The 72,089-nt window shown below is 34.7% G+C and overlaps 3 protein-coding genes across 5 annotated transcripts; 2 read left to right on the top strand and 1 right to left on the bottom strand.

Annotated features, from left to right (window-relative positions):
- Positions 1-20,991: 20,991 nt before the first annotated feature.
- Positions 20,992-52,367, bottom strand: LOC124354354 (nudix hydrolase 2-like). 3 transcript variants are annotated; one of them, XR_006921674.1, is made up of 8 exons: positions 52,003-52,367; positions 44,018-44,175; positions 42,988-43,079; positions 41,733-41,802; positions 41,406-41,549; positions 31,160-31,362; positions 23,191-23,295; positions 21,309-21,443 (listed from the first exon to the last, which is right to left on the bottom strand). XR_006921674.1 is itself a non-coding variant. In XM_046804738.1 (7 exons), exons 1-7 carry the CDS (start codon positions 52,131-52,133, stop codon positions 21,279-21,281), a joined length of 963 nt encoding a protein of 320 aa, XP_046660694.1. In that variant the 5' UTR covers positions 52,134-52,359; the 3' UTR covers positions 20,992-21,278. The 3 variants fall into 3 exon arrangements, 2 of the variants coding, with proteins under 2 accessions (XP_046660694.1, XP_046660693.1); XM_046804738.1 differs by lacking the exon at positions 23,191-23,295 and having other exon boundaries at positions 20,992-21,443; positions 52,003-52,359; XM_046804737.1 differs by lacking the exons at positions 23,191-23,295; positions 41,733-41,802 and having other exon boundaries at positions 20,992-21,443; positions 41,406-41,619; positions 52,003-52,357.
- A 6,964-nt stretch (positions 52,368-59,331) lies between these two features.
- On the top strand, positions 59,332-60,057 carry LOC124355720. Its single transcript, XM_046806879.1, has one exon. The coding sequence runs from the start codon at positions 59,332-59,334 to the stop codon at positions 60,055-60,057; it is 726 nt and encodes a 241-aa protein (XP_046662835.1).
- A 154-nt stretch (positions 60,058-60,211) lies between these two features.
- Positions 60,212-62,440, top strand: LOC124355719. The gene is made up of 2 exons (XM_046806878.1): positions 60,212-60,277; positions 61,991-62,440. Exons 1-2 carry the CDS (start codon positions 60,212-60,214, stop codon positions 62,438-62,440), a joined length of 516 nt encoding a protein of 171 aa, XP_046662834.1.
- Positions 62,441-72,089: the final 9,649 nt, after the last annotated feature.

Below are 72,089 nucleotides of genomic sequence, written 5' to 3'. Positions count from 1 at the left end.
GCCAAGTGATGCCGCGTTATTTGATAATGGGCATTTGTGATAGCTCTAAATAGAAAACATACCTAATAGTTCTGAAACCTTTAATATTCTCAACAACAGCATTTTAAATTTTTAGGATACATGATCAAGCGTATTTCTTTGCACCAGGATTACATATGTGCTTATAGCACTTTAAAAAAATGTAAAAACATATATTACTGCAAACTAAGAATATCTTCACTCAACATTTTTATCAGGTAAAACTAATTTAATTTACTCATAAAGTAATGCATTCTTTTTTCATAAATTCCATTATAATCCAAGTCCATTATAAATGTGGCTAGCTGTTTATGATTGACAGCAGAAATATTCGGAGAGACAACCTTGGAAATGACAGATATATTATTTGGGATATATCCTTTAACGCGGACCTTTACCTTTTGGAGGAAGGGAGTGCATCTTATTTATTTATTTATTTATTTATCTACGGTAACACCATTAGTACATGTAAAAAAAAACAATAAGATATTCTTATATTCAACAATGAGCCAATAAAAATGATCCACATTATAAATTAATAACAATGCCAAAGTAAACTGCTACAACATAACAATAACATATAAAATAGACTATATAGAAAATAACAATAATAGCATAGCAACAATAATAAATAGTAACAGTAATTATACGATCAAATATACATCCATCTGCACTTACACATATACTACGTAGGAATAATTTATAACAATGAAAAGGAAAAAAAAGAATCAAATGTATACATGTAGAAAAGAGTAGAGGAAAAAATAGAAAGAAAGAAATATATACACATATTACAATGAGCCAGGTGTCAATGTCTGCATCAAAAGAAAATGTTTTTTCAGGTGCATAACACTATCACTGCAAAAGTCATGCCGGGAGGAGACGAGGCATGACTTAATAATTTAAAATAATTCTCTAATAATAATAATTTTTTTTTTTCTATAATAATAATTTTTATTTTCTTTAATAATTTTAAATTTCTCCATCAATATTAATGAATAGAACCTTTCCTTCTAGATGTTATATTTGGTATAGAAACAACTGTTATGAAATACAACTACAAGATTATATTGGACTCGGTGGCCAACAAACTTTGAACAAGAAAAAACACCAAATAGTTTTCCAGGGGAGACGAATAAAGTTGTACAAGAACTTTCAAACTCTCTTCAGAAGGCGATCAATCTAAGAAATGGAAGGAAGGGGTTGAGGTATTGAATAAATCACCCCTTTTTATCTCTTCCTCGCAAGATCCAACTCACTCATAACTATCTCGGGAATTACTTAGCATTCATTGTCTATAAAAAGTCGTGCAATCCTTGTACTTCCTTGAAAACTATGCGTTTAATTCCAAAAAAGAGGTTATTTAGTAACACAATATTATATGGGGTGGGAAGCATTAGACTCCACAATGTCAACACAACAATTATATTACAATTTAAAATAAGAGAAAAATCTAAGCTAGGCGTTATAATCTGCCTTTATCAAACTATAAATTTCTTGGGTAGAGTAAGATAAGCGGACTCGGTTTCTATATCGATTAGTATAATCATTGATACATAAAATTCATATATCGAATACTAGCCTATCAATCATAACAACACACACACACACACACAAATAATAACGAAATGATTACAACATAACAAACATTTATAACATAAAATCCGAAATATGGGTATATATTTATGTTTTCTCCTGATTAAACGCTTTCAAGAAGTTTTTAAAAGCATACTCTCTAGAAAACTGTACTTTATTCTGTACAAATACTTACGAAGATGATCTGCATGTAGTAGGCGTTTATGCCAATTTTAAACTTCGTTTTACGGTCCTCCACCAGCGTTCGACTGTGTTTTATCTATAAAAGACAATACGTTCGTTATATGAAAAGTTTTTTAAAGTTGGTACACGTTAGTTATTCTTCAAAAATCAGTATCGGTTTATTATATTGATAGTTAAGTAATATCGTTTCTCAATATCGATATTAAAAACCGGGTTGCTTGTCGTACTCTACCCTATTAGATTATCATTTATAATTGCTAATACGTACAATCAGAGACTATTCCTTATTTAATCAAATGATTTACTACTCAGAAAAGAATATTTCAATACTATAATGTTTTAATGTTTTTAATGTTTGATTGTTTCTTTTCGTACAACTATACCTGTGATGGTAATTTTTTCATATTACTACATTTCTTTTTCTAAATATTTGAGTGTTTAAAATATGCCTCCTTTATTTCTTATTTCAGAGCTTAACTCAACGTTCTAGATTATTTATCTATATGTTATTGCCATAATGACAAATAAAACCCTCCTGCTTCTTATAGTTCTCCAGAAATATCTTATCCGCTTCCTGGAAACAAATAAAATCATCAATAACGTATATTGGCAAACCAATAATATGTTACCTAATAAAAATATGACTGTAAATTTTATAAAGTTACAAAGGACATGGCAATCTTTTAACTCATATTTAGTATTGTGTTCTCTTTATTTTGTTCCAAATTACATACAGAATATTAATACAAAATACTTTTTTTTATCTTCAGTGCTAAATTCCTGTATTAAAAACCTTACGTCGTAATACCCATACTCCCTTCAAAAATAAAGTTTCATATCTACGGTCATGTATTGAAAATGATATATAACAATATTTTCTTGTACCAAAACAAATAATTTCCAGATATCTCTCCCTTACGCAGTACTCAAGTAAAAAATGTGTTAACATACAATTCTTTCTAAAAATATAAAATAGGCAGGAGGCTACACCTCGTATTGCGTAACGGGCTGTATGTACACAGTGTGAAGTCTATAGTTAAACGTGTTACCATGACACATGTTAAAGTTTCATATTATTGTACTTTGTAGCTCTTATTTGAAATAATTCATTCTGCAATTTTCTTGTTTTCTCATTCATTGTTATCCAAAGTACCAAATAAAAAAATATTCACTAACACTCAACCAAATACCATGGGTTGCTATCAATTATTATCAAACTCAGTGTTGCAAGTCTATGGGTCGCTTTGTTCCAAGATAATGTGCGAACAGACAGACAGACGTACAGCACGGCCCCTCGAGTGATAGACTTTGGTATCCAAGATAATGTGCGAACAGACAGACAGACGTACAGCACGGCCCCTCGAGTGATAGACTTTGGTATCCAAGATAATGTGCGAACAGACAGACAGACGTACAGCACGGCCCCTCGAGTGATAGACTTTGGTATCCAAGATAATGTGCGAACAGACAGACAGACGTACAGCACGGCCCCTCGACTGATAGACTTTGGTATCCAAGATAATGTGCGAACAGACAGACAGACGTTCAGCACGGCCCCTCGAGTGATAGACTTTGGTATCCAAGATAATGTGCGAACAGACAGACAGACGTACAGCACGGCCCCTCGACTGATAGACTTTGGTATCCAAGATAATGTGCGAACAGACAGACAGACGTACAGCACGGCCCCTCGAGTGATAGACTTTGGTATCCAAGATAATGTGCGAACAGACAGACAGACGTACAGCACGGCCCCTCGAGTGATAGACTTTGGTAAAGACAACGATAACTGAATACCCCCAACTTTCTTATAGGTGGCTGAGTTAAAAATCCGTCTCCGATAAAAATATAATGATTTCCAATACAAAAATTAGAGCCTGTCCGTAATTATTAACTTGACGCATAGTTTTAAAGCCAATAACTAGTTTAAATTAATTTTCAGTAGTGAAGCTGCACGTGCCTAACTCCGCGCTAACGGTAGCGAATAACTGAATAAATTAATGATCTATAATATCGTGGTGAAAAAGTAGTAAAGAGATTATATTTGGTAATTCCATATATGTTGTTTACTTTCAAAGCTCGTTATCTGAGTATGTGATACAAATAAAATTATTAAAATAAAATATTTTTTTATATGAATGAACACCATGTTATTCCATTACACCATTATGATTTTTTGGCAAATAACAGTTTCATTTCCTATCAGAAGAAGCTGTGACTTTAACCCTCAGTTTCTCAAGCCGTGCTCAACTTTCGAAGTAAACAACAATATTGATATGTAAGGAGCTGCGTGTCGCGGCGCATTTGCTGTAACTGACACTACTTTCCTATGAATGTACAGATTTTACACAGGAACCATAGTCTTTATCCATTCAATTAATTTTAAAGATTTTTAAGATGTTTTAAAAGTTTATAATTTATAATATGTTGGGAGAAATATCGTCGTTAAAGGTTCGAAAAGGCCTTTGCAACCAAGACATTCCTTTTCCAACTTTTGGGTCCACAAATTGGGGAGGTCACATCAAAGGCCTTCAATGTCTTCTTTGGATTCGAGACAAACTCCATCACTAAGGTATGCAAAATCAACACACATCCGGTTGATAATAGTAAGTAAGTCACACTACCGAATCTAAGACACGTTCGATTTGGAGTGATTGCCATCTATGGAGTTCTTCATTAGCAACGATTATGTATAAAATGTTCTTCTTCCCAAACATTATAACTTCTGTTCAGCATGTGTTATAATAACTAGAAGAACAACTCTGAGACACAGTCGCTTCAAACAATTTAACTGAGGTCTTCACAAACCGCTTACGAAAATAATAGTTATTGTTTTACTAGTGTTGTTTAGTGACTGCTTGTTAAGTCTGACGGTCTTCTTGTGTCTTACATGCCACTACCAAATGTTTATCTGATTTGGCCAAACTGTAGTTACTTATTTTTTTCTGCAGTATTTAAGTTTATAGAGAGCACTCGTCAAAGTACAAGAGAAATAAGTATCAACCAGAAATAGTTTAAACGTACTGTCGAGAGAAATGTCAATACGTTACTGACTGCTATCAATGTTCTCTATATATTAGCAACAGAACTGGACGTATTTACAGCTTCTTTCTACATTATAATAAATCCCTTTCTCTTCACCAGGAACCAATACCTACTTGAGTATTTCAATCTGAACCCTGTGAGGTTCACCCCTGATGGTGTAAAGAAGGTTTCAGTTTATCCACGTCGTATTCGAGGAAGACTCTCGTTAGTGAGTTCATACCTATACAACACATTATTAGTTTCAGGAAAAAAAACCGATGATCTCACAACGCAGATATTGCTTGTTAATATTGTTTTGCTTGCAGAAGAACAGGTAATTTTAGGAAATATTTATTTCAACATAACTAAAATATTTCCGGCTGAGTAATGCACTATACCTATCTATTTGTCAGAAATTTTACGAATTTTCCGAACAAAGAAATTACAAATTACTTATATTACTGCATTGATATGAATAGTAGTGTATTTACCTAATAAACCATATAAATTAATGCAACTTTATTAGAGAAGAAATATCAACAATTAATTACGATATTATTTTGTGACTAAACAAAAAAAGAGGAGAATTGAGAAACACAAATTACTGCTACTTTACAGATCGCATGAAAGCTGTACGGGGACTACAGTTCTGATAATCTAGAACGTATCAATACTCGGTGTTCTCTATCGGTATATGATGGGTTCACGTTTTCGTTGATTGCGGCAGTATCATTGTTTGCAGGATCCCAGTTGTTTGCAGATAACCATTGTTCGACTGAACCGCGTTTAATGAGTCTGTAACTGGGAGTGAACTGTGTCACGTTTAATATCTCTCGCATTGCATGGATAGTAAAGTAAACTCAGTGGCCATTAGAGAATTCTAAAAAAATGTGAGTTTCTTTAGTTACACAACTTATTTTTGACAGTAGTGCTACAACCCTTGAAGAAACTCGTATAAAATAACTATGGCTTGTTTCTTGACACAGGTCCGCAGGTAATTTTGGGGTTTTAAGGAGACACTTTTTGAAAATTCACTTGTGTATATAAGTTTAAATATCAAACTTTATGTTAATAAATAATTTAACGTGTTTAGCTCCATGTTTGTTATAATATATAATAGTTTGAATTATATCATACTGGCCAGGTAAAGTCAGCCGTAGGCCTGAAATCAGACCATTACTTTGCTCGCTTCCTATTGGCTACCAACAATCACGCCACTTTCATAGCACGTTCAGGACCGACACGGCATTCTGCGGCTGAATGTCGAGTGCGAGACATGTAAGTTTGCGCTCTTTATAATCCGAGGTGTGCCGAACTGTCCCCGTCGTTTCCGCAGTGATTCATCTTGCATGCAACATAGTGCCCTTTAAATCCCCTAGTTAATTTATTGTAACTGTTTATTAATTGACTGCCGTATTGGTTGCCTCACAGTTCACAGTTTTGCCGCTCACTGCTTTTCCTTTGTTCAACTGTTAGTGTGACGTTATTCTCCGTTAGTTAGAAGTGAAATCAATTGCCTATTCCTGAACAACTCTATAGTGACTATAATGTTATTATATTAGTTTATGATAAAACCGTTGTATTAAACCTTTAGAAACTTTTAGGTAACTGTGATTCCAACGATAAAATTTCAATTTACCCTATCTTTATAAAAAACAGTATACCCGTAACAGATTTGAACATGTCACATATTAACAAGAGTCGCCTAACTATCTCAACACATACATAGTGATATACATTTTATAGTGACTTGGTGAGTAGACTATTGTTATGTAGACACTGATATGAAATCTAATTTAATGAACAAAAATGTGAATGTGTAATGTGGTAATATATTCTGAAAACTAACTACATACGACTTTAAGTTTTACATGACACTTTATGACTGCATGGACAGGAATGAGTTCCATGTTCACCCGTGAAATTTGGATAGCCAGCGAATTTCTCATTTGTTTGCTGTGTGATAGTCTGTAACTGCTACCATGTAATGAATAGCGTTATTGGTTAAGATCTGTAAACTGTAAGTATTTTGAAATACGTTCGTAAGCCTTGGTATTTTAAAGATTATTAATCGCGTATGGTTAAAAATTTAACAGTAACTCTGTGCTGTGAATTTATGAAAGCGATTTCTTTTAACTTATAAACTTAAAAGTCATTCTAGAGCTATTTTTCATAACTATTTTTAAAGCGAACTGTAGAAAAGTGCTCGGATCAAAGTCATTTCCCGCAACCTTGATTTGGTGAATAAAACTCCTGTACTCTCCATACGCTTATTCAGATTTTTTCTGTTTACCAACTTTACCAAGAAAATTCTAAAGATTGTGAAAATTTTGAAAGATGTGGATTACAAATGTTCTAGGGATTATGGTGTATCTGTATTTCGTCCTTTAAGGATTCGGGTTACTACGTAGCTAACCAAATATTATCAGGCTAATGCCTCAAATAATGCATCTTCACAAGTTTTCACACTTGAGTTTTTTCTAAACAAAGAAATTGGAGCTAGCAGGTCTTATTAATTTGTTTCTAATTTTGATCCCATAACAAATTACACATTCTAAAAAAACACTCGTATTAGAATGTGTTATGTGTGACAGAAATTAGTATAAATAATTACTTGGTAATATGAAGCACTCACTTTGTTGTGTATCTGTAACGAGGACTGCTAATAAATACCCTGCAACGTATTAAATGCCTCGCCCCGGTGTAGCATTGCACGGCGGGGAAATGGCTGAACGAGCTCGTTGATTGCACCAACATCATTGTCTGCAGGAATATCGTTGTTTGCAGGAGCCTTTGTTCAACTGAGCCAAGTTTAATGAGTCTGCGACGGGAACCGAACTGAGACTGAGTTAATATCTCTTGTATTGTTCCTTCAACCGGATCCGCGATTATTGCTTCCCGTAACTTGCTGCTCCCGTCAGTTTTTGTCACTGTAGCACAAGGAAAGTAATGACTTCGGTCAAACTTGCAGCTTAAAACAAAATAATTATTTTCATAATACTCTCCATGTATTCATATTCAGTTTTGCACATGTATTCTCCTTAAAACACTACATGTTTTTGATCCCTGTTTACACCACTAAGGGCTATCGATAGCCCTCTCGGCTTCAAAATACGAACTGCATTTTCATTTGAAATATTTTTACGAGCCTTCACACACATATGTTGTTTTTATGAATTGCCACTTTTTGGGTGTATAGGGAAGTATACAGTGAATATAATAAACATTGTTCGTTTAAAACCCTTTTCCGAACAACATTTTTAATTTAGTCTTTCTTATATATTGATTTTGATGAAATCTCATACTAGCCAAAACCATGCTAAGCATTCTTGAAATTTGTGTAGATTAAAATCAGCTGGATTTTAAAAAGAATGAGATTCTTTGAATTAAAATAGCACATTGGAGAGCAGAAAAGTTATGAATGGTCTCATGTTTCCTTAAAGGAATATTCAATATTAAATTGAATGTTTATTTATACAATTGTACATCACATGTTCACACAGTCAATATACATCACATATCAATACAGATTAGTCGAAAAATAAATAAAAACTTGATGATAACAAACTTGTCTATTAAATCTACTTAAAACTAGCAGTTACCCGCAGCTTCGCATGCAATTTTCTAAATCGAAGGGCATAAGCTTCTTAGTAAAAGCATGATGGAATCTTGGTTATTGTTCAAACAGAAATATTCATATGATTTATACCTATTATTTCAATGTCTAAAATCCACTGGAAAAAGATAATTACAGTTTTTACTGGTTCCAATTTCATGTTTTGCGCATGTAGAAGCATGCTTTCTGGTTCGAATTAATTTAATTTCTGACGTCGCGATTGATTTTACCAGCCGTGAAGCTCCGTTAAAGAAAACAATGTACATTATAATAATCTCAAGAAAGTTACTTTGGTTAAAACGCGTCAATTTCCAGCCATTTAAACTAATTTAAAGTGTTATAATCGAGTATACCTGTAGTATTTTCAATGGTTTCAATATTAGATGGTTAAAATGCAACACTTAAGTAATCTGTAATAAAAATTATATAGTAATTTCATTTTTGCACTACACTACTGTTTATTATACTGTTGAAATTCATATATAGCCTATATATATATATATATATATATATATATATATATATATATATATATATATATATACCATATATTTCACCGACAATATCTGAGTCTGAAATCAAGGACAAATGCCACTCCACTAAACCGTCATCTCTGGTACGTTATTGACCATTACCAAGTTAGCAAATTCACATTCATTTTCGGTAGCCCTCGTATTTTTTGTGGATTTGAAAATCTGGAAAAGAGGCCACAGAATTAAAAATCTAATTGAGTTCTGTGCTCTACCAGCTCTAAATGCGTGAGGTACAACTGAGAATACTTGCCGGAAACCTCCTCCTAAGTTGATAATTTTTCCACAAAATGGTACATTGTTATCCATTATATCATTCAATAGTCGAGTAAGACTCATTAAGGAATTTGTTGGCCATAGGCGCCTCATCCCAGATTAACTTTGTAGAATGAATTATGGCGGCTTCTTTACTTATTAACTTTTAAACTGAATACAGAATATTCATGTAAATCTAGTGGTAATTTGTATCGGCCATATGGAAGTAATATAGCATCAATTCCAGTCGATACTACAGATATAACTTACATGCCTAAATTGATACAATTCTGGATTAAACATCTACACAAATGTTTTTTCCAGTACCACCTGGCCCATCTATAAAACATGCCCTGCAAACACTTGTAGAATTGTCTGTGTTGTGGATTAAGTTTGTCTATAACAAATCGTTGTTCTCCATTTTTCTGACTCCATCATTTGCATTAGTTCATCAACTCGAATCTCCATAGTTCGAGGTAAATTGTCAATAGTAGGTAAATCAAAGTATGACAGAGAGCAACCGTGTTATTTTAGCGCTTCTGAAATGTTTTTAAAAGATAGGCTACCTCGGCCGTGTAAGAGATAAGACAATCTTGAGACATTGCCTCCCTGAAGAGATTCTTTAAATTGATGGACTCTGAAATATACATACATATGTATATAGGCAAAATAACTGTCTAAGCTGATACGTCATTTGAAAGGAAGAAGCCTCTTCTAAAGCACACTGTCATTCTACATCATCCAATATCAATCCTCGGGCAGTGGCAACTGCTTTAAAAGTAGCGTAAGTCACATTTTTGAAAGCCCTCACATCTTCAAAGCTTGTAGTTCCTACTACATGAAGCAATAATAAACGTATACGGTACCGCTCGGAATCAGAAGGTGAGGCAATGTATATTCAGCCTATTGTTTTTGAATAACGTATTACCTTTATTTTACCTTTATGCCACTGATTTTTAATCCATACGTAGTGGACTGGCGTTTCAGGATAAATGTAATGACTTCTTGTAGTAGGATTGCTGTTTAACTTGAACCATGCCATTAACTGCGTTTTACTTAACTCTGCTTGAATTGGTGCTTCCTCAGGAGCAACTTTTTTTAAGTATAACGTTTAGAGGAACTTGAAACCTAACCACAGTATGCAATTGTTCATGCATGCTATATGCAAACATTTTCCAAGCAGCTTCATTTGGTTAAAATTATTGAGTGTTTAGGAATCCATTAATTCCATCATGATTGAGCATATCATGTTCAGCCGCTACTTCTATACTACAGAAATCATGACCTTTATAAACATACTTGTGGATATACTTGATACAGCGAACACTCGTACAGATATCCACATTGATATGAGCGCGGAAATAAAGCAAGAGGAATGGATTATATGGCACAATAAATTGATTAGTAACATCAACAAACTCTCCATTACTGCGTTTAGTTATGGTCGTGCCATTATCTATTCGCCTATGAAGTGGATAGCAATTTACATTTTTTTTTTCTTCTGAAAGATTTTGTAAAATCTTTCTTACATTACCTTCTTGCATGCAAACACGAGAAGGATTGAGATGACCACAGGGTCTATGAACCATGACTTTTTACTAATTCATAGAGTTCTTTATTGGAAGGGAATTTCAGCACATATAACTTTGGCAATTAGCTCTGGGTTCCTAAATTTAAAATTACATTCCAATGTTAAAAGCAGACGAATATGTTATTCGTGGGATACAATATAAATGTCCACGTTTCTGGAATTCCACAGTGTACAAAAACGCTTTTTATTTTCCAAAGATCTCCACTTTACAAATCAGTCGTATCATTCTTCCACTTCAGCATGTAACCGTCTTTCAGATTTTAGTTTAGACGCACAACTTGATTTGGCATATCTCTGTGCAAATTGGTTTCAACACATGGCCAAATCAAAGCATAGCACCTAAGTCCTCGAACTCCATTATCTTTCTAGCTTGCTAAGCAGGATTTGTTTATGTACCATATCAAATGCTCAGCTTAGATACAAAAAAGCCCAGGGTCAAAAAAGGTCAAAAACCGCCTTAAACCTAATCAGTTGCAGATTAAGTATGAGGTTGGCTCTAAAACTACACTGACAAGGGTAAAAAATACCATTGTATTCTAAGTAGTCGAGAAGCCTATTGTGAACAATAGAAAATACGGGGACTGTAGAATTAGGCCTGAGAGAATTTGGATCAATTTTATTTTAGACATGTGAAGCTAAATATCCAGCTCTAAAAGTTATAGTAGGCTACCTACACATTTTCCAAATTTACTATTCAAAAAGATGATCTTTTTCATTCTAATGCGATAAAATATGGTGATGGATTTTACTCGCCCTCTACCATAATCTAATCCGGTGTATGTCACTGACAAAAACAATATTTTTGTTACTTTTATATAACCTAACAGCCTTACATAACAATAAAGTTGTTTTGTAGTAACCATCCCAGCATAAACTAATCATAACAATACTAAACTGGATCCGATTACTATTTAATTAGCTGATAACATTTCCAAGGCCAGACATCTTCACTTCGGTTGCCTAGCAACGGTTATCTGTGGGCTGCAGTCGACAACTGAGACAAAGAGCAACATTATACCAGAGCTCACAAGGCTTGCTGCTTAATATAACCATTATTGAGACGATAAACTTGGTACAGTAGCTTAGTCGGATGCTTATACTGGTAAACGAGTGTTATCGCCACGATTTAATTCAGACATATTTGTATTTTGTTTGTGATACTTTGTAAAACCTTCGTTCTTAACATTTGCAGCTAAGCTTATCTATTTATTTTTTATTAGTTTGGTTTTCGGTGTACAAGTATGTTTAATTTTTAAGATTTGATGACTGAATGGTACCTGAAAGAATTAATATTACTGGATAATAATAACTAGTTAATAACGTTACATGAAATAATTAATATTACCAAATAGTAATAACTGGTTAATAATGGTACCTGAATGTTTAAATCTGCACTACCTTAGTACAACCTAATGTGCGTTTACAAATTTGATATACAAAAGTTACATATTTGATCGTACTACAACCCTATCACAAAGGGACAGGTCTGTACAAAACAAAACAAAATAACTCGATTTAAACAAAGCTTTTTAAGTTATTGAATTATTCTTGAATATTTTACAAGCTTAAGTATGTAAAAATAAAATGAAAAAAGTAATTTTCTAAGTAAGTGCTCAACGGGCTAATCTCATTCCAATAGAAGCTTGTTGATGAGCCGCTAATTGCCTGCGCGATATCTAGGCTAATGTATTGGGCTTTAGAATTATTACATTACTATAATAATATACGGCATATCTTAGTGTTCAGCAATGGAAGAGCTATGTTAGGGATTTTTGGTCAAAACAACGTTTTGTACTAATTTTCAAGTTTCTGCTTTCAGCTATTCTTTTTATAACGCATTATGTGTTTGTTTACAAACAAAGTGTTACTTAGAGTGATTTAAGTTTTAAAAATTCAGTTTTTTATTTTCATTTTGTATCAGAATTAGTTATTTTAACAAATGCTTTTTTAGCCCAATTTTTTAATGTGGGAATTAGCAAGGTTATCTCCAGGAAGAAAAGACTTTTAGACACTTAGTGTTACGGTGGCAAAATTACGCGACCGCTGAATCAAAGTGAAAATCAACCGCTCCAAACCCGAGAGGCGTCTGAAAATAAAAGAAAATATTCAAAAACAACCAAAAGAAGCAGTTACTTCAACAAGGAGTGACAGTAACCTCTCACTACCAAGTCGGCTCTAGCCACTGAACGGAGGAAAGCCCTGACATAAATGGCCGCTATTTCCCACCCCTAGCGGCTACATAGTGAACGGGCGTAACGTTCTTTGACGCGAAACGAAGGTTTTTTTCCCCCGTGCTAAACATACAACCATAGCCCGCCAAAAGAAGTAGTCATTTCAAAAAGAGCAGGAAGGTGCAATGTATGGAACCAGATAATTCAAACAAAATTGTGAGTTATGCAGAATATACGTAAACGATTTTGGTGATTCCCGAACGTATTATTGTCTGATACGAAACACATTGTAACATATCGAAACTTTGTACTATTTAAAATAATTTTGTTGTTGTTTTCTTCAGAATAAAACTTTTTATAATAACAAGTAAGGGTTCGGTATTTCAAGAAAAAATATTTTTAAATACTGAATAAAATTACAAGTTTTATAATTTAGGTAATTTAAAAACTTTGCCATTGCACTAACTGTAAGAGTTTGATACATCTCATAATTCATATCATAGGTAATGTTGGTAAGAACCCAGAATAGACGAGAAAATAAAACTATCAGTAAACATGTGTGGGCTACGTTTCTTGTGTAGAACAACATTTTCAAATTTGTAACCCCCTCTTAGGACCCTCCCCATCCTGAGGAAGTGAAAATTTTAATACTTTTTTAGTCCTCAACTAACCTAGTAGGGAGTGTAAAGATTTCAAAGAATTCATCAAAATAAAAAGTTGGTTTTTATAGACTTCTCCCATAAGTTCACAATCAGCTGCATTCACCTTTAGTGCGTTTAAAAATTAACATTCAACCGAGAAGGCAAAAACCTTTTTTGAAGCATACTGCCTCGTTCCTTTATCAAAGCATTCCATAACTTGCTTAAATGTTTGCAGTAGCAGATGAGAACCACGTTTGGCATTCTGAAGAGTAGTGGTGCTATCGGTGTCTTATTTGGTTAGTTTATATTACTTCAAAGTCGTATCCCTTCAACCTTATAAGCGCTACGACTCTCGAGAGCGAAGCATTATAGTGCTACCAAAGCAGTACGTGAGTGAGCGCTGCTGGAGCGGAATCTTAACTGATTACACCCGAGACGTCGTCAGGATTGCTATGTGGTCTTAAACGTTATTCTCGAACGCAGGAGTTGGCCTTGGATCGAGTGTACTTACAGTGCTGGCCAAATTATTAGACTAAAGCATATTTTTTTGTTTTTTCTTCTCAATTTTTACTAAATACATTTTTAATTTCGTGTTGGTATATGTTAAAGTATATACCCTCATTCGTGTGTTACTTTAGAATAGTATTAGCAGAAAATTTGGTAATTTTATGTTGGCGGGTGACAACACTGCCTGTTTTGTTTATCATCTGCCTTTACAAATCTACCAGCTCCATAACCAAAATCAGGTTACAGTTAATTTTTCATGCGGTTAACATGTTTTAGGTTCAGTAGATCTTTTTATTAGTGTGTTCTGTTATTATTAAGGTAAGTTTAAGGTCATTTGTGAGTGTATGAAACCACTTTTTTACTTCCTTATTGGCTATTTATAAAATTATCAGGAAATGGGTGAAAAGGCGGACCTTTCACCAAGGAAATGTGCTGTGGACAAGGTTTTTTTGGAAGAACAACATTAACACAAACTGAAATAGCACACAGACTAAATATTTCACAGAAGTCAGTTAGCAGGATCAAGAAAACACTTGATATCAGTGGTATTTATAAATCCAGCTGTATTGGAAAATGTGGCCGGAAGAAAGCGTTAAGTCCAAGGATGGCCAGAAAGTTGAAAAACGTGACACTAGTCAATAGAAAAATGACCAGCAAGGTTCTTAGTGACCGGTTAAGAGATTATGGCACAAATGCTTCGCCCAGGACCATCAGAAGAACCTTGAATGAACAAGGTCTTCGCGCTTGCAGGCCTAGAAAAAACAAAAAATAAAACCGGCAATGGCTAAGAAGAGATTGGAATGGGTCAAAAGGATTCAGTTCTCTACTGAATCCTGAGGGTACTGTACCTTGTTCCAATCATCATCAGTGAACTGAATGCCTTTGGCCCATTCCAATCTGTTCTTAGCCATTGCCGGTGTTATTTTTTGTTTTTTGTAGGCCTGCATGATCGAAGACCTTGTCCATTCAAGGTTCTTCTGATGGTCCTGGGCGAAACATTTGTGCCATAATCTCTTAACTGGTCACTAAGAACCTTGCTGGTCATTTTTCTATTGACTAGTGTCACGTTTTTCAACTTTCTGGCCATCCTTGGACTTAACGCTTTCTTCCGGCCACATTTTCCAATACAGCTGGATTTATAAATACCACTGATATCAAGTGTTTTCTTGATCCTGCTAACTGACTTCTGTGAAATATTTAGTCTGTGTGCTATTTCAGTTTGTGTTAATGTTGTTCTTCCAAAAAAACCTTGTCCACAGCACATTTCCTTGGTGAAAGGTCCGCCTTTTCACCCATTTCCTGATAATTTTATAAATAGCCAATAAGGAAGTAAAAAAGTGGTTTCATACACTCACAAATGACCTTAAACTTACCTTAATAATAACAGAACACACTAATAAAAAGATCTACTGAACCTAAAACATGTTAACCGCATGAAAAATTAACTGTAACCTGATTTTGGTTATGGAGCTGGTAGATTTGTAAAGGCAGATGATAAACAAAACAGACAGTGTTGCCACCTGCCAACAGAAAATTACCAAATTTTCTGCTAATACTATTCTAAAGTAACACATGAATGAGGGTATATACTTTAACATATACCAACATGAAATTAAAAATGTTTTTAGTAAAAATTGAGAAGAAAAAACAAAAAATGTGCTTTAGTCTAATAATTTGGCCAGCACTGTATAATAAATCTAGTTCTTTATTTGAAATATTTTAGACTATCACTGTAAGCAATATTATATATTAAAACAATACAAACAGTCAGCAACACTACCAAAATTAGGACTGGCATAGAGCACTAATTCAAGTCAAGTGAACTGCACTTTACATGAAAGATAACTTCAAAGAGTAATTTTATTTTGTGTCTGTGGCAGGAAACTGTTTACATCAGCTGATTTCCACTTGACAATAGCATTAGCAGCTAGGTCAATACAATCGTCTAACAATAAGAAATTATCGTAGCGATTATCATTATCGGTTTAGTTCCACGTTTCTAAAGACAATTTAAAATAATCAAGAAATTGCTATTACTAAAGTTTCACAATTAAACAATACTCACATTAATTCGTTTGTAATGCCACGAGATATCATGGAATATAGATAAACCTACCCACTTTATTAAGCACATTATAATTCTCTTGTGTGCACATCCTACGCTCAATACGATATATTAAATTAAGATAATAATAAAATTGAATTTTGTATATTAAAGCATTTTTAACGATTTAATCGAAAAATACATATACTTACTTAAATAAGCCGGCAATACAATTCAAATATAGCCTACTATAAAAACTTTACATACATATATAAAATTGAAAATTACCAGAGTAGCAGCAAGAACTAAGAAGAGGAAACTAAAACACTGGAAGAATAATAAGGGTGTTAAAGCCTGGAACTTATGATGTCTGAATAAGGACATTTTCTCTTTTGGCTTCAAAGTTTTAACTTTAAGCACAGTTTTTTTCTACAAGTTCTTAATTTTCACCACATATCTCTTTCAATCTCCTTTGTATGATATACATGAATTTACTTAATAACAATCATTAAAAAGTATGATTTCAAAAATATTCAAGTTTTTGATGTTATGTTTATTTGTAATATGTATATACAAGTCTCAAGATTATTAATTTTCAGATTGAATTTGTTGTGTATTTTATGAGACATGAAATTTAGGTGGTTCTGAAGACAGTGATGCCAGGATATATAGGAGGCCGAGGAAAATAAGATTGACAAGATTCCTCTATGGATGATGTCAGCAAACACAGATGTAGGTTTGCAAGATGGGGAATTGACCAATCCCTAGTTATAATACAATAACCAGTTACCTGCGGCTTCACATGCAGTTTCTTACTGAATAACAGTGATTTCAAAATATATATCTTTTCTAAATGGCATTGTGCTCATGAGAGTCCTGGCCTATTGAAGATATTTCCATTTGAATTTCCTTACAACATTCTATGATATTTATTGAACTACTCAAAAGATTTCAGAAATACTTGAACTATCTTAAGGCTAAGGAGAGATATCATAAAGGTATTGGATTTCATTAGCTTTCTTAGTTTTAGCACTTAAGATGATATATGTTGCGTTCTAAATATAATTTTGAATCGCTTTAAGATTGCCTTAGGACCATCCATTCAACTTTCCTAAGCGTGTCAGTAAAAAAAGGTCCAAGATGTAACTGACAGACCAGTTTTCCCTGCACCTTGTGTAGCTTAATCTAGAAGGTATAAACCAACCAGAAGTGAAGTCTCCTAAGATTTTAATTGGATTTAATTAAACATTCATTAAATCACAGATTTTATTCAGAGGTTTGCTTAAAGTTTTCCTACGCGATTGGTTAATAAATTATTAATGCTTTTGAAAGATTCAAGTACTTTTGACAAACACCTTTTTTATTTATCAAATTTTAGTCTATTTTCAGTTTTTATTTGGATGACTAACCTTTTGTCTAATATTAGAAAAAAACACAATCTTTTATTAGATCATAGTTTTCTCAAGGATGTTCACATTCATCAACCATGAACATCATGTCCTAAAACGTTTAATCCTACTTTTTTTATTTACTTTTTATTTACTGGATGACATTTTTTAATAATTCACAAACAGTCCTGCTCTACTCATTATAAAAATGCTCCGAAGACTCCAATGTGGAATTCAAAATTCAGAGGAAATGTCATTATACCCATATGACATATGCACCACAACATATGCAAACACAATTAAGTTGCATTGTAATAAAACCCAAATGAGAAGTTACCTACACACTCATATTTTATCTATCATATTTTATTTGATTGCCATGTAGTATTAAGGTCTGGTTTGTGGACCTTAGTCATTCTATTGTAAGTGTCCACAACTTTCTTAAATGCAATCAATATTGTCATCTGCACTAGTATTAAAGGGATGAATAGTTTAAATATAATGTTTACGTAACCTCTCTAAAAAACCACACTTCTTCAGCACCTTATGGGTCTAGGATGGTGATTTCTCACACAAAAGGCATAGTCAAGACTTTAAAATAATGGTGACTTTCAAACATTTTAGGCATAAACACAGAACAGATTAACCCAAAAAAGGCATGGTGCTTTTGATGTAATTAATAGAAAGAACATGAGATATCTTGGCATTTTCACTCCCAATGCTGTTAATCACCAAATCATAACTTTGAATAAAGCAAAAATTTTGTGATCTTTTGTAATTTTATTTACCTTGAATATACTCTGTCATTACCATATAGTACCAAACATCTTGTTAATGTTTGAGTGAACTAGAAAAAGGTAGAAATGAAATACAAACTGGGTGAAAACATATTATAAACATCTTTATTTACAATAACTATTACACAGTACAACAACTGCCACAATACATTATGTCAGTGCCTATTTTACTATAACTGCCAATGTTGTAATTTACGTATTTTAACCCTTTAAGGTCTGGTAGGATCGCAATGAATAATTCATGATAAATCACTCCTTGATTATAAAAATTTTAAAATGTCACAGTTCAATTCATCAATGCTTAGCTTAAATATGACTAAAACATACAATTTTCATCAGCACATTCCATACTTACTTTTTGTGTATTTACTTACATTTCATTATGTTTTTTTGTTACAGGCTGCTAAAAACCAAAGACTATTTTTATACGACAAGCTCAGCACAATTTGGTTCTGCTCGAGACAGCTGTTATCTTTCTATTTATTTTATATGGCTTGTTAATACTGTGATACAAAATGGATTGCGATTTACATTCTAGTGATACGAGTTTTAAGCCTCAGCGTCAGCTATTTCGGCTTTGAAGTGCACTGGTTTTTATTGTCAAAGTACATAATTGGACCTCCCCAGGATTTGAACCCGTGATCTCTCAGTTAGAGCGCCACGACTATAACCATCTACGGAGGAGGACAACCAGTTGTTATTGAGTGTTATGTTTCTGATAATGAAAGTGACAATTCATTCAATAGTAAATATGGCTTGCAGTAGAATTTCAATGTTCACCATTTTTTAACAACCCCCTTCCAATTATTATTTTTAGTTTTAGGAATTAGGACCATAACTAATTTTCTCTAAGTTAGGTTGTCAATAAATAATATAAACAAATCATCTGCTTTCCAAAAACTTATCTGGACAGCTGGTCCACATTTCCAGGCCAAACAGCAGTGTCAGTAAGGAACCTTACTACATCTATAATAAGCTTGAAAAGTCTCAAGTGTCTGCTGCAAGATTGGAGCACTTATCAGATATAACAACAGAGAGCTGTTACTGGTAACGTGCATTACTGTCCGGACAGTGGCCTGCTGTGAACAGTGAACTGCAGTGAATGTGTTAAATAACTTAGAAATATATACCTTTTCTTGCTAAGCATAATGTAGAAATATTGAACACTTATATCTTTAAAAAAGAGTTTAAAGATCTCTTGAGTATCCTACAATAAAAAATGTTTTAAACTGTGAATAAAATGCCATTTAACACTTTCAGAGCCATCATCCAGGTACCTGGACGTTATAAAAACATACATACAGTTTCAACTAATGTTTAAAAAAAATTTCAAATATAAGGTTTTGAATTTTTAAACGTATTTACAGTAATATTAATTTACATTAAAAATAAATGTTGTTTCTGATAAATATGTTATATACTGTACAAACACAGCTGATCAATCAGCAGTGATGAGAGCCATCAATTTGGCTGGGCACTCTATTTTTATTTTTAGAAATAATTTGTTAAAAATTGGTGGATATCAGTGGTTTTTACTTGTTTTCATATTTTAGGTTAACATAATATTTTGCAAAAAAAATATTTTATGAAAATTTATCAATAAATAACAATGTTACATTTTTAAGTATAAACATTTGTTATTAATCACTATATGTGAATTGCTATAAAATTACAGGTTTTTTTTACCTCCTAAGTGTCACAACTACATTTGGAATATAACTGCATGTACTTCAATGTTTCCATCGCAACATGGCATACTTAAAACTCTGGAATGATTCTGCTTTATATTTTAATTGTTACTAAAACTAATCTACTGAATTCAAACAGAAAATCATGTTTATTTCGAGTGTGTTAAACTGTTTAAAGGATATGTCAAACATAACCATATGACACATAATGTATCTATGGCGGAAAGGGTTGATTCAGACGCTGTACTAAGACGAAAATGAATTGGACCTAAATTTAACATTCACATAACCATACTCCTGTTACTGACCTGTGCAAGGCTCTTATCGAACAGAATTGGGAGAGAGTACAGTACAAGATTAACCATGCTGATAAGTACTTGAGGATAGGCTTTGAAATGTTGATAGCTCTATTTCAGAGTCTAAGTCGAACATCTTACATGTGATTTGGTCATTGGCTTTTACCAATACCCATTATAACTCTTTAATATTACATTGGTTGAAAAACATTTTTTAAATTTTTTAACTTTTAAGGGCTGTCATGAAACTTTACACGATTTAAAAAACTCAAACTACTATAACAATGTTTAAGTAATGTAAGTTTAACTCTTTCCAGTCTATTTATTTGCATATTCCATTCTACAGAAAATGTGAATATAAATTATGCAAGAAGTAAGATAAATAGTATAATATAAAATTTCTCCTATTGTATTTTTTGTGCTTTTGATTATTACAATTGCAAATGAATATATGATATAACACTATCTACTTTAAAAAAAAGGTAGGATGTAAACCTGATATATATATATATATATATATATATATATATATGATATTATATATATATATATATATTATATATATATATATATATGATTATATGTATATATATATATATATATATATATATATATATATATATATATATATATATATATAATTAAAACTATCAAAATAATTTTAAAAGATTCATTCAGTTAATTCTTCCAAAGATGTGACCTATGCCTTTCAAAATGTTCTATAGCTGCTGTAGCAGTTATCATGAACAAAAAATTTTTCTTATTTATAAACATGAAAAGCAAAGACATTTAAAGAGGATTATTTGTTGAAAAGCAAGAATCTATAAAATAATTCCTAAAGAAAAAGTTACCATCAATATTCCAACACTAAACTCCCAACGAAATTCTCCTTTTAGATTAAATGCTGCCACCATTCCAACTGCCTGAATTCCTTCACTCTGAGTGCTCCAGGCAATACAATGTCTGAGGTGCCTTGGTGATCGGATGATTGGTTTTCGTGCCGTTGATAACAATCCCATTCTCTTTACTGAAGAGGTACTTGCGGAGGAACAACCGATTGTTTTCATGTACCTTCGGGTGTTTCAGGTACGTATCCATCTAGAAAAAATATGTTACTTTAAGCCTTTATTGGTTATAAATTATGTCAGTAATTCAGAGATATTAGTAATGTCCATAGGAAACAGGCAATATTACTATAGATTGGGAATATAAAAAAAATATCACTATATATTTGTTTTAATACTTTGACAAGAAGCTGAACTTCCTCTAATACATGATTTGCTACCAAGATTTGTGTAAGCTTTACTCAGATGGAAATTCCAAAGTACTTGTACTAATTGGACTTTTTTATAGTTATTTTGAGTGAAAATATTTGAGGTAAAATTAGTTCAAGATTTTTAGATGGTGCAGGTCATTTAGTAACGTTAGTAAAAAAGTACTTAACATTTTTTTAGTTACTGTTGAAATACATCTTCTCAGATCTGTATATATATATATTGTGAAACAAGGAAAACTCAACATTGGTGTTGGAAATATAATTCAAACAAACCAGCAGTGCTCCTACACGTGCAATGCCTATAAAATTGTGTGCAAAGCAGCAGGTAACTGCTATCAGTAGAGATATAAAAGACAAAGTAGTCTAACTTCTATACATTTAAAGACTGTTATGTAAACTACCTTTGTTGTCTTTTGTTAGAAGTGTGCTTCTCAGAGCTATGTATGTGTATACTGAACAAATGTCTGAACTGGTCTGATAAACAATTAAGAAACTTACAAAACCAAATATACGAGTACAACAATGGAAATGTTCTAACTGTAAAATCAACCTTAACTAATCTCTTAAAAAACCATAGCTATCTTTCAACCTCATAACACTTTTGTTTTAACTTGGAAACATGCAAAAGAATCAAGATAATATGGAAAGTATCCTTAATTCACTTTTGTAGCAACGCTGGACTAAAAGCTCTGAAGACAAATATGATATGCCAATTTTTAAAACAAGTATATTCAACTCTCACACAAACATAAGCTCTTCAAGCTATCAGAAAAAGAATGTCTTCAATGTCTCTCTACAAATAGCAAAGAGTAAACAAAGCAAAAGGAAACCAGCCTTATGACAACCAAGCTGCAAAGTACATTAACAGGGGTTACCAGCCAACAGAGGCAGATAAAACCAGCCAGATAATTAGACAAACTTATTTTTTAGAAGTAAGCGACAAGAGGGAACAGGCGAAAGTGACATATAAGGCATATCCCTCCACAGTTTTTTACAATCAAAACTTTCTACTTCAGCAAAAAGCAACACAGTGAAAAGGTATTATCAATACAATAAACTTTCTACGCAGAATATCTTGGGTGAAATAACACCCACCAAATACTCAACTGGGAAAAAAGCTCCCTCAAACCAAGCTCCAATTCTCCATACTACAACGAAACATGCAGGAAATGAGCAATAACATTGACAGGCTCAATCATATTTTACAGGAAACAAAACCACATGTTACTATCTTAAGTGAGCATAAGCTCAAGACACATTTAGAAAACACCAGGCTTGAGAAATACTGCTTGAAATAAATTTTTGGCGTGAAATCCACAAAAAGGGAGGTGTGGATGTTTATGTTAAGAAAGAGCATGAGGCTTCTAATCAAGAGATACCCATTAAAAGTAATAGAGAACTAATCCTAGAAATGGGTATGGCTAAAATAATGTCTAGGAAAAAATAATTGTATGTCCTTGGCGTACACAGGACACCAGGAGGACACTTGGAGGAGGTTTTAAATTTTATATCGGAAGCACTAGAAGAAACAAAGGCAGAAAATCATCTAATTCTTCTAATGAGACATACATTTTGATGGCCTGAAGAAAGACAGCAATAGTCAAATGTTTAACACCTTTAGCAGCCACAACATCATAAGACATCCTCTTCCTCCAATCTTAGTCAAATCCACATCTGCAACATCCAAAGACTTTATTTGCACAAACCTAGACCGAGACCTTGTTAAATCAACTATAATTCATACTGGAATATGTGATCACACCGCTCAATTCTGTAAAGTTAAATATACACAAAGTAAACCAAACCAAAACATAAAAAATACAGAAAGTTCAACCAATAAAATCTAAATCTGCTTAAGGATTAATTGAAAAAAGAAGTACACATAGTCGACTCACCAGAAACAGTCTACAAACATTTATCAACCATAATTATGATTATAAACAACACATGCCCAAAGAAAAATGTTAGCAATGAAGAAACAAAGCATTTAAGGGACAAATATACTCGTATATATAATGCCCCCTAGGTATGAACTGGCTGGAGAAGAAGCAGATAAAGCTGAAATGAGCAAAGCCAAGAAAGACTACAACATGAAACTCAGGCGTAAATTGTCTGTAGATCATATAGCAAAAAAGCCGACAATAAGTCTAAAGCCCTATGGAAATTTATTAACAGTGAAAGGAAAAGTCATAACCAAGAGCTAGCTCAACAAGAACAGCTATTGTCCACATAAAATGTCCAACCATTTAAACCATTACTTTACTAACATAGTAGAAAATACTCTTAACTCACAACCAAACTCTCAAAACTATTTGCACGACACCTGACTGTCTCAATCCATGACTTAACACAACTACCTCTCACTAACAAACAAGAAATTAAGGCCATAACAGAAAGCATTAAACCCAAAACCTCATCCAGGCTCGATGAAATTTCAGCAAAACTACTAAAACACCGTAACAAAGCTTTAATACCACCTCTAGTTAGTAAAACTAATCTATTCCTAAGCCAAGGACATTTCCTTTCAGACCAAAAACAAAGCAAAGTTTAGCCCAAGCTAAAAGGTTCACCTCATACTGAGGCAGGCAACTATAGACCAATATTATTAATTTCTACATTTGCCAATGTGATTGAAAGAGTAATCTTGAAAAGAAACATGAAACACTGCCAATGCCACAAAATCCTGAGAGAAGACCAACATGGCTTTTTCAAAGGAAAGTCAACAATATCAGCCATGATCAAACTGGTAGAATTAATCATAGATGCCTTGGAGGAGGAAAATATGGTTGCTGTTATGATGTTGGATTTCAGTAAATCCTTTGATTGCTTTCAAACAGCTTGGAGTTAAGGCTTCGGACAGGCTTGGTTGAAGAGTTGTATAGAAGGAAGAAGTCACAGTGTTGAGATACAAAACACACAAAATGGTATAAACCAAGTAACAAGATCAAAGCCTCTTCTAATCAGCATGTGAGTACCACAGGGTTCTGTATTGCCAGTCCAGTTCATCCTCCTGACAATGTCCTTTGTACAACAATACCTACGCACACACAGCTACCCTGTGTATGTTGATGAAACAACACTGTTGGTGTCTGAATCATCCTCAAACAACCTGTCAAACTCATACATTGGACTGAACATGGCTTACCAGTATTGTATTGAAAATGATTTTGTAGTTATCACTGATAAGACAAAACAGCTTGCTTTTGGAAGAATAAATGTTGAAAATCCTACGCTTTCAGATTTAAAATTTGAAACTCATGCTAAGTTTTTGGAATGATAGTTTACAACAACTTACACCATTTTAAGTTGTTGTCCACAAAACTCAAGACACAAGACTGTTAAAGACTCTCAATATGATTATTCCATAATAATCATATTGAGAGTCTTCCCAAGAAACTAAGTTCATGCCTGTACGTTTAAAAAAGAATCAAGCATATTAGTGATGAAGCCACAACTAAAGTTGCCTACCACGCTCTGTTTGAGTTGCACATGAGATTCGGCCTCATAGTTTGGGGAGGGACCACAACAAGAAACCTCGATAGAATTGCTGATTCAGAAAAAAAGCCATCATGATAGTGCCAGAACTGGGTCCTAGAGAGAGCTGCAACATTTTTTTCTCCAGCCAAAAAAGATTTTAACAATAGTTGGCTTATACATCCGAGAAGTTATCATGCATGTTGACAAGGAACATCTACGAGGCAACAACTTCCAAAGACATAACACTCACCATGCTTTAAATTTCCACCTGCCATTAGACCACATCACACAGTTTGAAAAGAAACCATTGTATCGTACAGATGAAATAATTAGTCTGGGCGCGCGGCTCTGGCACTACTAGCCGTTCAACTAAGGTTCGGCTCGCTCGAGGTTCTATTTCGCTGCACAACATGTCCTCCACTGCTGGTCACTAGTTCCATTCACATGAAATGAGCATTTTGCCAATTACTTTATCGTAATAAAAGTTATATCAAATTAAAGAACACATTCTTGTCTTTCCAACCAATACGTATAAAAAATGTCAATTCTAAAATAATAATGTCCTAAATTAGTAAAAAACCAAGTACAGTTTTAGTTTGTTTAATTTTTATGACATGAAATTTGTGCTCTGCGAGGAAGTTTTTTATTATCCGGTCAGTATCAAACTTCCCATGGAAAGTTTTAGAAAATCGATTAAACTGCATTTTTTATCTAAAAAAAACATTTTTTCTACGACCCCTTATTCCGGGGGAAATTAAGCATTATCTTAATATTTATAAACACTCGGCACGCGAGCTTCTCCCAGTCTCAGTACGGTCTTCTGTTCTTTTTAGCGTGAAAGCAATGACATTTTGGCTTACCTATAAAACCTCACCTAATATATTTTCTAGGATAAAATACGGATAAAAGTTTCAGTTTTAACATTTTAAATCTTAAACTGTCTTTAAATGGCTTAAATATAAAGCTAGATCCTTACATAATAGAATAGAACAGAACAGTGTTGTATTCAACATTCTCCACAGTTTTTTAATGACAGAAGTAATTTAAAACATGTTAATAAATAATAATAAAATATGTACAAAGTTAATACATACGCTTTCAATCCAAATCTTCAATGCCGCTCAAAATCACCCAAGTCTTCAATGCCGCTCAAGTCATCTGGCGCGTTTTCACTGCTTTCACTGTCACTGCTGCCGAGTGAAATGATCATTGATTCCACGAGATTGTCGATTTGGGGCTCAGCTGAAGCATAATCATTTTCAATTTTTTTCACGTGTTCACACTTTCTGGCCCATTCCTCTGCACCTATAAGTGAAAACTTTTCTTCCGCTAAAGACTTAATACTTGAAAAAACTGCACTGAATATTTCTACTGGCTACGTAGTTTTTCACTTCAGCCCAAATAAGTTCAATAGGGTTTAAGTCCGGGTGGTATGGTGGGAGCCGAAGCACCAACATGTCCTCCACTGCTGGTCACTAGTTCCATTCACATGAAATGAGCATTTTGCCATTACTTTATCGTAATAAAAGTTATATCAAATTAAAGAACACATTCTTGTCTTTCCAACCAATACGTATAAAAAATGTCAATTCTAAAATAATAATGTCTAAATTAGTAAAAAAAACCAAGTACAGTTTTAGTTTGTTTAATTTTATGACATGAAATTTGTGCTCTGCGAGGAAGTTTTTTATTATCCGGTCAGTATCAAACTTCCCATGGAAAAGTTTTAGAAAATCGATTAAACTGCATTTTTTTATCTAAAAAACTTTTTTCTACGACCCCTTATTCCGGGGGAAATTAAGCATTATCTTAATATTTATAAAACACTCGGCACCGCGAGCTTCTCCCAGTCTCAGTACGGTCTTCTGTTCTTTTAGCGTGAAAGCAATGACATTTTGGCTTACCTATAAACCTCACCTAATATATTTTCTAGGATAAAATACGGATAAAAGTTCAGTTTTAACATTTTAAATCTTAAACTGTCTTTAAATGGCTTAAATATAAAGCTAGATCCTTACATAATAGAATAGAACAGAACAGTGTTGTATTCAACATTCTCCACAGTTTTTTAATGACAGAAGTAATTTAAAAACATGTTAATAAATAATAATAAAATATGTACAAAGTTAATACATACGCTTCAATCCAAATCTTCAATGCCGCTCAAATCACCCAAGTCTTCAATGCCGCTCAAGTCATCTGGCGCGTTTTCACTGCTTTCACTGTCACTGCTGCTGCCGAGTGAAATGATCATTGATTCCACGAGATTGTCGATTTGGGGCTCAGCTGAAGCATAATCATTTTCAATTTTTTTCACGTGTTCACACTTTTCTGGCCCATTCCTCTGCACCTATAAGTGAAAACTTTTCTTCCGCTAAAGACTTAATACTTGAAAAACTGCACTGAATATTTCTACTGGCTACGTAGTTTTTCACTTCAGCCCAAATAAGTTCAATAGGGTTTAAGTCCGGTGGTATGGTGGGAGCCGAAGCACAACATGTCCCTCCACTGCTGGTCACTAGTTCCATTCACATGAAATGAGCATTTTGCCATTACTTTATCGTAATAAAAGTTATATCAAATTAAAGAACACATTCTTGTCTTTCCAACCAATACGTATAAAAAATGTCAATTCTAAAATAATAATGTCTAAATTAGTAAAAAACCAAGTACAGTTTTAGTTTGTTTAATTTTATGACATGAAATTTGTGCTCTGCGAGGAAGTTTTTTATTATCCGGTCAGTATCAAACTTCCCATGGAAAAGTTTTAGAAAATCGATTAAACTGCATTTTTTATCTAAAAAACTTTTTTCTACGACCCCTTATTCCGGGGGAAATTAAGCATTATCTTAATATTTATAAACACTCGGCACGCGAGCTTCTCCCAGTCTCAGTACGGTCTTCTGTTCTTTTAGCGTGAAAGCAATGACATTTTGGCTTACCTATAAACCTCACCTAATATATTTTCTAGGATAAAATACGGATAAAAGTTCAGTTTTAACATTTTAAATCTTAAACTGTCTTTAAATGGCTTAAATATAAAGCTAGATCCTTACATAATAGAATAGAACAGAACAGTGTTGTATTCAACATTCTCCACAGTTTTTTAATGACAGAAGTAATTTAAAACATGTTAATAAATAATAATAAAATATGTACAAAGTTAATACATACGCTTCAATCCAAATCTTCAATGCCGCTCAAATCACCCAAGTCTTCAATGCCGCTCAAGTCATCTGGCGCGTTTTCACTGCTTTCACTGTCACTGCTGCCGAGTGAAATGATCATTGATTCCACGAGATTGTCGATTTGGGGCTCAGCTGAAGCATAATCATTTTCAATTTTTTTCACGTGTTCACACTTTCTGGCCCATTCCTCTGCACCTATAAGTGAAAACTTTTCTTCCGCTAAAGACTTAATACTTGAAAAACTGCACTGAATATTTCTACTGGCTACGTAGTTTTTCACTTCAGCCCAAATAAGTTCAATAGGGTTTAAGTCCGGGTGGTATGGTGGGAGCCGAAGCACAACATGTCCTCCACTGCTGGTCACTAGTTCATCAAGCTCATACCTAACAAATCTCAGTTTATTTAAGAGAATAACCCTATACAGCTCCGGGACTAGCAAATCATCCGAAAAAGGTATTTGATGTTTAGAAAGCCATACTTTCATCAATTGTTTCTTACTTTTTGAAGTAGGTGCTTTGTCTTTTTGTGCATTGTGATAGGGGGCGTTATCAACAACAATAAATGATCTTGGTGGTATGTTAGGCAGAAGTTTTTCTCTCATCCATTTCAACATTGATTCCGTATTCACGTTATCGTGGTAATCACCCGAATGACTCGATGCCTTCCACATTGTCAATGCATTGGGAACAAAACCAGCTTCACTTCCTGCGTGTATCATGATCAACCGTTCCCCTTTCGAAATGGGAACACGCATTCCTTTAGTTGATTCGTCAGACCACGATGAACTTGACACATGACTTGTCGGTATATAAGACTCGTCTAAGTATATAATTGGACGTCCTTCATCTCTGTAACGTTTGAGTGCTCTTAAATACGAAATTCTTTTTTCTCTTATTTCATTAGTCTAGATCAAAAGCTTGCGGTTATTTTGTGTCCTTCTCCATCGAAAACCAAGTTCTTTAAGAATGTTGTTGAGGCTTGATTTTGATCCTTTAAAGTCGATCCGCTGTTTCAATTCTTCATGTAACAAAGACACAGTTGGTAGCTTGTTTTTTAGAAGATGGAACTCGTACACAACTCGCCTTATCAGAGCTTTGTCAAAGTCATCCAATCCTGTAATAGGCTTTTTACGATTCCTTTTCAATTTGTTTGGGGTGAGAAAGCTACTTTCACCATTGTCATTATTAACGGTTAAATCTTTAAGCTCTTTATTAATTCTTGAGATTTCACGTTCTGAGACGCCTGTAGCTACTGCTGTTCGGACACGGGCCTTTGCCAAGGGAATACTTAAAGTTTTTTCATCAGCCTCCTTTTTCATGAATGTATATACATTACTGACAATTTCACGACTTTGACTGTGCAAAACTCTACCCTTCAGTTTTGATTTCACGCGGTCACACATATTGCTTATGAAATAAGCTTCTTACTAAAACAAAATAACACAATACAAAAACACTGAACGTAATAATTATTCACAGTTAACTGCACACAGTAAATACATACAGCTTAGAACAACTCACTGTTAATACTGAAGTTTAACGATGCTCACTCTATGACAACAGATGTCACACTAGTATTATATTGTTTGGAGGGAAGGTTTGCTGGAGGGAAAGATGATTCACAAGTCAGCCAAGCCCTTCCGGCTGGCCCGACCTTGAAGTCCGCCACCGTGGTGCAGGCGTGATGTTTTCAGGAATGAGCGATTCACACACCCCTCTTCCCCCCGCGCCATAGCCTACCACCGACCGGCCGCGCGCCCAGACATATTATTCTATCTGTACATGGGCCAAAAGCTGTTTAACCTTCTATTAGAAGACATGAAGTCACTCCGAGAACAGAAGCTGAAAATTACCCTGACCAGATGGCTCATCAACAGACCATTCTACTCCGTGGATGAATTCCTCGACTAGAGAATAAGACACAACCAACACAACTTGACCAATCTGTATAGAAATTTTGACGCTTGTAAATTTCAAAGATGTAATAAAGATTATTGACTATTGACTATATAATACATATCGTATATATGTTCGTCATCGGGAAACAGATAAAATCAACTACACAACAAAAAATACTAAGACTGGAGTAAATTACAATGGCCATAAATATGTAGTTGTTAACATATTTTCTTGGTTTTGGCAAGAAGGCAAATTCAACATTGAGGTCGGAAATCTAAATCACTCAATGCAGTATCTCAGTGCTCATACAGGTGTAAAACTTAAGAATTACATATGAAACCGTGGATAACTGCTAGTTTTTTTAATAGTTTGACAAGGTATTATAGACATGTAAAGTAATAAATTGAGGTTATCTTGAAATCAGACCCCTGTAAAATCGGCTAAAGAATAGGATAAAATTTTTTCAGTTTTGACTAAAACAAAACTGATTTCTATAATATATATTTCAATAAAAATCATGTTATTTTCTAACATGGTATTTCATCAAAAATGTAATTTCTTTATGTTATAATTCATATTTATGCTGTAAAATGTTAAAATGATTAACATTTAACTATTTTCTCTTGAATTGGTTACAAATATACTAAAAATTACAACTTTAAAATTCATACACAGTATATTCCTATGGAATAATAAACAATATCAATTTTTATATCAATAGGTAATCTGTATTCAAGAGATGTGATTTTAATAAACCAACTGAAGACTGATTGTACCACATTAAAATCTACTAAACCTTATTTATGTAACTTTTAACAGTTTTTAGCATAAAACCATTCAAAGCAAAAAGTTTGTTGAGTCTAAAATATACTAAATCTGAGCTATAATCTGGCAGGAAGTCACAGTCAGTCACACACACTCTCACTGAAGAGTAAGTGTAAATTCTAGGTTATCAGCCTGAGAGCTAGAACTCACCTCCATCCACTGGCTGTCCTCAATCTCTATTTCACAACTGGTAATTTCCGCAGTCAGTGGTGCCAATTCGACTATAAAGTAGATATCAGAACAACCAAAAGGACCCCCATGTGAATGTCGGAAGGCTACCATGGATTTGAATTCCGTCTTAATGTTGGTTTCTTCTAGCACTTCTCTCATCGCAGCTGCTGGTATGTCCTCCCCTGAAAAAGTTTGAGAATTGTCATAATGTTCTGACTTTTGAAAAACATCTAAACTCCCTACTCCAAAAAACTCTAAAACAGGAAATTTTAAATTTTAAATTTGACTATTGTATATGAATAAATTACTGGCAGTATTTAAATTATATTAGATTTACTTTGATTTGCTATAAAATGTATTATATTGTTTAATTGAAAATAATTAATTGTTATGTAAATGTAGTTTTATCTCGTATTCTTGTTTATTGTGTTGCTAGTGGTGTTCTTTTTAAACCAATGACAGTTTTATTAATTTCACCAATTTAAAAAAAAAATACAGTCCAAAACCATTTTTTAATTTTTGTTGATCTCCCAGGGAATTGAGATTTGCAACTTCTCAGTTTAGACAGCCGCAGCCTAACTCCTAGGCATCATTCAAGGTTAGTATTCAGTTTTATTATTATTATTCAATTTTTTTATTGTCATAGTCAATTTTGTATGACATAAAAACTCCGTGGCTAGGGGTGAACGATACACAAATATTCAATCTGGGTTAGTACCAGTGAAAGTATATATCCTCTTTTGTCATGACCATTCCCGTACCCAAAAAGATACTTCTCTGTAACACACAAAGCCATGTCACTTGACCAGTCAGAGTTAAAGGACATTGCAGTAACAATCAGGGATAATGACTTACATGTCTCATAGCTTAAAAATTCAAACATATGTTACAGTAAAAACACAAACACTTTATTTTGCATTTTTAATGAAAGAGATTGAAATCAAGGGGCGGTCATGAAATCAAGCCATGCTATTTTATCGTTCAGTTTGGTAGTGCTTGTAATTGTGTTTTTCCATGTTTGTAAATATATTTTTTATTAGCTTATTTTGTGTAATGAATGTGATAAACATCATATATAAAAGCAACTTGCAATATAAACTTTTATAAGAGGAAAAATCGTTATGCTTAAAAAAATATAGTTAAAATTATTTTTAGCACTCATTTTTTTTAGAATTGTAACAATACTATAAGAAAAAATTACTATTCCATTGCAAGGATTACATGTTTATGTAATGATAAACATAGCCTATGAAATACAATAGCGAAAGAAGTCAAGATTAAATATTCAAGATTTACACTTTGAACACTATACATATCAGTAAATTATGAAAGTAATGTCAAGTCAAGTCAAGTCAAAAATTATTTATTTCTTCATCAAAAAAACATTTACATCTAGTTTACATACATTTCATTAGGTGAAATAAAATATAATACAATAATTAATTATGTTGCAGTAAAACTCTATAAAATAAAACTTAGAAATTAATTCCCAAACTAAGTAAGAACTTGTGTTTTGAGAATGAGTCTTGTAATGTACCGCATTGTTACTTAATATTTTATTGCAGCTTAATTACAATAAACTAAAAATAATTTCTATAAAAATAATTTAAATTTCTGTAAAAATAAATATATAAATACTCAGAAACTAAAATTATTAATTGATTATGTTTTTAATAATTTAAAAAGAACATACTAAAGATTTCTTTGGTTATATGGGAGAGGACTATGGCAGTTGCAACCCTCCCACCCCCCACCCCCCACCTAATGACTCGACGTCCCCAATCACTCGCACTCACATACACCCAATACACATTACTCGAACAGTGCACACACACACACACACACACACACACACACCCACACACCCACACGCACACATACACACACACACACACACACCCAAACCGCGCACACACACACACACACACACACACACGCACGCACGCACGCACGCACACCGCACACACTGACACACGCTAGCGCACAATGACACACATTTATACTACGTTATGTCGAAAGTTAAGTTTATATTTGTTTTTTTACCTATATATTGATGTTATAATTTGTTCAGTTCTGTCCCTTCCAACCTCCAGTAACCATGTATTAACTTTCTTTTTATATGTCGTGCTTGTATAAACGTTGTTGTGCTGTAGGTCTTCAGGTATATTTCTGTATAAATAGTGGGCTATAATGAACGGATTAGTGGTCGAGTAAGTTCTTAAAAGTCTTGGTATACGTATTCCAACATTGTCCGCATTTCTAGTGTTGTAGTCATGAGTTATTTCGTCGAAGATTTCGTCGAACCGGTTGTGTATATGCATCAACAATTTTCTAACAAATAACTGTCGTATGTCAAAAACTTTTAAGTTGTCGAAAACAGCATCTGTAGGGTATCGCCTATTTACTCTTAGAGCTGCTTTAACTATTGCCTTTTGTGTAACTAATAACGGTTGTAGAATTGTTTTGTACGCACCACCATATGCTATCAGTCCATTTTCTAAAATAGACTGTACATACGCGCAATAGGCCATTCTAATTTCCTTTAAATTTAAGAAGTGACTAATTTGTCTAAATGCATAAATAAATTTTCTAAGTTTTTTATTTAAATAATGTATATGTTCTGTCCAGCTTAACTTGCGATCAAAAAATACACCCAGATATTTATAACTCGTCACACTTTCAATTTCCTCACAATTACACGTTGTGTTGGCGAAATTTCCACAACTATGCAGTTTAATGTTTTGGATAGGTATGTCTCCTCTGTCTCTTAATGATATCGGCAGGAATTTTGTTTTTGGAACATTAAGTGTGAGTAGGTTGTGGTCTAGCCATTTTTTAACAGACTCAATATCTTTGGTGGCCTTGCCCCTCACTTCCTCCCAACTCTTACCATCAAAGAATATCGCTGTATCATCGGCAAAGAGATAAAGCTTACCCGTTATATTTATTTTGGCAAGGTTATTCGCGTATATGAGGAATAATGTGGGGCCGAGCGTACTCCCTTGAATGACGCCGTAATCTATGGTGGTTTCCCTACTATTAACGCCATTAATTGTAACAAACTGCTTCCTATTTTCTAGATAAGATTTAAACCAATTTAATGAATTTCCTTTAACGCCAATTAACTCTAACTTACTTAGCAGTTTGACCCTATCTACCGAATCAAACGCCTTTGCGAGATCCAGAAACACCAACAGACAACGCCTGTTGCTACTAACAGCCTCGTTGATATCTTTATTCAAACAAAAAAGTGCATCTGCAGTGTTTCTAGATTTTCTGAAACCATACTGCGAGTCTGTTAAAATATTATTAATATTTAAATATTCAGTTAACTGTTCGTTTACTATCTTCTCAATTACCTTAGTGAAAACGCTCAATAATGATATAGGCCTGTAGTTAGATTTGATTGCAAATTCATTTGATTTATAAATTGGTACCACTTTAGCAATTTTGAACGCGTTGGGGAATTTTCCAGAGCGGATGCTTTCGTTTATAATATGTAGAAGCGGTTTCCCCAATACATTTAAATTGTCTTTTAAAAAAGAAGCAGATATTCCGTCATAGCCCGGAGCTGAGCCACCACGTAGTTGGTTGACGTGCCGTTGTAAGTCATCCTCCGTGACAGTGTGCAGTGTAAAGGTCGAGTAAGTCACATAGTCAGTGTCGTCTACTACAGGTGGGCCGCTTGAATCAATCGCATTCGCCAGATTAGAACCGACTTGAGAAAAATATTGATTAAATTCTTCTGCTACCTTTAACTTAATGTCTCCAGATCCTACTGTTTGATTAGTTGTAAAATGTTCCAATGGAAATATATCTTTTTTGTTTGTTCTACCAGCAAGTTCGTTGACAGTTTTCCAAAAGCTTTTTGGATCATACTTTGCTTCGTTGAGTTTTTCTCTATAGTATTGAATTTTAACATTTTTAATAATACTATTCAACCTATTTCTATATCGTAAGTAAACAAATTTTATATTATTGTTAAAAGGTTGAGATTTAACTAACTTACTAAGCTTTTCTCGTCTTCTTATAGATCGTACTATTCCTTCAGTAATCCAGGGTTTTATAGGTCTTAAAAAAGCAGGTTTTACTTTCATGGATTTTTTTGATTTCTCTAAACAAACACTTATAATTCCAAAAAATCTGTTGGTAGCGGTATTCAAATCGGAAGCTTCCGTAACACCTGCCCAATTGCTATTATTTATCTCTGCGGTTAGTTGTTTTTTATCTATATAAGTACTACTGTTAAGTGTCCTGCTAGCATTGCTTCTATTAAATTTTACTTCTAAAAACACTGCATAATGGTCTGTTATGTCTGTTTCGATCACTCCAGTCTGTACATTTGTGAAATTATCGTGATGTATGAAGACGTGGTCGATGCAGGTTTTACTCTCTCCCACTACTCTTGTTGGTTTGTCAATCCCACACATAAACCCAGCGTCATACAACACATCCAGGTAGCGTTCAGTCTTGTTGTCAGTAAGTATCAAGTTAGCATTAACATCCCCCACTAGTATATACGTCTTGTTATTAATCATGTCCCCATAGTAGTTGTTTAGTGCTGTAGTAAAATTGTCAAGGTCACTATCGTGGGTTCTGTACACTGTAAGTAGGTTGCAATGTTTATTTAGATAAGTAAAGTCTAGACTCATGCCGTACACATCACCAAGCTCTACCTCTCTCACAGACACACTCACTCTCTCACTCACATACACCAATACGCCATCATTTTTGTTTTTCACTTTAGAACTTGAATAAACGTAATATCCCTCTAACTGAATCCCCAACCCTGTTCCGCCAAGCCATGTCTCCCCTAAAATTATAAAATCAAACTGTGTTTTAATTTGGTTTAAGTGTATTAATAGTGAATCAAAATTTTTATTGTAGCTTCTGATATTAAGATAAAAAACCTTAAAACTTTGTTCCTCTGAGGAAAACACCAGATCAATATTTTGAAATTTTTCAACAGAACAAAAATTTACTTTTCTATACTCTTCAACCTCAAGGTCAAAATTGTTCATTTATTAATAAAAATAATTAAGAAAAAATGGGAGAAATTTAAAAAATGTTTCAATAAACAGAAATATAAAATAAAAGAATCATTTTCAACCCACCCGCCCTGTTCTAGCTCTTATATTATCTATGTACATGTTTTATTTTAAACTGAAATGTAAACTTAATTTTAATTTAAAATACATAAATGAAAATTAACTTGTTTTCCCTCATCAGATTGTTAGACATATTGATAGGAATTTATTAAGAACAAACAAAGTAGGTATCCTATAAAAATAAGATGCTAAGAAATTTAAGTTGTGCATATAAGTTTATAGGGTATGTTAAATAGAGACGTTACAGTAAATAATCCAATTAACATGAAATTAATAGTTACTGAATTGTTAAATGCTTGTACTGAGGTAACCATATTATACACTAGGACTTACGAAATAATCAGATTGTGGCCCTACATATTTATTACTATAATAATTAATATAGGCAATAGTTTCCTTTCAGTGATAATAAACATAATAATGTTTATAAAACAAAACATTAAATAAAATAAGTAAAGTAAATAAATATAGTAAGTTATGACTTTGACTTTAGGTAACTATTATATGGTTACATAAAATAAGAATACAGTAAACTTAATAAACAATGGGCAAGATTAAATACACAGTTCCTTTATTAGTATAGTTTGTAAAAAGAATTATGTACAAAAGAAGTGAAAATAAATTATTCTTATTCTTAGTAATCAAATCATACTAAGAATGAAAAACATAACTGTACAAACAACTCCTATTACACTAATAATGATGAAAATAAATAAATGTAACCTTTTAAACTAATTTGTATAAATCTTATAACTTTAGCTTAGTTTAACAAACACCATTGTAAAGTAAATAAAACTGATGTACTAAAAATCCTATTTTAACTAGATATGTAAATTGTTAGTAGCATCCTATCCTTAAATACAGGTTTTGGTTCTTTTCAAATTTGGGATAACTGCTACTTGAATTGGTATGTATTCAACCAATAATATATTCTATTTTTAGCTGACAGTTTTTTTACCAGTTTTAATAATAATTTTTTTAACGTAAACATTTTTTAGTAGATAACGTTCCAACAATAGTAGAAAAAACACGTTAACTGATGTTTAAAATTTCTTTTTTAAATTTCCTCTTAGATTTGTTTTTCTGCCAGAAAAAATATGGTTTTATTTAATAATTAAACTCTGAACCATAACACTGGTTTTGCTGTGTATTTAAAATAGTTTGTTTTATATACGTTAACATATATAAATATAAAAAAAAACCATTTTTCAACCTTTAGTCACCCCCTTCGAAGGTTTTAAAAATAGTTACACACATATATTTATATTCGTTTTAAGTTAGGTCACGTTTGACCTTTAAAAATTTGGATATTGTTTTTTATAATTGGTTTCTATTCAAATTTACTCCAGTAACTTTCTAAACATATCTTACTTTTTAAATCTATGGAGGTCCATATGCTGCCTTAAGGTGTGTTCGAGCCATCATACGCCGGTGCGGTGTCATCAGGTGCCGTGTTGCTGTCCTGAGATGTTGTCCGTGGTCCCGCAGCTACCATGTTGGCACCCTCGCAGTCCTGCACTCTCACAGCTTGCGAGTCTGCTGTCTTGCGTACCAGGATCTTGCCGTCACTCACCCAGGCGTAGGCGAGCTTCTTCTCTCTGACCAGGGTCTTTGCGTATCCTAGAAGTTGCCTGTTGTGTGCCGTGAGGTGTTCATTGACGTACACAGGGGCTTGCTTGAGTGTCGGGGACAGGTCCGTAGTCTCGATCTTCTTCCTCTTGGCTGCGGACAACCACACGGCTCTGGTGTATCTTGACACAAACTGTATTACTATGCCTGGAGCCAAAACATTCTTAGTGGGTCTCGACAACCGGTGCGCTATAGAGATGTCCTCATTTGCATGATTCACATCCAGGGCCTGGGCGACCATTCTCACTATATTGTAGATATCCTCATTACGAGAGTAAGGGATTCCTCTAACTTCTATGTTTCGGTTTCTCGAATACTGCTGTATTTCGTTAATTTCATTTTGCATGCTGCCAACTTTCTTGTCTAATAGGGCGTTTTTATTGTATAAATCTTTACACTTAACTTTCAGGTCTGCATTTTCTTTTTCAAGCGTAGTTAATTTTGTTTGTACTCCATCTAGCGTAGTGCTGATATTTTTAAGTGTAATTTCAAGTGCAACGAAACTCTCTTTATTTTCTTTGCTGTTTTTAAGCATTTCTTGTTGTATAGATTTGAGAATACTCATTGCTGCTGTATCCTCCAGACCGGGACGTGTCACCGCTGGCACCTCCGGCTTGCAGTCCTCACACCTCCACTCCTCAATCTGCTTCTCTGTCATACCCTCCAACTTAGCCACCGTTCTGACACGACAACACGCCACATGAAACTCCTTTGCACATTTCTCGCACTTAATACCTTCTTTGCGATTTGATATTAACTGTTTACACTTACCACAAGCCATAGGTTAGGTTTTTCGAAAAAAATAAATGCGAAAAAATAAAATATGTCTGACACACCTCCACGCTAGTCAATAATTCACTTATTACGGAAAAACAATAACTTTAAAAATTATTAAAATATGTATCACTTTATATGCAGATGCATAAAATTAATCAGGAAAGAACGGGCAGGTAGGTCGAGCTAACCTTATCAAGCGGAGCGGCTTATCATACGACCTTCCGACTCAGTGGCCTGATAAAGACCTAATAATGTTCTTTATGATTAGCAAATATTTAATAGGAATTAAATTTGTTTAAATACTTAACAGTAAATTAAAAAATTATTGAAACAAATGTTCTAACCTATTGAGATCCAGACTGTCCTTCTGACATAGTTGGTTCTGTGTGATATATTATTCTACTTAAATATGGACTCCTAGGTACGTCAGTCTATAGGTAGTTTACATAATTCTTTGAACTGGGGTTGTAGCCTATCTTTTCTGGTGCTTATCATGCACCCAGGAATTGAGTAAATGATATGTGAAACTACTGGACATCCCATATAACGACTGGAGTCCCATGTGCTCATTTGGCTATGCAGTGTAGATTAATTCATCAGCAGTTTCTATTGTATGCAGGTCTAGTGGCAGAAGTCCAATAACAATTCAGGACACTGCTCATTAGTTCTGTAACCGACCGATTGCTATTTGTCTCTGTGAAATATTAAAATATGAGCTCCAATTTAAAATCCTGTACTTGCGAGATATATTCTGAACTAGTAGGTTTCTGTTCATAAACCCACTAATTGAAATTTATCATAAACTTTGTAGTGTGTATAGAAGAGAAAGGCAATGGTGCAATTTCAAAAATAGCTATACTATTGTTTACATTGAAGATTACAGTGGTAGGCTGTGTTGTGATTAATGAACTAATGATAAAACTCGACAGTAAAATACATGAAAAAGGTATTTTTATAATTATACGATGTTCAGACATTATTCCGAATTTCATTAAGTTTAGTGCTAAAAAACCTATAGACAATACATTAGATTGTCTGTATTGTCAATATATTTGTGAAAGACCACAGACAATAGATTGGTTGTATCACACATCTTTATCAAATATTATTAAAAAAATGTAAAAAGTTCAATTGTATAGTGACGAGTAAAGAAGACGATAGGGATGTACTATTACATGCCTGGGTTAACCGGTGGTTGTATTTGCAGATGATAGATATTTATAGAGAATTGTGTCTTGAATGCCATGATAACTGTTGATTATCACGAACAACAACGAATATATAGTCAAATATTTCAAAACTTATTACTTCCTGAACTAGCCCTGTTATTTAATCAAGCTTCTTATAGCAATGGCAACTAATATTCATACTCAATTGTCTACAACTGCTGTGTAGTGTTTATTCCTAGTTTATTGTGTCCATCCTGCTTAAATCATAACACCGTAGTTTATGTTTCACATTTACTACTTAAGATGCATAAGTATATGCAACATAGGGTAACTATTTAAATCTCCTTAAACAATGGGTAAATGGTAGATGTCTTTCATGACACAAAATACTTTTTCTGTTTCATAAATACATTGCTTGAGTTCTCAAATAACTCCACACAATAATACCTCAGCATGAAAGCAGAAGGTGAATACACAAGGTGCTAATATCAGGATAGTTTTACTTACACAACGTTTTAACTTGCGCAACAGATTTGAACTTCAGCTAATTTGGAACATACATTGTTAATATGATTACTATGTTTCAATCTAAAACAAAAATGTATTTGTAGCAATTTTAATGACTTATTTTGTAATCCACATTGAGAATATACTAATTTTTGTTTCATTATGATTAACAACTAAAACCTTAAGTAAACCAACAACTTTGTAATAGGGTTTGTTGGTTGTGTACTTCTACTACATACATCAGAGTTTGAATAAAGAGCTTTGTATCTGATACTAATTAGTAGAGCATATATATTATAAGGTCAATCGTTTACAACAATAATGTCAATGTGTAGTATGGTTTAATTTTTAACACAATTGCGTACATATTTGATGAATTCAACATATTTTATTAAATTATGATATTTATAGAATATATATTCATGATCAATAAAAATGCTTGTTTGTTACCATAGTAAAAATTAGGCTACCTACTTTACAAATCGCTCTTCATACAAAATACATAGTACTCTATCTCAGAAAGATAGTTTAGGCAAGTACAGTTATTTAATGTAATCTCCTTTTTCTTTAGCCAAGCAGTTTGATTCTTGTCATGGCCAATGTACGATATTAAAAAATGTGAAACATTATTCCAATTATTTTGATGTTTTAACACTAAATAGTTAAACAAACAGTTAATTTCCTAATTTATTAATTGTCACATAGGTTTAAAAAGACTGATAATGCACAATGAACGATAAAATTTTAATTAAATTTATTTTACTACATGAGTGTTAAAATATACTTAGTATAAAAATTCTTCAACAGAATAGGTTAATAATAATTTATATTTGATAATAAAATACGACCTTGCGTTTTTTAATGTGTACAATTTAAAGTTAGATTTTGAAATTATTAACAATACAAATTTCTGATTAGTATGATGATTTTTTTAGTAATATTTTAACTTTTAAATAATAATTCAGATAAGAAGAATTGGCATTTTCAAAGTAGAGATTTCCATCTTCGGGAGAAATAGTAATACAACTGACTCACCAGGCTCCACATAGCCACCGGGCAGCTTCCAGTAAGGCTGGTTCTGGTAGCGTTCCTGGACCACCAGAAGTTTGTTCTCTGTGTTAACAACTACCGCCCCCACACCAATCATGGTATGTGAAAACACAGGGATGTGTGACTCCCCTGCAGCCAGCCACCGCACCATCGCTACCTCACTGCCATCCCGTGCTGCATGGTGGAATCTGAAACCATTCTGCTCGCTGTCAACCCAGCCGTCTGGTCTACTGAACAACAGTTTAACTATTGCTTCACAACTCTGCCCTGACATCAGTATGGTATGTGCAAACACAGGGATGTGTGACTCACCTGCAGCCAGCCACCGCACCATCGCTACCTCACTGCCATCCCGTGCTGCATGGTGGAATCTGAAACCATTCTGCTCGCTGTCAACCCAGCCGTCTGGTCTACTGAACAACAGTTTAACTATTGCTTCACAACTACTGCCCTGACATCAGTCATGGTATGTGCAAACACAGGGATGTGTGACTCCCCTGCAGCCAGCCACCGCACCATCGCTACCTCCACTGCCATCCCGCGCTGCTAGGTGGAATCTGAAACCATTCTGCTCGCTGTCAACCCAGCCGTCTGGTCTACTGAACAACAGTTTAACTATTGCTTCACAACTACTGCCCTGACATCAGTCATGGTATGTGCAAACACAGGGATGTGTGACTCCCCTGCAGCCAGCCACCGCACCATCGCTACCTCACTGCCATCCCGCGCTGCTAGGTGGAATCTGAAACCATTCTGCTCGCTGTCAACCCAGCCGTCTGGTCTACTGAACAACAGTTTAACTATTGCTTCACAACTACTGCCCTGGCATCAGCCATGGTATGTGCAAACACAGGGATGTGTGACTCCCCTGCAGCCAGCCATCGCATCATCACCATCTTATTTAAAAGTGTACACTTCTGCAACGAAGTTGGGGTACTTTTTTGCAAGGAGTATTTGAAATCACAATACTTTATTGTTTAATAGTTTAAACCTTTTATGAGAGGGTTTATTTTAGTTTAGGAATTCCCACATATATTTTTTAATGGATGCACTCAATTATATATACATATAAACAAAAAATAAACAAAAGGAGGTGTGTTTGTTATGAACTTATTGTTGATTCTGATTTCAAAGGAGACTTTGGAGGCCAAGAAACCTTTAGCTTTTTAAGAGAAGCAACTTACCATCCTAGTTTTCCTTCTAGTTTAGCTTCTACTTCCAGATCAACCTTGCCTTTACAAGAAGTACCAACTTTTCTCAGGGCAGGGTACACCTTATGATCAGCAGATAAACATTTGGAAAACATGGTGTGTAAATATCTTATGCTTACTGCTACAAATAGGGGGTTTGCATTTAGGTCATGTTGTGGGACTTGGGAGGTAAATAAGCAGGAAATCCATATTCCCATTCCAGTTTGTAAGATTTTTTTTTGTTAAAACAACCAAGTAACTTCACTGATCGTTATTTTAATACTGTTGGAAGGGACTGAATGCTTGACAGGTCCAGGATATTTAGTCTTCAGGCTCACAGACTAAGCTGAATTAATGGTATTTTACAAAGAGCTTACCTTTGTTAGAAGAGGAACCCATTCCGACTGACCAAGGCTAATGTAGAACCAAGCAGCAGACTTCTTCTGTGAGGTCCACTCCTGCAGGGAAGCTAGAACATCATTTCCATTAGGCAAAGCTGTCAATTCTTTTCAGGTACAAAACCGTATTTTCCATGAAAAACTTTTAAAATACAAATTATTTAAGCTAAACTAGTGTAATTTTTTAGTAAAAAGGTGCATTTTAGACTAAAAAAAACCCTTTAACAGTCACGCACAGGAAATATATCATGCCATACTAGTTTTCTTAAAAACCACCATGCTTGAGAAATATCGTACTATATTAGTTTTATACACACATTTTTTTAACAGCTAATATTATGTTATTTTGCGGCGTATTAGATAGGAAACGATTAGGTGTTTGAGGTAAGACTATGAAAGTGAGGGCAATGTTAGTGACAAAGAAGTGATACTGATTGACCCCGCAGTTTCCAACAATGAATCACTGATGACTACGACTGCATGACTGGGATTATTCCTTAGAGGATGATTAAGGTAGGTATGGTATATTTTGTTTTGTTAAACCATGTTGGTATACCTCAAAGTCGTGCAATATTATTGAAAGTCTAGAAATGCATCAGCCTGATGCCTGTAATAATGCTAGTAGTCTACCAACTGCATCTGCTGTTCCACTCCTCTTACCCTACCCAACCTACACTTCCCTTCAAATTCTACTCCACGCGGGAACCATTACACATCTAAATAATCTATTTGCAGTAGCCTACTTTTTGTTACTTGACAGCTTACAGGTAGGTACTTGACAACTGAAATCTAATTAAGTAGCATTCAACATCATGGAATCATTACACATAAATTTATTTACTCTATGAAATATACAACTGACATTATATTAAAAAATAATTATAATCTTAGAAATCAATACAGACAAAATTTCAAATACCCAACATATTCCTATAATGGTATCTGTAAATCAAAACAAAACATTACAAAATCCGGAAATTGAATTCAACCAATTAAAATTAAAACCTACCTTCAAGTTTGGTAATAAAATTACTTGTACTGCAGATGTTGTTTTTAGATTTAACATGTATTCCTTTGTACCTGTCTTCTTTCCCCGTGAACACACTGGAGTTAGTTATGTTTTCTGCCATTGAGGTGAGTGAGTTTGTACTGGGTGTATTTGCCTTCCTGAAAAATGTTATATTATTATTTAACTTTTGTATCAAATTAGGTAGTTTACATACTTTTTAAACATGCCACATATAAAAGGTACAATATAACTTTTCTGCTACTTTAAAATACTGCTCTTATTTTGTACTTATTTTACCACAAATGTTATATATCTACATTCATAAGGCAAACCACTGTTAGAACCTTCAGTTCTTTAAATTTCTGTCAACAGCTGTTTCTGTTGTTGAGCTTTGCAAGCACTCTAATAGCTTTTTTCTGATGCAGTAAACAGGTCAAAGTGCCAAATGCACTTGTTAGGCCAAGGGTAGGTCAAGACAGTTTCAAGGACAAGAATATTTTAACAGTCTAGCATGAAAAGAGTCCACCTGATAGAAATAATGCTGTAGCTAATACTCTAATGTAGTTCTAAACTTTTTTGGATTCACTATTTTTGTTGCAAATTTTGTTAGCGCATGATAACTTAAAAGACTTAAGTTAACATACAATGGTTGTTTTTTGAACAAAGCCAACCTATGTACCTTCAATTGGTAGTTTTGTGACTAATGTCATAGCTATGGATTGTTTGGCTGGGGTTAATTAAATTCTGGCTTAAATGACTAACTCGTATAGCCCATATAAAGGCAGGGTACCGTAAGTACAACTAGTTTCACAAACAGATCTAGGCAAAGCTCCCATGTGGTGGACGAAAAATAGCCCTTATGGCTTTTTTTGTAGGTAATATAAGAATAGTATCTAGATTGGTCTTAAAACCTCCTCAAATGGTTATTGAATATACACTATGTAATTCGATTACACTAAAGTACAACAACTTACTGTAGATAAAATGTTTACATTGTTCAATTTACAGCTGGTCCAAAACATGAGACCTGGCCCTCCTTACAACTAAAAGGCCAGAATAAATTTTTTCCAATGCTTTTGATGTTCCAACCATGAGGGACAACCGTCCAGCATCATTCCCAACATATTCATAGAATCAGACATTTGCAGTCTATCTTCCCAAATAAAAACATTTCGAGAGCTGAAGTAGTGTTGACCCTCTGTTGGGTTTGAATAGATAGATACCACATATTATCAAAGTATGATTACCAGACCCAGTTTTTATACCGCTCAGTACGATATATCACCGATACTTCATAAACCAAATAATAACTATTAATCAATATCAACAAAGCCTATGTACAATACAAAAGGGAAATCATATGTTTGAAATTGAAAGAATTAATTAAGTATAATATAATGACATACCTAATAAATAATAAAGTAGCCATTAACCCTCAAACAAACAATAATTACTATAGATAATGGGAAAAATTGTATTAAAATAATTATAATAAACCATTACAACTAAAGAAACATATTAAAACTGTCTAAACTAACACAGTGTATTGTCTTTCAACACTAGTTTAGATGATTTCCTAAAGTTAAGTATCAGTTTAAATTTAGATTGAGCCACATCAAACAAAATCTATACAATCTTAAAATGTATTTACATTGTTACCGATTTCAGTAAAATATTCAAATGAATTAACTATTATCGGATGATTATATCGATGGGCTGCAGTATAATAAGCGACCGCCACAAACGAATAATTGATATTCTTGATTATCTAAAGTACCAAAACCAAAATATCAAACCGAATTATGATATGTAGGTATTTTAAATTACAACAAAGTTGTCTGTTTTTATAACTAAAAAGTAATAGTTTAATTATGAATAAAATACTATCTAACATACGCTTTGTATATTTATAAAATCAAACAGTTACTTTCTTTTTACTATTTTGAAGGATAAACATGTCTGCCAGCTTGTGGCACATATGACACATGTACATTACCATTTTACTAGAGAATTTAGAACAATTCTATTCTAGGGAAGATAAACCTAATTCTACACGGACATCTGAATTGGGCTTTTGAAAACGTAAAGGCTTGTTCCTATTGAATAAACTGAGCCTCAACGAAAACTCAGAAGATTGCCTGTACTCTGATCTGTGCGGAAACTTAAGTTCTGGATAAAGTTAAATTTTTCGGGTTTACACTGGACAAGAAACTTACCTGGAATAGCCATGTAACCAACATTTGCTCAAGAATAGCCGGGAAACATTCCTGCTGCAACGGCTTAAGTCTATACTGTCTAGACTATGCTTAATGACAGTTTATCATGCACTTTTCCACAGCCATATCTTATATAGCTTCCAGCTATGTGGACACATGTAAAGAAGTGACATCATGATTCTTAAAAAAAGCCATGCATATTATTACATATCAGCTGAACCATGGGACTATTGTAGACCTATATTTATGGAACTGGTAATCCTGTCAATCTATAGTAAACATATCCTCATAAGCTTGCTTTATGTTGGAGATAACCTGGACCTCTTTCCGTGAGAAATGAGATACATACCTATAACACCTGCGGGAGGCTAAAACTCAATATACCATACTGTCAGCTAAGCAAAAAGAAAGACTACTTCCCTATTCCAGCTGTTAGGCTTTACAATGCCCTGCCAACTGAAGTGAAAGCGTTAGATCCTAGTGAGTTTAGGAGTAAGGTTGATTCTCAGGCTAACCCACTCTACTTTGTAAAAGAATATTTTTATGTTAACTGGGACTTATAAACACCAACACACCATCATCAAGTTTGTAAATATTGGTTTTATTTATTGTTGACACAGTCTATCCAGCTTCACAAGTTTATAAATATTAGTTTTATTTATTATTGACGCAGTCTGTCCAGCTTTGCTGGTTAGAGATGAAGCAGAAGATATTCAAGGGTAGGTGTTATACAATACCTACATTAAAAGGAGCTGGCAATAATGAATTGCAAATAACTGTAATTAAAATGATTTTTATTCAATAATTTAGATATTTATAATCGATAATTTGGTACCCTGATTTGATTGTTGGTGGCCGCTAACTCTACTTCAGCCTATAAATGAGTGAAATTATACTGTATATTGTTTGTAAAACAAAATTTATGCCAATCTCTTTGAATCCTCAGTCGGATTATGTCTTAGAAAATCTGATTATACATAATTGTGGAAATCATAGTAACAGTACCTGTAATTGCGAAGCAATCGAAAAAATAAACTCGTATAAATATCTTGGCGTTGTTATAGATTTCCGTTTGAAATGGTCAATTCATATTGAATATCTCAAACAAAATACCCGAGAGTATATCTTTGCCTTTAAGAACCTTAGGGATATTCTTGCTGTTCAAGAAATGAAAATGGTATGCATACGTGCAATCTCTTTTTGCATTTGGGATAATTTCTTGGGGGGCAGCTTATAAATCAAATCTTGATCCTCTGTTTACGGTTCAGAAATCAATTTTGAAAGTAGCTTTTAAAAAATGTCATAGATTTTCAACATCCATTTTATTTCAAGAAACTAAAATTTTTACAATAAGACAACTTTTTATAAAATTTCTTTTAATACACATGTATAAAAATTTAGATGATTTATTTGAAAAAACTCAACACACCCATAACACACATTATTCTAGATCAACAGGAATTCTACCACTGCAATTAACTAAATCTTATTCAAACACCAACTCATACTATCTAGCTCATGTGCTTTTTATTAATATAAGTAAACAGTTTCCTAATTTTAGTTTTTTCAATGAAATTTCTACAATTATCTTTAAAAGGAAAGTTAACCAGTGGATATTATCATTGTCTATTGAGGAGACCGAGGCAGTGTAGTCTCCGAACTACGGGCGGACAGTTTGACATGTGGACAGCCACCACTCCTATCCCATCATTATTCATTATCACTACCCCATTATAATCTGCGGTGACTCTGCTTATTTACCCTTGTTGCTAATATGTAAATGTTTTTAAAATTAATAATATTCAATTCTTTAAAACAGGTACCTACATATTAAAATTACACGGTTTTTTCCTTTTAATATATTTATTCCATATTCACGTATGTATGTGGTATATAATAGTGTATTATTTTGTATTATATTTTATATTAATTTTTTTTTATGTATATCCAGTCCGTTATTTCTTCAGGCGTGAGCAACTCGAGTCTGCGCACAGGCATCATAGCCCATGCAGGCTCATTTCCCGAGGACAATGTTTTATACATGATGTTATTTTTATGATGTTTATTTTATGATGATTATTTCTTATGATATTTATTCTTTGTTCTCATTTCAAACTCTGTTCGGTAATGTAATAAAAATTTTTTAGAAGTTAATTGTACAGTTTGGATTGTAATATTGTACATATATTTGGGAAATAAATCAATTCATTCATTCATTTGTTAACATCAATAAAAACTGGGTCCGGTTACCATACTTTAACTGCACCAGCCCCTCAATGAGCAGCCCCTCCTTCTAGCACCCCCTAAAGGAGTTAGTGCTAGGAACATAAATTATTTTTTGTGTTCGACTATAGTAGGCCTATGTTTTCAAATGTCTTTAGTAACATTGCCTCATGCTACTTGACACCATCTAGATGTTCTTCACTGTCTACACAAGACTCTGGGGTTGCTATTTACTTTAGCCACGTCTGCTATAACGATATCAAATCACATTTATCAATTAAAATAGTATGTTTTGATACTCAGAAAGAATTTTTAGTAGATCGCGATGCATAATTGCTTACTAACTGATAATATGTTTCAACGTTTAGGTTTCACATTTTAGGTTATATCTCGAATAGTCCAAAAATTTAGGGGACCAAGGGGAATCCAGCTTTTTAGGTGGGGGGGATAACAAGCTAAGGAGGGGTAGGAAACAGAGATGATAATCAGCATCAACACAGGCCAACAAAGTAGAAGAAACTTTAGAGGTCCGAGCATTTTTGCAACAATTTCTACCTCAATATTGACATTTATTCTTCTGTCATCTCCTCTGCTCCTGTTTCTAAACATTTTTTCAGCATTTTCTACCGATGTGCATCTATGCTGTGCATCTCATTATTGCTTAGTTATTTTCAGCCATTTTGGGATTGGTCAGACTTTCTGCCTTGTAAATTCCAAAATAAAAACTTTTTTTCACATCACCATCCACCCTGCCTTCATAACTGCCTTTTCAAGTGCAGTTATGTTTTCGTGGTTTGTTAAAAACAATGGGATTACCTTTGACTAGTGATTGAGCCAGTGATCAACAAGTGTAATGGATGTTCACTTAAGTTGTTCAACAGCAGTGCAATGAACAATTCCCAAATTGTTTCATTTTGTGTGAGACACACAGTTTTAAATGGATCTTCGTTGTGTGATAGATGTGGCAGCCACTTTCCTCTATCTAAGAATACACTGTTATTTCGTTGTTTAAGGTGGGTCTCTAAATCAAAGAAAAAGAAGAAGCAGTGTACCTACCTATAACTTATCTGCATTGTTTGCATAAGTGGCTCTTATTTTTATTACTTTATATTTTCATTCATATTTGTTATTTTAATTATGTTTGAGATTTTATTACTTGAATTCTTGTGTTGGCTGGTTGATTTTCTAATGTCAGATTAAGGTTATCGAATATTTGGTAGGGCGGAAAGGGGCACTCATGTGATCTGAGCCCGAATTTAGGTACTACTCGAGGATGTTTTTCCTTTTTTGCCAGCAGTGCAGAGTGGCACCAATATTATAAATGGCCAGGGGTGTTTCCGTTATAATTTCGGTTATTATTTAGGCTTCCCCTATTTTATGTTTATTGTACTAGTATCCTATACATTTAATTGGAAATTATAAGATTAAAGATCGAGGTGGCAAATCACAAATTTGACGTTATCAACGTATTCTGCTCATCCTCCTGAACAAAAAATATATATGGTTTTAGGTGGTGCAAATGACAAATAACGGGATACTAATATATACATAAATAGTTAAGTTCTTAATGTTTTAATGTTCTGTTTGTGTGCTGTGTCTGGATATCTGTAAATATTATCTGCGGGTGGGACTGATAGCGTATCTGTTATCTGAATGCTCCGGGGGGCAGAAGTCAGTGCTTCACTAGATATCGTGTACTGTAGTTTGAATCTAGTGAGTGCATGACGATCATGGATCAACCATCCACTAGTTCGACCAATTGTAGTGAACTGGTGTGTCATAAATATTACCTGCGGGTGGGACTGATAGCGTACCTGTTATCTGAATGCTCCGGGGGGCAGAAGTCAGTGCTTCACTAGATATCGTGTACTGTAGTTTGAATCTAGTGAGTGCATGACGATCATGGATCAACCATCCACTAGTTCGACCAATTGTAGTGAATTGGTGTGTCGGAGTGTTTTGTCGGGCATGTTAACCCATTGCGGATCACTGACGAGCTGGGCTCGTCACACAGCGGCCGGGCCTAACGGCACGGTGACGAGCTCAGGTCGCAAAAGCGGTCTGCTTTTAAATTTCCCTCCAAATAGTTCTGTTAATGTCTGATAGATCGGGCGATCGTCTTCACTTGAGTCCTACTAAGACTGTTTAACAACGGTCTACGTTTAGAGTTTTCAAAAGTTTTATAAATATCCTACAGATCGCAGTTGTATGTCGAAGTTGAAAAATCATTCATATGAGTTTACTCTCTGCTTTTTAGCGCTTCTGATTGGGTGTTTTCCTCAGTTGTTACTATAATACTTTTGAGGTTAGTGACACAACTAAACGACGCAGACGTAAGTGTTGGTGGGTTTAGTCTAGATAACAACTAATTCATTTGTAGCTTGAAATTTAAGAAAAACATTGTTCATTTGGATCAAAATTCTGCTTATTTCAGTATTATTTTTCATTTACATTTGCAAAGATGGTGCCGCATCCGATGACGTCATCACGAGGTTGAGTCATGGTCACAAAAGGTCACGTGATGCCCGATGTGGATGTAGAACATGGAAATATTGCTCCGCACTTGATAGTTGTTCCATTTTTTATGTTCTGGAAATTCGTTATTTCTCATTTCCACCCCGTCAAACCTTATATTGTTTTGTTCTGTAGGACGATTCCAATAAGTTATTAACGCAAAACTCGTATTTTGCCGGGGTAGGGTACGATAAGCGGACCCGGTTTTTTATATCGAAGAATGTAATCATCGATACCTAATATTCGCATCTCAAACCCTAGACTATCAATCAATATAAAGTATCTATAGTTCTCAATAACAATCATATGTTTTAAATTAAAATATGGATCTAATATTTACAGTGATCAAACAAATTATTATAACCAAAATTACAAAAACTGAAGACGACCATATTTGCTCCTCTCACAGTTACAGTTGTTTCTTTTACACAAATTTCACATAATGGGTTTATCCGCACGAGTCCAATATGTTGAAGTCATGAGAAACATGTCTTATCATCTTCCAAAGCAATGTCGTGTAGTTTTCTAAAATTGACTGTCATTTTTAATAATCAAATGTTACTTATATAAAATTTAAATGTTACATTAAGAGTACTATTTGGAAGTGTTTACAGCTATTGATATAGATTATTTAATTAATCAGCATCGATTGATTATATCCATAGTTATGATTAAGTAATATCGTTTGCCAATTTCGATATAAAAAAACCGGGTCCGCTTATCGTACCCTACCCTTTTGCCGCTACGGCCGTTAATGTGACAATTACCACTTAATTTCTTATTAAGTTGAAATTTTGATATTGATTCTAACCTAAATATGTAAATGATTAATTCATGTGCATTGTTAAATAAGTAACCTAGTCATGACTGTCAATTATTTTCTAAATGTTTTAAGTCTACATATATATTTATAGAAATGAAATTTTAATATTAGGCCTGATCAGTAATATTAATAATTAACACTTTATAGGCCTACAAGTGAGTAATATGTTATACAAGAAACAAAAAAACATTTAGAGATGATATACTTACTGACAGTTACACAAAACAGTGTGATAATGGAAGGTTATCAAAAGACCAATCTTCAGATGTTTCTTTGCTTGTTTAATGAATTGACTGTTTGATGTACAATTTTGATGAACAAATAACAGAGATCTGATCATTTAAACTGAAGTTGAAACTATTAAAAATGTATTTGTACAAACTTTCATAGATAAACGAAAGCAACACCCAAGTAAGATATTCCTAATCAACTATTAACACAATGATAAGCAGTTGTTTTGTAATGCAAATCTTTTGATTAGATAACCACTACAGCGTAAACTAACAACCTGAACAATCAAGCAATGACAATTTAACCACCAACCACTAGTGATGCGCGATTACGAGATGTTACAATCGAAACGTTTCGATTGTTTGGACCTCTCGAGACATTTCGATTGTGATTCCCTTAACGAGAGGTTCTTACCGAGAGGTTTTTGCCAAGATGTTCCTAGCGATTGTTTCATTGCGACACGACATCTCTTCTCGTATCGGGCATTCGAAGTGTTTGACGAAATGTTTGATTCCATGATCCATAACTTTATTTTTGCGATACACCATACACGCTTGACGAGAGGTTCCAACCGAGAGGTTTCTAGCGATTGTTTCGTTTACGTGTACGATCTATTCCATTCTTTAACTAGGCAATAGAAATTCTAAGGGAGATATGTTTGCCGATCGACAGAAGGATTTAACTGAAATATAAATTAATTCAGTTACTTTTTTTTACTAACTTGACTTCCGAGTTTATTTAATGAATTATTATATTAGCAGCTACATTTAACATTATACTACATTAAACGCTTATTCACGTTACAATAATGACGTAAAACATCCAAAAAATAACATGGTACAAAATAAAAACATTTAATATTTTAAAATAATAACCAAGAAAAGCTATTTATTATAATTCAAGATAATATACTCAATCTTAATGCTTGAAGAATTATAATTTACATTTTGACTAGACACTATAAAGTAAACTATAAAGTAAAGAGTGGTGCAAACCAATATATAGAACGTAAATATGAAAAATAGTTTGAGACAGGCTCGTGAAAAGTAAACAATAACAAATTGGCTTAACGAATGCAACAATCGAGAGAAACCTTTCGATTGTAAAGACCTCTCGCTAAGCAATCGAAACAATCGTTAAGCAGAACCTCTCGAGAAGGAACATTTCGATTGTATTAACCTCTCGCAATCGCGCATCACTACCAGCCACCCAGCTGTTGCCTGTTGGTTCGGTCAAGAACCAGGATGTCGTCTGCAGAAATAACTGTACCAACATTTTGACACAAAACTACTTCCGTTCCTTGCATACGAGTCTGAAAACTGGATACATATATAAGTATTACTAAGCAATGAAAAAAAATGCTTTTACTTCTTTTGGTAGAGTCCTAACGAAAAATGATCATGATTAAAATTAATTTTGAAAGAATGTCATTTTTTTAAGCAGGAATTTCGTAGAATTCTTATCGTACCCTACCCGAACCGTATTAAATACTGGTCCATACGTAACGCATCACCAAATTCCCCATTTGATTCCAAGTTCTCTAAAATTATATATATGTTTGCTTATTTAAACGCATATGTGACAGATACGGCCAAATACAAAATAATTGAATCGGAAAAAGTAAGCGCTCTGTGGTGTAATGGTAGCACATTCACCCGGCAAGTGAGAGATCCGGGTTCGACTCCCGGCGGAGCAAATACTCTTTGTGATTCAATGTTTATTGAAATGAAATAAGGCTATTGCCATTTATACAATTTAATGTAAACAAAAGTCGTTTGACAGGTATTTGGTCTTCCGATCATATATATATATATATATATATATATATATATATATATATATATATATATATATATATATATATAATGGGCTTTAAATTAAGAACCAGAAAATCACTTCGCGTTTTTATGACGCTGATATATACTTCTTTCTTTTTTGCGCGAAATTGAAGTATATATAAATATGTATGTATTTACCAATTTCTAGAAGTCAAATCATAATCAAAATAGAAACATAGTAGAGCTGGATAGAAATACCAGAGTAGAATTTACGGTGCTGATTTTCACAATAATGATTTAATGTTTGATAAAGATTCGCCGTAATATTTTACTCCATCTCAAAATAAGGATGGGTGAAAAGTTTACCAAGAGTTAGGTTAAGCTATTTTTATATTTTATAGAACATCAACTATAGTTCAACTTAGTCGTTGTCACTTAAAGTGCTGTATTATGATTATGTACATCCCAATTTTTTATTTAGTTCATAAATAATTAGAAAACATATATGGTAAGAAGTACGATTAAATAGTTAGGTCATAAATTATAAATATTTATGTTTTATAAAAATTCTTTCATCCGTTCTTTATAATCAATTTCCACTATAAAATATAAAAACTTCATAAAAATACCAGACATACCGTACCTAATACAACTACACCGAAACTCTGTGGCCACCAGACATATAGAACTGTTTTGTTCGAAAGCAGCAGACTTCTAAAAACTATTGACATGTGCAATCCTCAATTCTGCCTATAGATGCTTTGGTTTCTATTTGCACCACTTTACTGATATACATAAAGTCTTTTTGTCTCTTTTTTATATGCATGTAAACTAAAAGGTTGTCATGTTTGTTTTTTTTACAATCTTACTAGCTCTTGGATTCCCTACCCCTATCTACAACAAATTATTTATAAAGATAAGTAAACTCACTTAACAGTTATTAATGTGAAGTATTAATTAGTTGAGAATTAAAATTAATTAGTAATCAATCCTGTACATAAATCCATTGGTTTGAAACATTTCAGTCGAACTTACCTAAATTGTTTGTGCAGTATTCATTCAAGGTACATAAATGCAATTGCATTCAAGTTCTTTGTTTGAAGGTTATTTTTGACGATGGAAGGATTGTGAAGGAAACAGGGGTTTTCCGGACAAAGAAAAAAAAATAAATAAAGTATCAAACGGATCAGATATTTGTATTACACCAATGCGGAGTCACAATATGGTTTTAAGAAGTTCATCTCGCATGAACCAATAATAACATTGGCATTGTGGCGTTGAATATCCTATATAAGTCCTTGGTAAGGAGTATACTTGAATACTGTTCTGTTGTTGTCTGGTTCCCTTATCAACACAATCACATTGAACGTCTAGACAGGATCCAGCGACGCTTCGTCCGAGCTGTCGGTGTTAGGCTGGGTCATAACTATCTTGATGTACCCATTGATCTAGTTGAAGCCTCTCTTGGACTTCTCCCTCTGTCTACTAGAAGGCAACAAGCTGATGCTCTTTTCCTATGGGGAGTTCTTCGTGGCACGGTCGATTGTTCTGACCTACTCTGTCGCATTGATCTACGTGCTTCAAGATTGACCCGGTCATGCAACCTGTTTTTTGGTCGGTCGCACCCCACCAATTGCATCATGCATGGTCCTCTTCCACGATTACATCGACTGGGCAACCAGCTGTGTCGCCAGTTCGACTTCTTTGATGACGGCCAATCTGCGATCAGAGGAATCTTCCAGAGTCAGGTCCCCCGGTGAATGTTTGTTTTTTTGTTATTGTTCTATTATTGTTATTATTCTTTTATTATATACTAGCAAATTTTTGTATTCATACTAGTATTAATTGTTGCTAATTTGCTATTTATCATTATTTTATTCACATTAGCATTTATTCTTATTAATTATTTGCTATATCGTTGTTGTTTTTGATATTATTATGGTTGTTTTTTTTCAATATTACTATTATATTGTGATTGATATTGTCTTTATCGATGCGTAAACTCTCTGTCTTTGATCATGTACTGAGATAATATTCTTGTTAAAATGCGAACTTTGGAAAAAAAAGTTTAAACATACGTTATTAGTTATCCAGTGGTCCAGAGTATTTTGTGATATCTTGTTTGTGTGCTTAGACCTTCTTCGTGCCTTTATCGTCTTGACTGGTAACTAGTTTTTCCGATATCTTTGAACAATAAGTTTTCCTGCGGGATTTTCTGAAAACTGTTAATTTTGGATTATTCTCTAGACCTAGTTTGCATGACGTCACAAGTTGCCGGTTTGTTGCATTTCACGGACAACTAGAGTCACAGCATTGCTTTCTTTTAGGCAGGTTCCAGATATTGCATGAAGCTTCACTGCTGCTTGTACTATATAAATACGCGGTGTATGTTCGTCTGGTGGGTGGTGTTGTTGGTGTTTCAACTTTGAGGTGGATCGAGTAGCCTCAGATTTGAATTCATCGACTTACTATACCTTGCATACAATATAAGATATTCTTCTGTTCAGTCACAGATATCACATTCTTACACGTCATATAACCTGGTGACATGAACTCTCATACCACAGTTGACACTACAACATGCAAAGTCTGTATGAAGAAAGTGTTGGACACCGAGGATGGTCTCCAGTGCGACTCTGCCTGCCAGCGATGGTTCCATATAAAATGTGTGGGAGTCACCAAAACCGAGTATTCTCAATATGCTAGTAACACAAATAAAAAATGGTACTGCCTGAGAGTTGACTGCCTTCCTCATGGTTCCAATCCTTCCCAACAACTTATTATAAAATGGATGAGTTGCTAAATAAGCTTTCGCTTCTTGCAACTAAGGATGAGGTGAAGTGCATAACAGAAGGGCTTCAAGAAATAAAAACTGATATTAATAATCTGAATACCAAAATTGATTCCCTTGAGCCTCGCCTTGGGAAGCTTGAAGGTGAAGTCCTTGAGCTAAAAACATAGCTGCTGATACAGTGCTTGATGCACCTTTCGAAAGTATTCTTGAGGAATTTAACGAGAGGCAGCGCCGCACACGCAATGCAATCGTTCTTGGTTTAAAGGAGTGTGAGTCACCATCACCTGCGGCTGTTAGGGAGCATGATAGAGGTCTCATAGAACGTATTCTGGGGTGCTGTGGACTTGCTTCATCTTTGAAGGGGACTCGGTTTTTCAGAATTGGGAAATTTACAGATAACTGTCAAGCTTTGCCTCCCGTCGGAGGGTGATGCCATTACACTCTTCCGAAGTTTTGGCGTTGGTAAGGATTCGGATAAGGAGTTGACAGATGTCTCTCTTGCTCATGATCGCACCGTGAAAGAAAGGCAGTACCTCTCCGACTTACGGGAGAAGCTTAAGGCTCGTACTGAATCAGGGGAGCCTGACTTGACCATTAAATATGTAAGTGGAATACCCAAGATAGTTAAAAAAAAACTAATTACTTCCAACGGCAAAACAAGATTAAATGTTTATTTCCAAAATGTTAATGGACTCCGAACCAAACTTCTTGACGTAAAAAATGCTTTAGCTTGCAACGTCTACGATATCCTACTACTGTGCGAAACAAACCTATCTCCAGATATATCTAACTCTGAGTTACAGCCTGTTAATAATTATATGATTTATCGTAGAGATATAAGCACGTACTCTAGCGGCAAGATTTCAGGTGGTGGGGTATTGGTGGCCATCAGTAATAGTATCCAGTCACATGAAATAATACATAATACACCCATAGTAAGTCTCTTTATTTCATTACCTAGTTACAGACTTATTCTGAACTGCGTCTACATTCCCCCGGGACAACCAGTCTCCACGTATGTATTCTGTGAATCAGTCGATGAAGTTGTCTCCTCTTCTCCGTCATCTTCATTGGTATTGGCGGGTGACTTCAACATCGCTACTTATGACACCGGTTCCTTCGAGCAGCCCTCAGGCGACCGACCGAAGAGGGAGCTTCTTGAAAATCTCTCAGAGTTGCACTCTTTGGACCAAATTAACCATGTAAGGAACTTTAGGCAAGTGACTTTGGATCTGGTCTTTAGTAGCATCAAACCTGTATCCGTCTGCAATGCTGATGACCCATTGGTTGAAGCCGACCCTCATCACCCTCCGTTATCTTTTTCTCTGCCTGTCATGAGAGGGACTCTTCCTGCTAGATACGTCACTTTCCCAAATCTTCGTAAATGCAACCTTCAAGCGGCTTCGGACATGCTTTCTGAAGTGGATCTTTCCTTCATTTATGAGCAACCTGACATCCAGGAGAATTTCAATAAAATGGCTGCAATTCTTGGCAACATTTGTATTAAATGCAGTCCTCTAAAACGAATTGGGACTTCACCCTTCCCGAAATGGTTTTCCGGGGAGTTAATTAATCTGGTGATACAGAAAAAGATTGCACATAAGCGTTATAAGCAGTCATTTCAACCATCAGCCTACTCACGCTTCTGTGCATTACGTCATGCTTGCAAGAAACTCAGTCGGACTTGTTACAGAAATTACTTGAACCACATAGAGAACTAAATCCCGCATAATCCAAACAGTTTCTGGAGTTTTGCTCGTTCCTCTGGAGAAACATCTGGTATACCATCTATTGTAACTCTTGGCGATCGTTCCTCACTCGATCTGCAGGAAAGGTTTGATATGTTCTCCGAATTCTTTTCATCTGTTTTCTCACAGCCTGCAACTGCATGTCCTCCCTTTAATTTTAATTCCACTTCTTCCTTGGCGAGTATCTCCTTCTCGGCCTCGGAAGTCTTGGAGGTCCTCAGGAGGCTCGACGTGAGGAAGGATGCCGGCCCCGATAGCATCACACCGTTCCTCCTACAACACTGCAGCAACCTCTTGGCCCACCCTTTGACCTTCCTATTTAACTCATCTATTTTGCTTGGAAAATTCCCAGATACTTTTAAAGTGGGGCATATTGTCCCAATATTAAAGGGTGGCAGCCCCTCGAAAGTGGAGAATTATAGACCAATTACAATTCTCTCTGCACTTGGGAAGGTGTTTGAAATGCTTATTCTCTCTCGTCTCAAACCATTTGTGAAGTCTCTGACTTGCCCTAATCAGCATGGATTCACCTCCTCTAGATCTACAGTAACCAATTTACTGGTATTTGAGGAGGCCATATTATCAGCAATGAGGGAAGGGAGGCAGTTGGATGTGGCCTTCGTTGATTTCGCCAAGGCGTTTGACAAAGTCGATCACTCTATACTCATATGTAAGCTGAAAGCTTATGGGATCCATGGCCCACTGCTCTAATGGCTCCATGATTACCTGCGGGACCGACGCTTGAGGGTGAAACTGCCGGGCTCTATATCCAGAGAATATCCTCAAACCTCGGGTGTACCTCAAGGCTCCTTGCTCGGCCCTTACTTATTCACTGCATTCATCAATGACCTTACGTCCATCCTGCTAGTAGAGGCCCTTCTCTTCGCAGATGATGTCAAGATCTTCACAGTAATCTCTCACCCAGAGGATTTTGCAAGGTTGCAGACTAGCCTTAATAGTGTCCTTGATTGGTGCAATACAAACAACATGAAGTTGAACTCTTCCAAGTGCTCTGTGATGTCCTTTGGCCGGTTGCGCGATCCACGCTATTTCCAGTACACCTTGGATGGCCGAGCTCTGGATAGGGTGTTCACGGTGAGGGACTTGGGTGTTACCTTCTCTGCTGTTTTCTCCTTTAACGCTCACGTGGATGATCTGTGCAGACGGGCACACAGGATGTTGGGGTTCATCTCAAGGTCGACTCGCGGCATGACGAGCCCTGTTGTTTTAAAAATGCTTTATTCTTCCTTTGTGCGGCAACTACTGGAATATGCTAGCACCGTTTGGTCTCCCTACCGCTTGACTCTCATCTGGAAACTCGAGGCTGTCCAGAGGAGGTTCTTAAGGCTGGTGGGAACGAGGCGGGGACATCAATTCAGGGAAGTTCCTCTCGCGTATCTGCAGAACGAGCTACTCCTACCAGATCTCCTAGCCAGACGAAAGGCTGCAGATGTCCTGTTCCTTGCCAAATTGCTGAATGGTCTGCTTGATTGTCCTTCTCTCCTCGCACAAGTGGATATCCGCATTCCTTCAGCTACTCGGTCGCGTGATCTGTTCGGCAGGCGTCACTCTCTGCGGGATTATGACTTTCACGGTCCCCTCGCCCGAATGATGAGGCTGGGAAATAACTTCTGCCACCTTCTCGATCTTTTTCACGACAGTGCTTCGGCCATCCGGGGAAGAGTGCTGGCATCCCTCCGCGGTCCTGTGTAGAAACACAATTACTAACCTTCACATGTTGTATGGTAATTTATTTTATTATTATGCTTGACAGACATAAAAAAGTTATTGACTACACGTTTTGGAAATGGATGGGAGCGACTAGAGAATTTATCTTTTTATACCAAACTAGCTGAAGTAGGAAGAGATGCTGAAGAAGATGATGAAAATATCTGTGCAGACACTCAACTGGAAGACCCATTGCAACTCACACGTATTTAAAAATATGTGTTCTTAGTTTTATAATCTTTTTACAAAACTAAGTAATTAAGTTAATTTAAATTTCATAAAATGTAGGTTTGATGTATTTTGTTCTGTTTAATATGTTTTCCAGGTAAAAATTTAACTTATTTCTTTATAAACTAGTATTTAAAAAGTATTATTAGAAAATTTCTTTAAATTAAAAAAAAACTTTTAATGTATATTTCTCAATTTAAAAATGTCTTTATTTAATAAAGAAATGTAAAGAAATCTTTGTGTTTTTCCAAAATATGTCTTATCCCAAGCGTTATGTTCCAAAACTTACCTTATCCATAGTCAATTCCAAAACGGGTCTTATCCAACTTTTACATAAATAATACAAATGAACTAATGAATCTAGTTAAAAAGTATTCCTTAATAGTAAATCTATAATTATTAATAATTAAAATGGTATAATACAGTGTATAAGTAAACTATTAAAACATAGTGTTACAGTTTTTTGCATTTCCCCAACAATTTTGAAAAGTGGACAAGGAACGTTTTGGAAATACAGGACTTATATATAGATAAGTACGATGAATATCCAGAAAATAAGTGTACTGAGGATCTCACGGCTGGGATTATTTTTTTCTCAATAGCGTGATTCGTTGCGGAGAGGAGGAATCAGGCTACAAGGCAGTGTAGCCAACATGTCGAAAAAAATATTTCTGGCCGCGAGACATTACATTTACTTTCCGAATATGCCTCTTAGTATTGATACTATAAACTATTTAACTGGCAAATGATGTTTTACTAAACAACAACTGCATACGTAACCCAAAACGTTCTTATAATAAATCCTTCTAATTAACTCTTTTTCACAGCAAAGGTTACGTATACTTATAGACATACTAGGCTAATTGTCAATTGGCGTTACCTTTCCTATAGTGAAGTATTTCTAATATAAGTTCATATTTCAACCGTTCTCATGAACCAATCATTTGAACACGCGGACAATAGACGTAAAAATGTTTTACTAAGTGCGTATAGGATTTCCTTATGCTTTACGAATAATTAGACTAAATGACGAAGATATAAAAATAAAAGTTGAATTTTATTGAAGTAATTCACTCAAGAGAATTTCATTTTCACTATAATCATTCTGTAAGATCTTTATATAACGCATAACATCTAACACACTCACTTTATTACACAAAGAGAATTAATGAGTTGGAACGTTCTACACAAGTAGAATATTTACTTTTTGAACACAAAGCTTTAGACTAAGTGCAACAAAGAGCTTTGTACGTATTTCAAACACTCGTAAAAGCATTAATGCAATTAGCATAAGCTAGCTTTGCGTTTTAACTGGGATCTTTTCGACACAGTATACTATTTAGTATTAATATATTAAGGTATATAAAACATCCCTGAAAAAGTAAAGCACCTAATCATAACAAAAAGTCTTATACAACGTATTTTGGAGTAAAGAGTTCCTTATTAATACCATGGAAGCTTTCAAGAAAGAAATGCTCATCATTGAGGAAAATTACCACTGAGAATTCGGGTTTGGCAGACTCGCTCAAGTTTCTAAATGGTATTGTGGAGGAGAACAACAAGCTGATGGATAGTATCTCGAAGCAACTCAGGATAATCCAGGACGAAAACTCTAAACTAAAAAAGGAAAATTCCGAGCTGCGCAGCGCTGTGTCTTAGAGTGAGGAGTATTGAACAATATTCTCGAAAGCAAAATATCGAGATTGATGTTATTCCTGAGACTCAAAGAGAAGACACCTACGCTGTACTAAATGACGTCGGAAAAGCCATCGGAGTCGAGTTGAAGAAAGAAAAGGTAGTCGCCGCTCACCGCGTTCCGACCTTCAGCAAGAAGAGGACGCCCCCAATCGTCGTGAGATTTACTTCCTACGACGAAAAGGATGAGTGGATCAATGGGTTCCAGAGAGTAAGACCTCTGATGGCTGACAAGATCAACCCCAACTTGAACTCGTCAACCAGAGTATTTGTCAACGAGCACCTCTCGCCGGAGAACAAACAACTGCTGTCGAAAACCAAGGAAGCTGCCAGAGAGAAGAACTACAAGTACGTGTGGAACAGAGACGGAAGGATCTTCGTACGGAGAAGTGAAGGGGAGAAGTGTAAGAGAATAGACTTAAGTTCTGACTTAGAAAAGCTGTGAACAGTCTAAGGGTATACAAGACAATGTTATTTTTAATTTTCTTATTGCTATTAACACATATATAAATATCTACAATGAATCGCACATTTAATTTTTTAGATCAATATTTTTTCCCCTCAGTAAACACAATAACTTAGCCTTCATTCATCAGAACGTTAGAAGCCTTAGGAAAAATTTCGATTTACTATTGATTTATTTACAAAAATTGGAACGTGAGGTAGATGTAATAATTTTAACAGAAACGTGGATTTTTAACGATGGAATAGCACATTATCAACTTCCTAATTACACATCTTTTTTCAATTATAATGAATCTTACCGATCAGGAGGAATAGTAGCATATGTTACTAATAGATTAAAATGTAGCTTAGTAGAATGTAACATGAGATCTGCAGATGTTATACAGCTGCAAATATATTTTGATAACCGTACAATGACTCTGTTCGGTGTTTATAGATTTAACAATTTCTCAGTTTTAGACTTTCTCGACGAGAGAGAACCGCACTTTGTAAGTTTGAAATCGAATTCAATAGTCATGGGCGATTTTAACACTGATATTAAAAAGACTACCGTTGAATCGGAAGCTTACCTCTCTTTATTTTACAATAATAGTTTTAGCTCATTGATAACAGATTGCACGAGGTCGACCTTCGAGCACTCTTCATGTTTGGACTACGTATTTGTAAGAAATAAAAATCTATTAAAATTAAAATCAGGTATTTTTCAACTAAATATAACTGACCATAGTTTAATAGCACTAGTAATGAACAATCATAATATCTATAACTTATCAAATAATGAACAAACAGTTATTAAGAAAGTTGGTTTTGATGATGCGAAATGCTGTTTGTTAAACACTAATTGGGACAAAGTGTATAACACTGACGACACTGACATAGCGCTTAGCATATTTTATGATATATTAAATGGATGTATAATTTCGAACCAGAAAACCAAAATTATTTCTAAAAAATTTAAAAAGGCAAAGTTTAAAAGTCCTTGGATAACCGAGCTAATTCTGAAAAAGTTAATAAAAGGAATAAGTTATCAAAGATTTTAAAAACAAGACCATACGATACAGTTTTAAGTACTTACTTTTCGAAATTTAAAATTGATCTTGATGTGGAAATAGAGAAAACTAAGAACAATTATTACCACAATTTAATTCATATTAATGCAGGAAACTCTAAAGAGCAGCGGAAAATAATAAACAGTCTAATTGACAAAACTGATAAGAATCTTAATCTTAAGATAATGCTAGAGGATGGTCGCATTGTTGAAGATCCGGAAACGATAGCCAACGTATTCAATGAGTATTTTGTGTCAATCTCCCAACAACTGATAACAGGCCCCCCTTATCCCCCCGCCCACTCACTGATACCCTCGCTCATTGTCGCCGACAATCTAACACTATATTTTTGAGCCCAGTTAGGCCTACTCCTTTAGAAATTTCAAACACAATTAACTCATTAAAAAATAAAAAATCTACTGAAATAGACAATATTTCGGTACAGTTCATAAAATACGTAAAAGACACTATCTCACACGTACTGAGTTACATTGTTAATCTGAGGTTTGAATCTGGCAAGTTTCCTACTCAGTTGAAACAAACTATTGTAGTTCCTATTTTCAAAAAAGGCGTTAGGGAGCAGGTGAAGAACCACAGACCGATTGCTCTTTTGTCTGTAATATCTAAGGTGTTTGAGAGATGTATGAAGTCTAGGCTAATTTGTTTTCTCAATAAAAATACATTTTTTCTTCTAAACAGTTTGGATTCACCAAAGGTAACAGTACCGAATCTGCAATCTTAACTTTCATGGAGGGAATTTTAAATGGTATAAATAATAACAGTAAGGTCTCAGGTTTATTCGTTGATTTCTCTAAAGCATTTGATCTTGTTGATCACGATATTCTTTTAAACAAGATGGAGTGTTGTGAGTTCAGAGGAAACGCATTAAATTGGTTTAGAAGCTTTTTGACGGGAAGAAATCAGCAAGTTAAAATTAAAAATTGTTTAAGTCATTCAAAGCCTATATTGCAAGGTGTACCACAGGGGTCTGTTTTGTCAGCAACCCTGTTCATAATTTTCATGAATGATTTATTGACTGTACCCTTTCACGGAAAAATCATAGCTTTTGCGGACGATATTGCCCTTCGATACGTACAGCGATCATGGCAAATAATTTGGGAACATATTAATGCAGAATTACAGACTATAAGCTCATGGTGTACTAATAACAAAATGATAATTAACGCTGATAAAACTAATTTTGTAAATTTCGACCTAAAACAGTTTTACTTTAAAGATACACTGAAATTTCACAATTATTATTTTAATTGTACCAGAACTCAAAATTGCCTCTGCCCAGAAATTAAACAGATAGGCTAACACATGTTAAATATTTAGGTGTAACTTTGGGTGAAAATGTTTTATGGAAACAACATATTAATCAGTTACAGGCACAATTACGTAAGAGCATAAGAACATTCTATTTTTTACAAAATCTCTTAAATGACGAACAACTCCGAGTTTTATATTTTTCCTTAATTCATTCAAGATTGATATACGGTATTGAGGTCTGGGGAGCAGCTGGCAATCTATCACTGCAACCAATAGAAGTAATTCAAAAACGTTTTGTAAGAATAATCACACGTAATCCTCATAGAGAATCCTCCATACCTTTATTCCGAGTAACTAACATCCTCCCTCTCATACACCTTTTTATATTTAAAGTTTTGAAAATATTCTACATCCGAAGTGGAAATGATGGAAATAAACAATTTCAACTCTACACTCGTGCTGCTACCAACTCTGTTTATATAAGACCAAAAATAAATAAAACTATGTTCGGAAAAACTTTTATTTATATAGGCCCAAAGGTTTTTAACATGTTACCCCACAGTATTAAAAAGTCCAAAAACTTGAATTTTTTCAAAAGAGAAGTTAAAAGACGGCTACTAGAAAAAGAAGACAAAAAAGTTTTTTTTTTGAGATTCTGTACTGAAGTGTTAATGTTGTTAGGAAACCTGAATGCAATTATTCTTTTGTTTTATATTTTACACTACTGTATCTTGAACTCTTACTATACACAAAAATATATTAATTGTATTGTAGAATACGTAATTTCTGGGTTTGTAATAATGTTTTGTTGCTAAGTGTACTTTAGTATTATTATTTATTTGTATGTTATTTTTATTTAATTACGAACACTGCGGTGGACCGCTAGGATTTAAGTTTTTTAGACTGTAAGAGACGTTTTTTGGTCAATTTCGTTTTGTGCTAGCCATCTCTACTTGATTCGATGGCTAGAAATTCCGAGCCAAATCTATATTGTGTACATAAAACTATGTAAATAATCGAAGGAATAAATTCATATTCTATTCTATATTATATACTTGCAAAGTTTTATAGGTTATTGGTTTCATTGATATTATATCATTGCAGAACGAATAATACCAATAACCTTATAAAACTTATCAACAATTTAAGATCGTTTACTTCAGTTTTAGAAGTAATTAGAACATAAAACTTTTCTGAAAAACTAGTATTTTATATCACAATAGAAATTTAAGTAAGGATAATTATTTGTATGTTTGGCCATAGTTAGTTTCTGTGTCGTAAAATGCGGTGGGAAGAAGAGAGAGCTAGATGCTGGAGATGTTATATGTCAGCTCACAAGAGGCTGGTTGTCTGCATGGAGTCCTAACACCGCTGGGACGCAGAGAGCAGAAGAGCTATATCTAAGGAGCATTAAGACGAAAATACGAGTTTAAGTTTAGCAAATACATCTGCCTAGCTGGAGTCATTTTATATCAAAACACCATCCATAAGGACTATGATAAGTAGGCCTTTAATAAATGCAAATATACTCAAAGATGTATATAAATTTAGCTAAGCGAGTCAATAATACTTTAATGTCATAAAATTTGTATACGTAAAAATAAATATTGGCTTTTGTTGGTAAACATCAAGAGTTACCTGTGAAAGTTTTCAGGAGTATTAGTACATTATAATAGAGCATGAAAAGTATAAAATAAATAGTCTATGGTAAAATTCGGTTCCAAAATTTTATTTTTTGTTTTGTTTTTGTATTGTAGTATACAATATAGCTAATCGGAAACTGGTATATTTTGTCATGTATTACATGTATCTGTTTTTAAATTCATCAATATATGTTCTAAAAGCTTTAAAATTTGATTTTTGAACATTTCTCTACAAATAATATATTTGTTTTCAATTGCTATTTCTATCAATATTATAAAATATAATTCGTGTCGTAATAAAACATGACTGCGTCAAACAACTTAACATAAACACGTGTTTTTATATACATTACAATGTATGCGTGATTACGGCAATGCGAATAAATAACGCTAAGTGCAGATTAATAATAAAACTAATGGATATATACGGTAATCATTTATGCGTTAATTGAGATAGTAATGAATTTATTTATTTATTAATCTTAGGTGATACTTTGACGTTAAGAGTTAAAATATATTCAGCCAATAAAATCGAGGTATATTTATTTATTTATTTACTATATCAATACACGAACACACGTGCGTGCGTTCGTGCGCGCGCGCGCGTGTGTGTGTGTGTGTAGGCCGGTTTGCGATATGTTGCCACGTATTCTGGAAATGGTACTAGATAAGAAAGAAATCCTGTTATTATAATTATATAATATCTTTTTTGGTTTGTTCGAAAATTGTATAATATTTATCATATAAATAATAGAACGAACTAAACTTCTTTCTGTTCTTTATTTGTGTATGTATTAATACCTGTATTAATATCACTGTGATAAAGTAAGATGGCTACCTAGCATGTTATTACTTTGCTTGTCCATTTATTAATGAGTATTAATTCTGGTTTTCTTAAGGTGATCAAGTTATAATTTAACTGGGACCATTCTACCTACTGTGAGTTTTGTGTCTTGTTATGTGTCGTTGCGGACTAACTGTCTCATAAGGAGCTAGCACCTTATAACTTTCAACCCTATCTCCACAACTACGACATTTGAACCATTGCAGACACGTAATTCCATTCCGTGATTCCTGTTGTCCAATCCACTGGAGAGAACTGAACAGTTCAAACGACCAGCTCCTTTTTTTCGCCATAGAGGAAGACTTCCGTGGAGACTATTCACAGCCCTCCTAATACATCGTCGGTCTCGGACAACTCACTCCAAGCAATATTTTATTGGACTGTTTATATGTTTATGTATTTATATGTTTATGTATTTATATGTTTAAATGTGTTTGGTTCATTGTTAAGTTAATTATTGTTGTGTTTATGTAAATTTATTAGTTTTGTTACGATCACCGTCATATTATCCTTATACTTGTGTACAATATTTTCTCGCCTTTATTAAGAGTTGTTAGCTTCCTAAACCTACTACAATAATTCATTAATATTTTCATGTACGTCTCATGTTAATGGACCCGATCCCTTTTTCTGTTCTTATAAGCGCTTGCTTCACTGACACCACACAATAACAGAAAGTCAGATAATACAAAGTATCACTCATTCATCACTAACCTTACACATTTCTTCGAGTTGATACTGAAAGAATGTCGAAGAGTAGCAACGACATATGCCCCTGTTGTATAAAATTTGTAATTGACAAAGGTATACAGTGCGATGGCGAGTGTCCTCGCTGGTTCCATCCCGAGTGTATTAAAATGAGCAATGCCGACTACATCTCATTTGCTAAAGACAATAACAAGAAGTGGAACTGTAATAGAGCGGATTGTAAACCGCACTGCGGTGATCCTCTCGGAGAGTTGTCGTCAAATGTTGCGCTACTGCTGTCACAAGTGGCAACTCTTGCCACCAAAGACGAATTTAAATTGGAAATGAATCTAATTAGTGTCAACATAGAAAGATTATCTGCACAAATTGCCACATTTGAACCACGATTGGAGCAAGTCGAGACTAAGATTGCGGCTTTAGAGGAGTCCCTTGCTAGGATCGATGAGAAAACGTCCAATGTGTCTGACATAAATCAAGAGAATATAATATCAGAAATGAACGACAGATCACGCAGGGCGAGAAATGTCATCATGTACAAGGTGCCTGAGGCGAATGGTAATAACGCGACCATCAAAAAAGAGCACGACGACTTGAAGATAAAAACTATCCTTTCAGTCGCTGGTCTGGCCTCAGATGACCTTGTTACTTTCTTCCGCTTGGGGAAAGGCTCCAAAAACATTCGGCCCATTAAGTTAGTTCTAAGAAATAAAGATATCGCTATTGAACTTCTGAAGCGATTTAATTCTAGGAAGGTCGTAAGCAAGGACCCAACCCTGTCGGAGGTGTCACTGGCTGGTGACAAGACCCATGATGAACGCAATTACCTGGCTAAACTGAGAAAGGAATTAGAGACTCGCACAAGCAAAGGCGAAACGGGTTTAACCATAAAATTTTTCAATGGTACACCCAAAATAATCAAGAACCAAAAAAACTAACATTCTCCAACGGCAAATCGATGTTAAAACTCTACTACCAAAATTTGAATGGCATCAGATCCAAACTCGATGAATTTAGAACCTCTTTAGCAGCATGCTTGTATGATATCCTTATGCTCACGGAAACGAATCTGTTTTCTGATATAGGCGATGCAGAACTGGGATTAACAAATTACAACGTCTACAGACGGGACAGATCCGTCCTTACCAGTGCAAAGGGGAGTGGCGGAGGTGTGATCGTTGCTGTCAACAAGAGATTTAACTCGGGAATGGCAATGCCTGGTACGCTCCTTGGCTTGGAGACGGTCTTTGTTTCCATCAATTTGTCACATAATGTAAGACTCCTTATAAACTGTGTTTACATTCCCCCAAACAAGCCTCTCCAAGTTTACACGGATTATTGCCGGGCAGTCGAGGAGGTGGCTGGCTTCGGGCAATTTCAGGAGATAATCTTAGCCGGAGATTACAATATTCCACTCGTCGACTGGACCGTGAAAGACCCAAGCCTTTATACGGCTTCGTCACTCATACTCTCAGAAACTGCATGTCTGCTAAACTTGTACCAGTATAACTTTGTGCCTAACAATAGGGGGGTGTTTTTGGACTTGGTATTTGCCTCGTCAAACATCGAGATAAAGGAAGATACACTCCCCCTTGTGCCAATTGATGTTCATCACCCAGCCTTGGACATAACCCTCTACACTGGCATTACTTTTCAATCTACTAAGAAAATATACTTGCCTGACCTTTCTAGGTGCAATTTTGACAGCGTCTTCTCAGATCTCCTATCATCAGGAGTCATGCAAATGGATCTAAATCTTCCCGATGCAGACACTAATGAGCTTTTCGATGCTTTTTGTAAGTCACTAAAAACTATTATCCTTTCCCATACACCAAGTAGGAGAATCGGTTTCACTAAATTTCCCTGCTGGTTTTCTACCGAGTTAATCAATATTGTCATTGAGAAGAAAAGGCTGCACAAACGCTACAAACAAACGCTGGATTTACGTACCTACTACGAGTTCTCAAGAATTAGAGTCCAATGTCGCCAATTATCTACAACTTGCTACAACAATTATGTACAATACGTACAGGACTGTATCCCGGCTAACCCCAGGATCTTCTGGAGCTACTTGAGAAATTCTAGAAGGAAAGACACGTCCCAAGCCACTATGGTGTATGATGGAAACTCTGTCTCTGATCCACAGGAGGTGTGTGAGGCGTTTGCCACGTTCTTCTCTTCTGTCTTTTCTCACACTACAGAGCAGGTTCGTAACTACCAGTTCTCATCTCCTTTTACCTTAAACGGTCTGCTATTTGCGGAGGATGAGGTCTTTAAGGCTATGGGAGGGCTTGATGGGTCAAAAGGATGTGGCCCAGACATGATCCCTCCAAGGGTTTTGAAATATTGCAGAGTTCTGCTATGTGGACCTCTTACCGCCATGTTCAACAAATCAATAAGTACTGGTACATTCCCTGACGTGTTGAAGGTTGGCTATGTGATTCCTATCCACAAATCAGGACACCATGAGAACGTTGCCAACTATCGGCCCATCGTTATCCAACCAGCGCTGGCAAAACTATTTGAGAAACTTATATTAGCCAGGATCAATCCACTATTCAAAAACGTATTGTGCCCTGAACAGCATGGATTCACTTCGGGAAGATCGACGGTTAGTAACCTTGTGATTATCCAAGAGGAAATCGTTGGAGCTTTTGCGGTTAGAAGTCAGCTTGACGTTGTCTATATCGATTTCTCCAAGGCCTTTGACAGGGTGAGCCACAAGCATCTGGTTGCCAAATTGGAGGCCTATGGAGTGATTGGCCCCTTGTTGAGATGGTTCGCCAGCTACCTGTGTGGTCGGAGGCTGATGGTCAAGTATCTCGGTTCACTTTCTCGTGAGTTTATTGCAGCATCAGGAGTGCCTCAGGGGTCACACCTGGGACCTTTGCTTTTTGTATTGTTCATCAACGACATTGGCAAGAAGATGAAGACAAAACACCTACTGTTTGCCGACGATGTCAAGATCTTCCATCACATCAGAGCCCAGAGTGATTGCGCGGATCTCCAGAGAGAACTGACGGCTGTCGAGGAATGGTGTCAGCAAAACAGCATGAAGATAAACATCGACAAATGTTCAGTCGTTACTTATTACAAAATAAAGAACCCGATTAACCATGACTATTACTTGGCGGGGAAAGTATTGGTTAGTCGTGCTGACGTCAGGGACCTTGGGGTGGTTTTTACCCACGATTTAAGATCAACACACCATGTTAATGACATTTGTCTGAGGGCTTCAAGATCGCTGGGGTTGTTGAGTCGAACCTCCAGATTTATGACTGACTTGCGGACTTTGAAGGTGTTGTATTGTGCCAACGTCAGACCCATCCTTGAGTACTGTAGCGTGGTGTGGACACCCAACCAAGTGGGCCTCGTGAAGCAGATGGAGAACGTCCAAAACAGATTCCTGCGGCTTGTTGGGTGTCGAATGGGTTTTCCCTTTAGGCTTGTCCCCCTTAACGAAATAAAAGGGCTGCTGGGTCTTCACTCCCTTCAGTGCAGGAGGAACTCTCAGGATGCACTGTTCCTATACGGGGTCATAACAGGACTGGTGGATTGTCCAGCCATCCTTGGCCACATAGGATTACGCTGCTTCAGAGGAACTAGGTCTAGGGACTTATTCGAGAGAAGAAGTCTGAGCAGTAATTACGAATGCCACAGCACGATGAACAGAGTCCAAATCCTAGGAAATAAAATCGCTCCACACTTGGACTTTTTTACGGCGACCAGAGGTTCATTCAGAAAGGACCTCAATAATGTTCTATGTGATGAAAACATGCCTTTTTGACCTAACAGAAGTTAACACACACACACACACCCGTGAATCTGTGACCTGATACCTGATACCTTACTATTGTTATATTATTTTAGGATTATTTATTGGGGTTAATGTTAATATTTAAGTTGTTGTCTTATCTAATGTTTACGCTTACATGTAATTATTGTTATGTTATATTATATATATTATAGTTATTGTTTATTATATTATTTATGTATATATTGTTATATTATCATGTTATTATTGTTGTTATTCTTATTGTTTCACATTCATTTGCTGTTAAATAAATTGTATAGTAACTGATTGGTTGTGACAAAACTTATAAAGTTATTGAATAT

The sequence above is a fragment of the Homalodisca vitripennis genome, chromosome 2 (assembly GCF_021130785.1).
Source record: "Homalodisca vitripennis isolate AUS2020 chromosome 2, UT_GWSS_2.1, whole genome shotgun sequence".
In the NCBI taxonomy this organism is placed as follows: domain Eukaryota; kingdom Metazoa; phylum Arthropoda; class Insecta; order Hemiptera; family Cicadellidae; genus Homalodisca; species Homalodisca vitripennis.
This window is presented reverse-complemented; position numbering and strand designations above follow the sequence as displayed.

Coding starts and splice junctions, on each gene's coding strand:
- LOC124355719 (XM_046806878.1), top strand. CDS start 60,212: ATGCTGAAGAAGATGATGAAAATATCTGTGCAGACACTCAACTGGAAG. Junction 60,278..61,990: donor AGACCCATTGCAACTCACAC/GTATTTAAAAAT, acceptor TATTCTCGAAAG/CAAAATATCGAGATTGATGT.
- LOC124355720 (XM_046806879.1), top strand. CDS start 59,332: ATGAAGTTGAACTCTTCCAAGTGCTCTGTGATGTCCTTTGGCCGGTTG.
- LOC124354354 (XM_046804738.1), bottom strand. CDS start 52,133: ATGATCAGATCTCTGTTATTTGTTCATCAAAATTGTACATCAAACAGT. Junction 41,803..42,987: donor GGGTTCCTCTTCTAACAAAG/GTAAGCTCTTTG, acceptor GACAGCGAGCAG/AATGGTTTCAGATTCCACCA. Junction 21,444..31,159: donor AGGACAGCCAGTGGATGGAG/GTGAGTTCTAGC, acceptor TATTTTTTCTAG/ATGGATACGTACCTGAAACA.